General features: G+C 40.5%; 1 protein-coding gene across 4 annotated transcripts; it reads right to left on the bottom strand.

Annotated features, from left to right (window-relative positions):
* Positions 1 to 27,997: 27,997 nt before the first annotated feature.
* Positions 27,998 to 58,598, bottom strand: LOC141110497 (sialic acid-binding Ig-like lectin 12). Of its 4 annotated transcripts, none has more exons than XM_073601871.1 (9): positions 58,429 to 58,562; positions 53,849 to 53,958; positions 49,987 to 50,223; positions 43,749 to 43,796; positions 39,623 to 39,652; positions 36,274 to 36,507; positions 31,255 to 31,354; positions 29,844 to 29,961; positions 27,998 to 28,539 (listed from the first exon to the last, which is right to left on the bottom strand). In XM_073601871.1, the coding sequence occupies exons 2-9, from the start codon at positions 53,922 to 53,924 to the stop codon at positions 28,408 to 28,410; spliced, it is 975 nt and encodes a 324-aa protein (XP_073457972.1). In that variant the 5' UTR covers positions 53,925 to 53,958; positions 58,429 to 58,562; the 3' UTR covers positions 27,998 to 28,407. The 4 variants fall into 4 exon arrangements, with proteins under 4 accessions (XP_073457972.1, XP_073457971.1, XP_073457973.1 ...); XM_073601869.1 differs by having other exon boundaries at positions 28,001 to 28,539; positions 43,530 to 43,796; XM_073601870.1 differs by lacking the exon at positions 53,849 to 53,958 and having other exon boundaries at positions 27,999 to 28,539; positions 43,530 to 43,796; positions 58,429 to 58,598.
* Between the last annotated feature and the right edge of the window lie 3,282 nt (positions 58,599 to 61,880).

The following is a 61,880-nucleotide window of genomic DNA, read 5'->3' on the forward strand; positions in this document are numbered from 1 at the left end:
TTCATCCCAATGCATGCATAGGTCATACTTGCGTGACAATGTTCAGGTTGACAGTAGTCATTCTGTGTTGTAGAAGTCACGGTTAGCTGTCTCAGATGAGGGAGATTGAGCGTTGTGGTGGGTTCATAGTTCTTGGACAGGTTTTGTGTTGTGAAGAGAAGTAGGGGATGTTCTCTGGATGTAGGCAAGTCTCTGGATCCAAGTGGTGGGCACCTGCCAAGTTCAAGGTGAGGGGAGGATAGTGGACTGGTCATTTGAGATGTGAAGCATTTCCTCTCTGTTGTCGGGTTTCTGTGTGTAGGTAGTTGCGTTGTGGTAGGCTTGATTGAAGCATATCTTAATGGGCTGTTTGTTAGGTAACAGGTTTAAGGGCTTCAGGTGAAAGATGAAAGAAGAAGAGCTGACTCATTATTCAGGGCCTCCATGGCGGGGTCTTCTGTGAGCAGGAGATGCCGTGGGTCTATTGTTTGCGGTGTTTCTGAGTCCTGCGGACATGTTGGTTCTGGGTGAGTTGGATCTGCGTCTTCTGATATGGAATTCATTGCGAACTGGGATGGCATCCATTGAATTAGATCTTCTGAGATGAGGAGGTCTAAGAGACCGGTACCAATCAGGTAGTTCAATGCGGGGTATGTTCAGAGATTCGCAGAATGTGGAGAGGTCTTCAGGCACCCTCAGATTTGCTGTACGCCCTTGAGCTGATGCCGAGAGGCAAAAGGGGAACTTCCAGCAGTACTGAATTCTGTTTGTGCGCAATAGGTCAAGGAGGGGGCGCAAGTCTCTTCTATTTTGGAGAGTAATGGGCAATAGATCCTGAAAGATTTTTATCTCTGTGCCTTGGCATGATAGGTTGCGATGATCTCTGGCCCTGCAAAGGATTTCTTCTTTTAGCTTGAAGTTAACCAGGCAGCATACCACATCTCTGGGAGGATCGGTGTCCCTACCCCTGGGTCTGAGAGCTCTGTGTAGGCGTTCAATGGGGGTCTCGGGGGGCCTGCCTAACAGGTCGTTGAATATGGCTATAGTTGCCTGGGCAAGTTGGGTATGGTCGATTGTCTCTGGCATGCCTCTTACCCATATGTTGTGTCGTCTGCCACGATTGTCCAGGTCCTCCATATATCTGTGCAGGTCTCTGAACTGAACATTGTGTGCCTGGGAGGAAGTCTGGAGCTGATGGATGGCATTCTCATTGTGGACTGTTGTTTCCTCTATGTTATCCATGCAGACCATCATGGACTGGATGTCCCTCCTGAGGTCTGCGATTGCTGATGCCAAAGTGGCTTTAATGTCCCCTGCCACAGATCTCAGGTCCCTGATGCTTAGGGGCTGTTCCGCCACCATATATGGTATGGGCGATTGCTCCTGGTGTCTGCCAGAAGGGCCTTGCGTGGCTGCACCCGGAATATCTCCGGTATGCTGCGGTTCGCTTGGGAGTCGGGTCTCCAGGGGATCGGGATGGGGATGAGTTCCCCTTCGATTTCCCCATGTCTGCGGGTGTAGATGGCTCTGCTGGGCTGATAAAAGCTCCCCTGAGGACCGGAGCACGGGAATCAGGTGTCCATTAGAGTCCGGCACCAAACCACCAAGTGATCTTATAATAGCCACTATCTGATTGTATTCCAAGTTGTTGGGTTTTATATGCCCTAGGAGACATAGAACGGGATCTGGAATCAACACAGTATTATAAACAGAATTTATAACATCTATGACATCCTGCCAATGCTGATGTCATTTTGGACATCTCCAAAACAAATGAATACAAGAATCAGGAAACTGAGTACATCTTGCGCAATCAGGGTTTTCCTTCTTGCCTATTCTATGCAGCAGTTCTGGGGTTCGATATGACCTATACCGGATAAAGAGTTGAGTTGACTCTATGATTTGTAAACAACGAAACCAGCTGAACATTCATCATTATTTTATCCCATATATCTTCTAGAGCCAATTTGATATCCATCTCCCATTTCTGCCTACATGGGATAGGAAATTTAAGAAGTGAGTTAGATAACAATTGCATGTAATCTTTAGAAATCAGGCCCTTTGTGTTATTAGTTTGGACTACACTATCCAAAATAGGAGTTTAAAAAAAAGAGACATTTGAGGTCAAACCATGGGATTTCAAAGCATCTCCTAATTGTAGGTACTGGAAAAACCACCTCCGATCCACTTAGTTCACACAAAGCCATTGATATGTTTTCAGTAGGGATGGGCTGAACGGATCCCTGTTCAGTTCGGACCAGAACTTCCGAACACTGCGAACGTTCGGACCCGAATAACGAACCCCATTAAAGTCATTGGGACCCAAACGTCAAATAGCAAAAGTGTCCATTTTGAAGGCTTAAATGCAAGTAATTAGGCATACAATGGTTACAGGGGTCTGGGTCCTGCCCTGGGGGACATGGATGAATAAAAAAAAAGTTTGTGAAAAACGTCATTTTTAAATGAGCAGTAATTTTTTGATTTTTAAAGTGAAAGCCTAAAAATGAAAAATTCCTTCCAATATAGTGCTAGGGGGTCCCCTTAGTCTAACTGTAAAGTGGCACATCTGTACCATGTCTATAATCTGCTGCAGCAATAATTTAATTTATAAAGCCAAAAAAATGACATTTTTCCTGCAAGCTGCCTTTATTTTGCTCAGCAACAGCTGGGGAGCCAGTGTGTATGATGAGGTCACAATGTAGTGCACTGGGAACAAGATTAGAGATTTTTTGGATACATTCTGGTGTCACTTTGACTTTGGATAGAAGTAACAGGTGCGTTAAAATTGGTCTTTGGGTGTCAGTGGCGCCTTCCCAATGTAACCCTATAGAGATAATCTTGATGAAAGCAAGAATTTGCCTTGCTGTAAAAATTGCAATGATATGCACCTGTCAAACAGGTGCAGAAAAATTGGTCTTTGGGTGTCGGTGGTGCCTTCCTACCGTAACCCTATAGAGGTACTCTTGATAAAAGCAAGAATTTGCCTTGCTTTAAAAATTGCAATGATTTGCACCTGTCAGGCAGGTGTAGAAAAATTGGTCTTTGGGTGTTAATTGCCCATGAAACCTATACCAAAAACATTCTTCCAGATAAAATGATTGAACAGCCTAAAGCTAGGCAGCCTCGAAGTCCTGCAGAGATTCCACATCCCAAAAAGACTTAATCAGTGACATTGGCATCAGGGGCTTCATAGCTGGTAATCCAGGACTGATTCATTTTTATAAAAGTAAAACGGTCCACAGAGTCTGTGGACAGACGAGTTCTATGATCAGTAACGAAACCTCCTGCAGCACTGAATGCCCGTTCTGAAAGCACATTGGATGCAGGGCAGCCCAACAACTCAATAGCATACTGGTCAAGTTCTGGCCAGTGGTCTATTCTCATGACCCAGTAAGCCAGTGGATCATCAGCTGGAAAGCTCTCCGTCTCTGTTTTGGCCCCGAGGTAATCGTCCACCATGTGATGCAGACGCTGCCGATGGGATGTGGAAGCTGAAAGCCCTGGGCAGCGAGGACTAAAAAAATTCCAAAATGCCTCACTTAGGCGGATGCCTTCTCCAACGCTCCTTTCTTGGACTCAAAAAGACTCAAAACGATGTTTTCCACCACACTGTAACCCACAAGTCAGGAAAAATGTTCAATAAAATCCTCTTTAATGTGTCCTCAATAGATTTTATCCTCTGCACTCTCTGTGGGGACGGGATGAGTTCAGAGACCTTCCCCTTATAACGGTGGTCAAGGAGGGTTGCCAACCAGTAATCATCCTTCTGCTTTATGCCACGTATTCTTGGGTCCTTTCGCAGGCTTTGAAGCATGAGGTTGCCCATGCGCCTCAAATTTGCAGAGGCTTGGGAAGCAGACTCCTCGGGGTCACTCAGGATGACAGCATCTGGAACTTCCTCCTCCGAGCCATGTACTAATCCCAAGGGTCCTGGGTTTGGAAAGCCATCGCTTACAGATTGACGCATGTCTTTCTCTTCTTCAAAGCCTATAAAAGTGCCAGAATCCTCCTCCTCATCCTCCTCCCCTCTCTCCTCCTGTGTGTTCTGTGACTTAGGAATGATGGTGTCTGCATAAAGTGGGCCTTGAGAGGAAAGGAAGTCCTCCTCTTCCTCCTGCTGCTCTGCCTCCAGTGCCCTGTCCATAATACCACGCAGAGTCTGCTCCAGCAGGAACACAACAGGGATTGTGTCACTGATGCATGCACTGTCACTGCTCACCATCCTTGTGGCCTCCTCAAATGGTGACAATACAGTGCATGCATCCTTAATGATCAGCCATTGGCGTGGGGAAAAAAAGCTGAGGTGGCCTGAGCCTGTCGTCGTGCCATACTGACACAAATACTCATTGATGGCCCTCTGCTGCATGTATAGCCGCTGCAGCATTCCCAAAGTTGAGTTCCACCTGGTGGGCATGTCACAAATCAGGAGGTTTATGGGCAGGTGGAATTCCCGCTGAATTTCAGCCAACTGAGCACTGGCGCTGTGTATGACCACCTGAAATGGCTACAGACTCTTCTGGCCTGCTTTAGTACATCTTGCAACCCTGGGTATGTACTTAGGAAACGCTGCACCACCAAATTGAGGACATGTGCCAGGCATGGCACATGTGTCAACTTTCCCTGTCTAAGGGCGGACAGGAGGTTTGAGCCATTATCGGACACCACCATTCCTGGCTCCAGCTGGCGTTCTGGGCCTGTCCTTGCAGAGCTACAAGAATCTCTTGCTCCGGTGTGGTTCCTGTCACCTAAACACACCAGCTGAAGCACTGCATGGCACCTTTTAGCCTGACTCTGGGAAAAGCCCTTTGAACGCTTAGGGGGTACCTGATGTTCATAGGACAATTCTGCAGAGGAGGGCATGGAGGTGGCAGAGGAGCAGGAGAGGGTAGAGCTCACAGGTCTGGCATCATCACCACCAGCTGTATGGAGACGTGGGGGCACAACAAGATGCAGCACTGAGCCCTGTCCTGCATCCTTTCGAGTTGCAAGCAGCGTTACCCAGTGTGCTGTGAATGAAATATATCATCCCTGCCCATGCTTGCTGGACCACGTGTCAGCAGTAAGGTGGATTTTACGGCTGGCTGCCTTGCTCAACGATGCCAGAACATTCCCTTCCACGTGATGGTAGAGAGATGGAACGGCCTTACGTGAAAAGTAGTATCGACTGGGAACCTGCTATTGTGGTACAGCACATTGTGCGAATTCACGAAAGGGGGCAGAATCCACCAGGCAGAAAGGCAGAAGTTGGAGAGCCAACAGCTTTGACAAGCTTGCATTTAGGCGCTGGGCATGTGGGTGGCACAAAATCAAATGGTGGGTGTTTTTGCCATGTTTGACGTGCCTGTGGCACAGTTTGCAGATAGCAACAGTGCGATCTGCTGCAGATGTGCTGAAAAAGGCCCAGACAGCTGAGCTGTGGGGAGTGGGCCGGGAGATAACAGCTGCAGAATGTGATGGAATAGGGTGGCTGCTCTCTACTCTTTCTTGATGCCGACCTCCTTGGGGTTGTGCCGCCTCACCTTCAGTTTCCTCCTCTGCTCTATCTGGCACCCAAGTCGCATCAGTGACCTCATCATCATCTCCATCTCCTCCATCTTCATCATTACCATTGGAGACAACTTGGTGATACGCTGCGGTTTGGGGAACATGAATGCCAATTTGTCTACCAGTGTACCTCCCTCTCTCTAGGCTCATGTTCCTGTCATCCTCAACTTCAGAACCAGCATCTGAATCCAATAATGGCTGGGCATCATCAAGGAGCAAGTGGCTGATGCTGTGGTCAAATAACTCAGCTGACTCTTCAATGGCTAATGGTAGGGCTATGGCAGGAATAGATGTGGACAAGGAGGCAGGTTTATCCACTCTGGCAACTGCAGGGGACTGCACACTTGTCTCTGCTTGTGTGACAGAGGATGTGGAGGATGAGGAAGGTTTAGTAAGCCAGTCCACCACCTCCTCTGCATGCTGTGGCTGGATAGCACGGGCAAACTCACTAAACAGGGGAAATGATGCCCTGCCTGGGGACTGACCACCACGTCCACCTTTGCCTGTGGACACATTTGTTGCTGGCCCCCTTACAGTGCCAAGGGAATGTCTGCCTCTCCTTGTTGTTCTCCCAAACATTATTGGGAGGGAGGAGGCGGTGCTTATAAGCAAATGTAAAGAAGAAGTTGAAATCTGTACGTAGATGCACTTTAATCAATGTAAAGAGGTGTTTGGTGCCCTTTAATTTGAGTACTCACACTACACAGACACACTCCACGGATACAATATAATATACTGCAATATAATGTGCCAAACATACAGTGATGCACAGAACTTTATGGCGTTAAACTGGCAGTAATGCATACAGAAGTAAATGGCGTTAAACTGGCAGTAACGCACAAAACTATATGACGTTAAACTTGTAGTAACGCACGCAAAACAATATGGCATTAAACTGGCAGTAACGCACGCAAAACGATATAGCATTAAACCGGCAGTAACGCATGCAAAATTATATTGCGTTAAACTGGCAGTAACGCACGCAAAACGATATGACGTTAAACTGGCAATTACGCACAAAACTATATGGCGTTAAACTTGTAGTAACACACACAGAACTATATGGTGTTAAACTGGCAGAAACGCACCCAAAACTATATGGCGTTAAACAGGCAGTAACGCATGCAAAACGATATGGCATTAAACTGGCAGCAACGCACGCAAAACGATATGGTGTTAAACTGGCAGTAATGCATGCAAAACTATATGGCGTTAAACAGGCAGTAACGCACGCAAAACTATATGGCGTTAAACTGGCAGTAACGCACGCAAAACTACATGGCGTTAAACAGGCAGTAACGCACGCAAAACTATATGGCATTAAACAGGCAGTAAGGCACGCAAAACTATATGGCGTTAAACTGGCAGTAACACACGCAAAACTATATGGCGTTAAACTGGCAGTAACGCATGCAATACGATATGGCGTTAAACTGGCAGTAACGCAAGCAAAACGATATGGCATTAAACTGGCAATTACGCACAAAACTATATGGCGTTAAACTTGTAGTAACACACACAAAACTATATGGCGTTAAACTGGCAGAAACGCACGCAAAACTATATGGCGTTAAACAGGCAGTAACGCATGCAAAACGATATGGCATTAAACTGGCAGTAACACACGCAAAACGATATGGCGTTAAACTGGCAGTAATGATCGCAAAACTATATGGCGTTAAACAGGCAGTAACGCATGCAAAACTATATGGCGTAAAACTGTCAGTAATGCACGCAAAACTATATGGCGTTAAACAGGCAGTAACGCATGCAAAACAATATGGCATTAAACTGGCAGAAACGCACGCAAAACGATATGGTGTTAAACTGGCAGTAATGCATGCAGAACTATATGGCGTTAAACAGGCAGTAACGCACGCAATACGATATGGCGTTAAACTTGCAGTAACGCAAGCAATACGATATGGCGTTAAACTGGCAATTACGCACAAAACTATATGGCGTTAAACTTGTAGTAACACACACAATACTATATGGCGTTAAACTGGCAGAAACGCACGCAAAACTATATGGCGTTAAACAGGCAGTAACGCATGCAAAACAATATGGCATTAAACTGGCAGTAACACACGCAAAACGATATGGCGTTAAACTGGCAGTAATGCACGCAAAACTATATGGCGTTAAACTGGCAGTAATGCACGCAAAACTATATGGCGTTAAACTGGCAGTAATGCACGCAAAACTATATGGCGTTAAACAGGCAGTAATGCACGCAAAACTATATGGCGTTAAAGAGGCAGTAACGCACGCAAAACTATATGGCATTAAACTGGCAGCAACGCACGCAAAACGATATGGTGTTAAACTGGCAGTAATGCATGCAATACGATATGGCGTTAAACTGGCAGTAACGCACGCAAAACTATATGGCCTTAAACTGGCAGTAACGCACGCAAAACTATATGGCGTTAAACTGGCAGTAACGCACGCAAAACTATATGGCGTTAAACTGGCAGTAACGCATGCAAAACGATATGGCTTCAAACTGGCAGTAATGCACGCAAAACTATATGGCGTTAAACAGGCAGTAACGCACGCAAAACTATATGGCGTTAAACTGGCAGTAACACACGCAAAACTATATGGCGTTAAACTGGCAGTAACGCATGCAATACGATATGGCGTTAAACTGGCAGTAACGCAAGCAAAATGATATGGTGTTAAACTGGCAATTACGCACAAAACTATATGGCGTTAAACTTGTAGTAACACACACAAAACTATATGGCATTAAACTGGCAGAAACGCACGCAAAACTATATGGCGTTAAACAGGCAGTAACGCATGCAAAACAATATGGCATTAAACTGGCAGTAACACACGCAAAACGATATGGCGTTAAACTGGCAGTAATGCACGCAAAACTATATGGCGTTAAACAGGCAGTAACGCACGCAAAACTATATGGCGTTAAACTGGTAGTAACGCACGCAAAACTATATGGCGTTAAACTGGCAGTAACACATGCAATACGATATGGCGTTAAACTGTCAGTAACACAATCAAATAGACGGTGTTCAACCGTCACTACACTGAAGCTATCTGAACTGTCCCCACTCTAGCTATATACTAATGTCAAAATTACTGACATGGTCTCACTACACTACACTGAAACTACCTGAGCTGTCCCTACCCTAGCTGCACACTATGAAAAGCTGAATGATGGTCCTCCTCACTACACTCACACTATATTAGACTGACACTAAACTAATATTCTACACTGACAATTGAAGCAAAATAGCACAGTATAGCACACTAACTAATAGCATTGAAGAGAGCCCTGTTCTATCTCTCTCCACACCAAAAGCGCACTGAAAATGGCTGCCATTGAAAGAATACTTTTATACTGTGGGGCGGGAATGAGCCATGATTGGATAAAGTCATGATGACAGTGTCCAATCATGACTCTGACAGTGCTCTGTGCCCTGATTGGCTGAAGCTTTCACTGCTTCAGCCAATCAGGGCTTGCAATGCACTGTTCAACGCCACAATGCATTGTGGTCGGTTCGGGGGGGCGAACAAACGGTCGAACGACCCGCTTGTTTGGCTGTTAGCCGAACGTCCGAACAACGAAAGTTCGGCCCGAACTTATGCTCGGGCCGAACTGTTAGCCTATCCCTAGTTTTCAGCAACCTAGTCAGATTAAAACTGCATCAGATTAGCAATCCCAAATTATTTTAATTTTAGTCATATTTAGTCGACTAAAATCTAATAGGTTTAGTTCAATTGTAATGCTTTATTTAAGCATTTCTCTAGAATTTCCAAACTCATTATATACTCCTGGAGTAAAAAAAATCTAATATCATGTTATTATTTATGGTATTAAGGTTTGAATAAATTACCATATTTTTCTGTGTATAAGACGCCCCCATGTATAAGACACCCCCCACTTTTCCAACCCAAAATTAGGAAATAAATATTTTAAACAGGTAAAACAGAACACAGTTTTATTTAGTAATTTCCGCAGGTAACGTTTACATACCAGTATATTATGCAGCATATCACTTTATTCAGCCTCTGTTGCATCAATGTTCTCTTCTTCATCACTAGTTCCAGACAGAATTTCTTCAACTTCTTTTGCATCACTGCTGTCTTCTGAGTCACTGTCTATATATGTGAGATCATCCTCAGTTCCGTCCATTTCATTGCTTATTCCACATTTCTTGAAGGACTTCACAATCACCTCTTGTTTGACGCCATACCATGAGTTTAGGATCCAATTGCAGACCTCATCAATGGTTGGTTTTTTCACTCTTCCTGCCAGTGTCAAGTTATCACCTGCTTTTTGCATCCGTCTACTCCATTCTTCTCTCATCAGGACTTTAAATGGCTTGTTGATTGAAACATCTAGTGGCTGTAGCTGACCTGTAAGTCCACCAGTATTAAATGCTATGTGTGTTCGCAAATCTGATGCAACCCTTTTAGTCTTTTATGTTAAATGTGCTCAGAATTGATCAAAGACAAGCAGCTCTATTTCCATGCTCTTTTGCATAGCTAACTACACTGAGTTTGAATTTTGCAGAATAAGACAATCTCTTACTTTTATTATTCTGTGACACCTTGGGCTCAAAACGTTCTTTTCCCTGATGCATCTGGGCAGTCTCCACGTCAAACTGGATCGCATCTGCGCACTCTCCATCTCCAGCTGACGTCTCTAACATACGGCTCGTGATTGGAGGAAGCCGTTTGACAAGCTATGACCAGCTATGCACCCGCATAGCTCTCTCCCAGGCTGTCTATAAGACGCTGCTAGATTTTCAGTCTAATGCCCTGTACACACGGTCAGACTTTACGACGGAATATGTGCGATCGGAGCTTGTTGTTGGAAATTCCGACCGTGTGTAGGCTCCATCGGACTGTTCCATTGGAATTTCCGACACACAAAGTTTGAGAGCATGCTATAAAATTTTCCGACAACAAAATCCAATCCTTTAAATTCCGATCGTGTGTAGACAAATCCGACAGACAAAGTGCCACGCATGCTCAGAATAAATTAAGAGACTAAAGTAATTGGCTATTGCCCTGTTTATAGTCCCGACGTACGTGTTTTACGTCACCGCGTTCAGAACGATCGGATTTTCCGACAACTTTGTGCAACCGTGTGTATGCAAGACAAGTTTGAGCCAACATCCGTCGGAAAAAATACATGGATTTTGTTGTCGGAATGTCCGATCGATGTTCGACCGTGTGTACAGGGCATAACAATTTTAGGAAAAAGTAACATCAACATCTTATGCGCGGAAAAATACGATACACAGACACTCTGCACAGTGGTCTGAGGAGGCCTGTAATGCACACAGTGCTCTGTGGACAGTGGTCTGAGGAGGCCTGTAATGCACACAGTGCTCTGTGGACAGTGGTCTGAGGAGGCCTGTAATGCACACAGTGCTCTGTGGACAGTGGTCTGAGGAGGCCTGTAATGCACACAGTGCTCTGTGGACAGTGGTCTGAGGAGGCCTGTAATGTACATAGTGCTCTGTACAGTGGTCTGAGGAGGCCTGTAATGCACACAGTGCTCTGGACAGTGGTCTGAGGAGGTCTGTAATGTACACAGTGCTCTGGACAGTGGTCTGAGGAGATCTGTAATGCACACAGTTCTCTGGACAGTGGTCTGAGGAGGCCTGTAATGCTGCACAGTGCTAAGCACGCCACACCAGTAAGCATGCTACGGTCACTACTTTGCTTGCTGAGAGGGGAAACACTCAAGGGCTTTACAGGCAGAGCTCCGAGAAAACCTGTCTAGAAAATGAACAGTGGTTTTTATTACAGGATGTGGGTTACAAAAAGGAACCATTTTAAATGTGTTTGTGCACATCAAAGCCTATTTTAATTTTGCTAAAACCCTTGTTCATGTTTGTGTTGCTGTCTGTGTCCTATTAGGGGGATTTCTCTTCACATTTTGTTCACAAATCAACAGAAAGTGACAAAGACATAACAAGAAGTGAGAGAAATCACAGAGCCTTGACCTAAATGGACACCAAGCCCTGACTTCAATGGCATTGACTGCACAAGATGCTTACTGACTCAGAAAAGAGATTATATAAAGAAAGAGGTATGGCGCTAACACCAATTCAAACTTAAACACAAATACATAAATGGTTAAACCATAATAAAGTCTATAGTCATTCCTTAATGTGCATACAAAATCCACCACCATGAAATCTTCTGTGTGCCAAGAGATGTTCCTCCCAATTGTGCCACTCAAATCACCAGACTCTGTGTAAAAAAGACACACTCACCAGCAGTCCAGTGACCCCTAACTTAATAAAGGTCCAGTAGTGCATTGGGATATAGTCTCCAGACCTACCTGGTGCATGCTGGGTCTGTGATGTCACAAGGGGGCAGGTGGCCCCACCTCTTACCTATTTAAGAACTGTCAAATGGCAAAGCAGGCATTCAGTGGTTAGCCTTCGTCCTGGGTGAAGCGTTTTTTTTTTTGGTGCTGCGGTGCTGCGGGCTTTGTGATTGGGGATGGATCTACATCGGGGCACATTCTTTTTAAATAAAGGGATTGTCAAAAACTGCCTTTTGTCTTTAAATATTTTTGACACTTTTTTGGTGAATGAGTAGGGGTACAAAGTAGAGGGGCACCAGGATCTGGGGGCAGAGACCCCCCACTCCAAAGCATCCCCCCATGTTGAGGTCATGTGACATGGTATGGTTCAGGAGTGGGGTGCTCGCTCGTCCCCTCTTTCTTGACATGCCGGGCTGCATGCTCTGATAAGGGTCTGGTATGGATTTTGGGGGACTCCACGCCATTTTTTTTTATTTTGGCGTGGGGTTCCCCTTAAAATCCATACCAGACCCAAAGGGCCTGGTATGGATTTGGGGGACCCCCGTGCTGTTTTTTTAAACATTTTTATATTGGCGGCAATAGTATTGTATTGCTAACAATTTAAATGTCAGTTTTGCTGCAGTAGGTTCTATACACAGTACAGATGTGTCAGGCACTATATTTAAAGGAATTTTTCATTTTTATTGTTTAACTTTTAGCATCATTAAAATCACTGCCCCTATAAAAACAATATTTTTTACAAATATTTTTGCATTGATACATGTCCCCCAGGGCATTGCCCGGGCCCCCATACTCTTTTTGTGGCCAATAACTTGCATATAAGCCTTCAAAATGGGCACTTTTGATTTTTCAAGTTCGGGTCCCATAGCCTTTTATAAGGTTCATGGTTCGGGTCTGAGCTTTTGCGATGTTTGAGAGTTCTGGCATGAACCAAACAGGGGGTGTTTGGTCCAACTCTATTAGCTAAACTTAGCTTGTCTCACTGTAATCAGTGTGGCTGCAATTTCTGGGTTAGGCAAATTAAGTTTTAGATTACTGTAATCAGTGCTGCTGTATGTGATTAGTTAGGTCTGTTCAGTGTTTCCCTTGCTGCAGGTTTGATCTCTCTCTCTGCTTTCCAGAGAACTGTGAATCTCTCTGGAACATAGGTGTGGAGCAATGCAAATAGCATGAATATTTATACAGCCCTGGCCAATCCCAGGGAGGGTAGCCGTGAAGGCTGCTGGAGTCTGTATACATACAAATAGGAATCTTGTATTGTCCTGGAGAGGAGAAGTCCAGCCTGGAGGACTTGCTGTCCTCTGGGTAGCCCTGTTATGTGTTTGCTGTTCTTGAGGCCTCAGCAGGGCCAGTTGAGGGGCCTTGATGCTGAAATTACAGAGAGCTGACTGAGGGGCTGTTGTCTGAAGATCTAGTCTGGTATCACAGGAAAAGGTTTCACGTGGATGTTGGAAGAAGGCAACCAACTTTCCTAGGACAGTTGTGAGTACAGAAAATAATAATAAAAACCACCACTATTGTGAATCTTCTCGTGTCCAATATAACATGCAATTGATCAAAACCTGTGTGGCTTTGTCCCACATATGTGGGATCCCCCCTTCTTTTACTTATATGTAACTTTTTCAATAAAGTTTTTTGAAATTGATCTCATTGCGTTGTAGCTTCTCCCTCTGTTGGCTATCCTGGGGCTGCTATGGTCTCTTTTTTCTCTTTTTATCAGAGTACAGACTGCTGTAATAGATCTTAGAGACTTTTGGGCTGTTGTCACCCCTCTGGTGCTAGAGAGTCAGCTGTGTGTTTGTGTAATGGGCAGTGATAATTATGTAGACGAAAATATTTTTTTCGACTAAATTAACACTATTTTAGTCAACGAAAACTAAAACAATTCAGATGACTAAAATACATCTAAAACTAAAATGGCATTTTAGTCAAAAGTCTATGACTAAAACTAAATTAAAAATGGATGCACTGTAAAATTTAACACTGCACTATCCCGTAGGAATAAGTAGGGGGCATCTACTTCTCTGCTGAGAGAAAAAAAAAAGAAAATGGCTTTTCCTTTTTTTTTTTTATGTTTAATGCTGGTAATATATTCAGATAATGTGTGCAATGGCATTACAGACACTAGGGTTTATATATATTATATATATATATATATATATATATATATATATATATATATATATATATATATATATATATATATATATATATTTTTTTTTTTTTTTTTATGAGACTCGGATTTATGTATAAAGAAGTTATATATCACAACCGCTAAATCTGTGTCAGTGCATGTTCAAGCCTTAATATCATAAATAATAACATGTTATTAGATTTTTACTCCAGGGGTGTATAATGAGTTTGGCAATTCTATAGAAATGCTTAAATAATGCATTGCAATATAACTAAACCCATTAGATTGTAGTCGACTAAAATGTACTGGAGATTATTTAGACTAAATCTGGAGACTAAAATACGACTAAAACTAAAACAATTCAGATGACTAATATACGACTAAAGCTAAAATGGCATTTTAGTCAAAAAACTATTAACTAAAATGAAATCGAAATTTGATGTCAAAATTAACACTGGTAATGGTGACTAATCTAATGAGGTATCATTGTTTTAACCTCCCAAATGCTGCACCACGCACTGCAACCGCATGCATTACATTATATTGTGTAGCCGATAGTAGACCAATGTGAATAGACTCACCCTAATATAAAGCACCTCATCCGGGGGTTATTGGAGCAAATAGAACAAAGGATGGGACTATAGCGGTGCAAGAAACAAACCAAGGAAAATATGTTGAGATAACATTTTCAAAATGTATTATATATTTAAAACAAGTCATATTTTTAAAAGACATAAGCTTAAACCTAAGGATATGGCTCATAAACTTGTTTAAAGTGGCATAGCGACATAGTGTTGAATCCCGACATGTTTCGCCCTGTGTATTGGGCTTCCTCAGGGAATAGTATCCCCTGAGGAAGCTCAATACAAAGGGCAAAACATGTATTATGCTATCCTCTGAGGAAGCCCAATACACAGGGCGAAACATGTTTGGATTCAACACTATGCCTCTTTAAACACGTTTATGAGCCAAATACTTGTCTTTTAAAAATATGTCTTTGTTGTAAATATATAATACATTTACAAAATGTTATCTCAACATATTTTCCTTGTTTTTTTTCTTGCACTGCAATAGTCCCATCCTTTGTTCTATTTGCTCCTATATTATATAGACATTCCCATGAGTATGCTCTGGTGGGCGGAGTGAAATGTGTTGGGGGTCCAGGCTGAGACTGCCAGTTCACACACAGCAGGTCTTGTTCTGATGTGCGGCTCCCGGCACCTTCAGCTCCTATCTACTATTGCATTATATAAGGTAGTAAGGGAAAAAAACATTTAGAGAGCTTATTGGCTCAGGTTAGACTGTGAGCTTAGTGGGGAATTATGAAACTGGATAATTAGCATAACTGAAACATCTTTGGAGTGTTGTTTCAAATGTTAGTTATTCACAACTTTGCTGCAGAATTTGCAGCTCCACTTGACCTTATGGTTGGCCATTATTTGCTACTTCTAAAGATCAGAGGAAAAAAATATATAGCAGATATTCTTCAAATGAAAGCTTGATGTGTTTTTAATAATTTATGGGTTATATCAATACAAATTAAATTATGTATTTACTACTATAAATCGTTGTTTATTTTAGGATCTCCCAAAGACTAACGCTTGGTACACAATATAACAAGTATAGGCGCAAAACAAGTCAGACATCATACACATTCTGATACAAATCTGCTAAAAAAAAAAAAAAGGGAAGTAGTGATAAAAATAGAGTCTGGTCAGTCCATAAAAATATCAGCTAAAACAGTCTATTTAGGAATGGTGAAAATGGAAAAAAAGCATTCAAAAAATGCAAACAGGGCTGCCATCATGATAGGGTAGAAACCAATTCCTCAGCTGCAACAAAACACAAGTAGAGAGGCGCCTCTGAGTGCAGTATTTTAGAGATAACGCATTTAATAATAGATGTAGATCAACTCACATTTTGTAGGAATAAACAGGAATGTTATTAATAATACAGTGACGCATCCCCGAGTCCTAGGCAGTGTGGATTCCTTGCTGACAACTGCGAGATCTTCCGGCAGATGGAGGACGCCGGCTCCGGAGAGCGTCCTCAGAGTGAGGCATGGAATGCACAGGACAGCTTGCTGCAGACGGATGACGTCATTAAAGCTGGACACGTTTCGAGAGCGTGCGCACTTGGCAATGTAAGCAAGTCGCTCTCCTTTGTCAACAGATTCAAATATATTGAAGAGGGATGGGGAGAGTATAGCGAGGGCTACTCCAACAGAGCCCTACCTCCCCAGAAGAAAGTATTGGACTATTCGGGTACCCAATTAGATAGTAAAACGTATATAAAAAAATTTTTTAGTTTATTTTATTTACAGATATTTGATACAAAAAAGCCCCTTACAGGGTTATATACAACATAAATAGTTGAACAAACATTAAAAACAGTACTAGGTACAACCCCCCACATGTAGATGGAGGCATATTGATGTGGTAGAGGACGTTAGGCCTCGACAATTTCGCGGCCAATGCCGCTTCCTCAGGAGGCGTCCAATTTTAACATCTAGAAACGGTAAATGATGGAAATTACATACAGAAAGTACAATAAAAATCGAACCAGATGGGTGGCTGTACTGACGTCACGAAGCCCCTCGCGCGCTTATCGTCCGTATGGACTTCCTCAGCAAGAGATTCGCTGAGGAAGTCCATACGGACGATACGCATACAAGGGGCTTCGTGATGTCAGTACAGCCACCCATCTGGTTCGATTTTTATGCTTCATACTCCTGCACTGGGAATCAGTGCTATCCTTGTGAGTAATATTCTTTTATTCAATAAATTTTATATTTTTCGTATGGAGAGCACTATGTCCTGTTATTTTGTTTTAACATGACACATATCTACCGATGAGATTGACTTTGGGATACTGCAAGTGGACCTCCGTCTTCATATTTAACCCTGTGGAAGGGAATGCATGAGTGACCTTGCTGTTAGCGCAGAAGGTCTACTCAATAAGGTGAGCAGCCTAGACCCCTGGTGGTGGAACACAATGGTGGTGATACACGAATGCATATTTTATTTTATCACTTCACCCTTTCTTACCAACTGAGGGATTCCCTTTCTACAAGTGGGCAGTTATTCATCTCCTCGGATTAAGATACTTTTGGGACTTTGCCTCATACGTCTTATATATATATATATTTCATGAGTATATGTTTTACATTTATTGAGCGCTGCACTGCTATATTTTGTGAGTTGTCTTTAAGGTTTTGTATATTGGCCTACAGTGTTCAGCTGCTGAGTTTATATTAATTTGGTTGTGCGCTGTCTGTTTTTCTGCTTGGAGAAAGTACAATAAGAAGATAGTACATTGTAATAAATGGAGATATTGGAGTGTTTATACATTGTATAGAACAGACTCACCAACAAAGCGAAAACGGCAATTTTGAGACACCCAGTATGGGTGTTCCCCCTGGGGGCGGGCACGGGGGCTAGTAAGATGGACTACAAGTAAAAGATGGAGAAATAATAAAAAAATATATCGAAAAATATCGAGAGGTAGATATATAAATATCCTGTGTGGGTTTAGATACCACAACAGTTGGAATGTGCTGCCAAGACACCACTGTGTGCAAGGGTGGAGCAGGTGGGAGAAAAAAAGGGGGGAGAAAAGAAAAGAGAAACAAGAAGGGAGGGGACGGGCTCCACAAGGGGAAGGCAAGGGCAAAGCGAAGGGGAGGGGGGAAGGAAGAGGAATGGGAGAGGGGGGGAAGATTGTAAACGGGAGGGAAGGAGGAAAGGATAAAGGTTAAAAAAAAAGGGGGGGGGGAGTAAATTAGAAAAGAAGGAGAGAAAACGAGGGAAGGGGGATGGAAAAGGTGAAGAGAGGGCGGGGGGGACAGATTCAAATAGAAATATCATGACTAGACTTTATAGAGGGCTGACATGGGAACGTGGGCGGGGCCATGTAACAAGCAAGATAAAAGGGGCGTGTATATAAAACAAACAACACAATATGAAGCTAAAAACTAAAAAACTAAAAAACAAACGATTATAAAAACAGGGTATTTAAAAAACAATTAATCATATAAGCGGCTCTGGATGAAGGTCATATGTAATATAATGTAACCATTGGAATGGAAATAAATAAAATAAATAAATAAACACATGGCAGAGGTAATGTGAAAAATAAATAAATAAACACATGGCTGAGGTGACGTGGAAAAATAAATAAACACATGGCTGAGGTGACGTGAGAAAAAATAAATAAACACATGGCAGAGGTGGCGTGAAAAAACAAAAAAAAACAAAAAAAAACATCATATTTAAGAACAATGAGACTAGGTGTAGTAAATACTATTAAAAACAACCAATAGACGCTAAAGATAATGCCAAAAAGTTAAAGACTAATACAAAGGAATATAGTAAGTTATTTTATATTTTTATGGTAGAAATACCATATGGTATGGAATGGTAGAAATTTCAATTCCTTCGTTAATTCCGCCAGGCAAGAGAACGTTTAAATTATAGATCCAGAATGTTTCTCTCGCACACAGCTTTTTAAATGTTCTGCTGCTGGTAGAGAGTTGGAGATTTTCTCAATCACCCAGACCTTCAGGCCAACCATAGACTGTTGATGAGCTTGAAAAAAGTGTCTAGGAACACTATGTGGGTTGGTACCACCTTCAATCGATCTCCTATGTTCTCCGAATCTAACCCTGAGGGCTTGAATAGTCCGGCCTACGTAAACTAGGCCGCATGGACAGCTGAGACCATTAACAACAAAATCTGAAGAGCAATTGTAAAAGTCCTTCAATTCATACATTTTCCCTTTTGTGGTAAAGGACTTCTGACCATGCTGAACGTATTTGCACGTTTTGCATAGGGGCTTATGGCACTGAAACATCCCGACCAGTGGGATGAGAACAGGCTTTCCAGAGGGGTTGCATCTAGATTTAATTTTACTAGGAGCTATTTTTGTTTTCAGATTAGGCGCCCTACGGTATATAACCCTCGGTCTCTCTGGAATGAACGGTTTCAATAAAGGATCCTGCAATAGGATGCTCCAATGTCTGTTCAAAATGTTTTCCATTTTTTGAAGTTACAATGAAAGGTAGTGATAAACCGTGCAGTATAATTGTCTGGTTCACGGGACACTTTAGGAGGTTTTCCTTTTAGATAGTTTTGGAAGGCTTGATCAACGTGAGCTTCAGGATAACCTTTATCTTTAAAATTCTTTTTCAGTAACAAACTCAACATAGTCGCTCTCTCTCGTGCAGTTCTGTCGCAAACTGACCCTTCGGAATATTGTTGATCCACTTAGGAAAATGACAACTGTTGTAATGCAGGTAAGAATTACCTGCAGTAGGTTTTATATAGTTTTTTGAGACTATGGTGGAGGTGACCTCCTAGTGACCTAATTCAAGGTCAAGAAACGGTAACGTATTGGGATTGGTGCCAAACGTGAAAGACAGCCGTATTGATTCTTATTACAGTATTCCAGGTCAATGGCATCGACAGAACCATCCCAGATTATGATTATATTGTCGATGTAGCGACCGAAAAAAACAATATTTTGTGCAAAGGGGTTATTTTGGAAAATATATAGATTCTCCCAAAATCCCATAGATAGGTTTGCTTAAGAGGGCGCAAAATTAGCGCCCATAGCAGTTCCTTTTATCTGCACAAAAATTTCACAGTCAAAACTGAAATAATTATGTGTCAGACAAAAAGGTTTAGCATCCAAAATGAAGGATGCCTGGTGGGGGTTAATGCAGGGAAACATAGTTTGGCTCCCACTTGTATACAGAAAGGAGTTCAAGTAAGTGGGTTCCATCCTTAATATAAGATTGCAACTGATGGACAATGGGTTGAAGAAAGTGATCGATATACAAACTTAAACCCAAGGTGACACTATCCATGGCAGCTACAATTGGTCTGCCTGGAGGATTGTTAAGGTTTCTATGCACTTCGGGAAGATGGTGAAAATAGGGAATTTGATAGAAGTCCTTAAGAAGAAAGGACTTCTCAGATTTATTCAAAATATTATTTTGGAAGGCCGTGGAGACCAAAATATTGATTTCTTTAGCAAATTCCAAAGTAGGGTTCTTACTGATTTTTTTGTATGTGGTGACATCAGAAAGTAGCCTCCTAGCCTCTTCATTTTTTTGTATAAAACCCCCCCCCTGTCAGCTGATTTTATAACAAGGTCGTCTGCTTCTATAAGAGATTTAAGAGCATCAATCTCCTGGGGTGACAAATTATTGGTTTTAATGGTGCTGGATGACTGACATAGTTGTTGGAAGTCAACAAACACGACCCTATAAAAACTCTCTATATAGGGGCCTTTAGCATGGGAAGGGTTAAAAATAGACTTGGGCTTAAAGGAGGTATAAATAACTGGAGGGGAAGTGGCAGCATGTTGTCGGAGGAGATGGATCAAATCAGCATCAGAGAGTTGTCCAAATCTTCAACAGAACTGGTATAAAATGAAAATAAATCTGAAGGTTAAGGGGGGGGGGGGTTGAAGCGGTAACAATGGTATTGGTCAACAGGTTCTTTTTTTCTTTGATATTAAAGTTCTTCTTCAAGGTAAGGTTCCTTACATATCTGTTTAAATCCTTAAACAAAAGGAAGGGATTTGGTTTGTTAAGAGGAGCAAAATTTAGGCCTCTACTGAGGAGTGAAATGTCAGCATCAGAGAGAGAATATGAAGACAGATTAAATATTTTTACAGTTTCCTTATTTTTGCAATGAGATTGTCTCTTGTTTCGTCCTCCTCTACAGCCTCTCCGGTGTGTTTTCTTTTTTTGGATGCTGTTTGAGGAGGACTGGACACTAAAAAAGACGGAACAGCATTTGGACAAGAGGGAGCAAGATTGTCACTGGTAGTGATACAATCATTATTGGATGTGGATGGGATACTTCCAGTAGTCAAAGTAGAAATTCCTATACAAGCCACATTACCAGTGGTGACACTACTGTAATCTATGTTGGCAGATGTGGTCTGATTGAGGGTAGATGGCAATCGTATTGGTACCTGAACAGGTGAAGTGGCTGGAGAATGGTTGGAAGTAATCGAACGACCAGGAGGATCTTGTCTGGGCAGTCTATTATAAAACTGATTAAGGCCTGAAAGAAGACGAGAATTGTTATTTTTATTTTTATTGTTATTGGTAGAGGAACACTTTATATTTCTAAAAGTTTTTAATTTCTGAGGGGGGGGGGTTGATCTACATCTATTATTAAAAGCGTTATTTCTAAAATACTGCACTCAGAGGCGCCTCTCTACTTGTGTTTTTTTAAAGCTTGGTACACATAGATTAAAATTTGTCCGATATAGCAGGTCTACATGTAGCCCTCTCTGTTTGATGATCATTTTTCATTACTTAAAGTTGAGTTCCACCCAAAAATGGAACTTCCACTTTTTGGATTCCCCCCCCCTCCGGTGTCACATTTGGCACCTTTTAGGGGGAGGAGGGAGCAGATACCTGTCTAATACAGGTATTTGCTCCCACTTCCTGGCATAGATCACCGCAGCGCTTGCGGTGACCTACGCCACTTCCAGCGCCTACCCCGTCCTCCCCCGCCGTATTCTGGGAGACGCACAGGCCCCAGAACACAGCAGGGACCTGAGAGGACACGCAGCGCGACTCGCGCATGCGCAGCAGGGAACCAAGAAGTGAAGCCGCATGGCTTCACTTCCTTATTCCCTTACCAAGGATGGCGGCAGCAGCAGCTGAGAGCCGAAGGATGGATTGGCTTCGGCTGCCGACATCGCGGGGTCCCTGGACAGGTAAGTGTCCATGTATTAAAAGTCAGCAGCTGCAGTATTTGTAGCTGCTGGCTTTTATTATTTTTCTTTCAGCGGACCTCCGCTTTAAGATAACAACATAATACATATATTGTTTTTCTAAGGACAAACAAGGCTTTCTTTAGTTAAAATACAATAATGATTTTTTTTTTTTGCAATCCTTAGAATAATCTCTATTTAATTAATTAATTTACCCCCCTTCATGTCCAGGCTTTTTGTTTCGATACGGCACTGCGTTACTTTAACTGACAATTGCGCATTCGTAGGGGGTCAGGTGCCAGAAATATGGCAAAAATGGGAGGAATTTTGGTCCTCGAATAGACTGATGGAGTATTTATAATTGGAGGGGAACGGGAAGGATATGGGATGAAAAGGAAAGAAGAAAAAGAAAATAATTTTTTTTTTTTTATGTTTTGAATGTTTAGATGTATGTATGAGTAATAGGAAATGAATGTTTTGAGGTATGTATGAGTAATAGGAATTTAATTAGATGATTCTATAGAAACAGGAAGAAGTGGGTATCATTAAGATTATTTATTATGTAAAAGGAATTTTTATTGTATGTATTTTTGAAGATGGTATGATGTGTATTACTTGTCTTTTTAAAAAAAATTTAATAAAAAGAAGATTGATAACAATTGCGCATTCGTGCAACACAACTAAAATGTTTTTCCTTTTTTTTTCCACAAATAGAGCTTTCTTTTGGTGGTATTTTATCACCTCTGCGTTTTTTATTTTTTGCGCTATAGACATTAAAAGACCAACAGTTTTGAAAACAAAACCGATATTTTTTACTTACTGCTATAAAACACATCCAATGAAAAAAAATGAAAAAAAAAAATAGAATTTCTTCATCAATTTAGGCCAAGATGTATTCTGCTACATATTTTTGGCAAAAAAAATCCCAGTGAGCGTATATTGATTGGTTTGTACAAAAGTAATAGCGTCTACAAACTATGAGATATTTCAAAATTTTTGCATTTATTTATTTATTTTACTAGTAATGGCGGCGATCAGCGACTTATAGTGGGACTGCAATATTGCAGTGGACAAGTTGGACACCTACCTGACACTTTTTGGGGACCAGTGACACTAATACAGTGCTAAAAAATATGCACTGTGTCTGTATTAATGACAATGGCTGGGAAGGGGTTAACTTCAAGGGTGATCAAAGGGTTAACTGTGCCCAGCCAGCACTCGGTGTCAGTGAGTACTTGACTGAATGAAGGAAAGGTTCCTCAAAGGGTGGGATTTTGAACGGATCATAAACAGTAATGTCAAGGCATACACTCCCAAAAGGAGCCGGAGTATTTGGAGGAGCAATGCAATATAGTCTGTAACCCCAAAATTGGTCCATTGGTCCTCCAAACGCTCCGGCCCCTTTTGGGAGTGTACGCCTTGACACTGGGGTCGTGTTTGACAATTCCCATCTTCTTCCAGCTTGCTTGGCGCAATCCTAGTGTTTTTGTTTTTTTTTGAGCCATGATCTCCCTTGGTTAAATCACTGACACATGGGGTCAGTATGTTCAGCCTTTTCCTTTTCTTGTTTCCATTTATGAATGTTTTGTATATGACTAGTGTATAAACATTATTGTATTTTGTTCATGTTTATAATTATGTGTATTTTATAATTATAGATTAAGTTTACAAATCTGGAACCATTTACCTTATTGTCCCTGAAGAAGACTTCCACCTTGTATGTTGAAACGCGTTGGAATTTTCCTGTTTCTCTGACAGTTGATTTGGGTTATTCCAGTGGCTGTTTTCATGCTGTTCAATTCACCATGTGTTTGGTTTTATCTATTTATCATGTATCTAATTTTTCATCAAATTTTGTATTTTTATGATATTGACATTACTGTTTATGGTCTGTTCAAAACCCCACCCTTTGAGGAACCTTTCTTTCATTGTATGTATCCGAGACTTTAATCAGTTCATCCAGTTAGCTGACAAAAACCCTTGTCAGTACTTGACTGAAGGTATTGGTACTCGTACTTGGCGGGAAAAAAGTGGTATCAGTGCAACCCTAGTAGAAATATGTGTTTTATTAGAAACAAAATTGGCAATTACTTATGATACACAAACAAACTAATAAATGTCATTTAATATCCAATGATCATTTACTTTAAGCGTTGCCGACTAACCATAAAAATGTACCCTATTCTACAACACAATTAATTCTACAATCTTCTGGTCTCCTATCACATGACCATTGCCAAGGCATTACTCATATGACCATTGACACGGGACCCCAGAGAATGATATTTGTCTGTAGAGTCTATTAACATAAATCCACCAATATCCGGCACATCCCATGACCAACGTTGCAGCAGGTGTCCCATGTTCAAAGAGATGCAGATTATCTTATTATAGGAAAATGAAAAATGTATGTTCTGCTTTCATTTACATGCACACAAATAGCCAGGGAGCTGGATCAATAAAAATGCCAAAGTTTATTAAAGTGATGTTCCAGCCATAAAATTTTTTTTGTCAAAGTCAGCAGTTACAAACACTGTAGCTGCTGACTTTTAATAAGGACACTTACCTGTCCAGGGCGCCCGTGATGTTGGCCCCCCGAGGCCGATCCGTCCCTCGTATCGTGTGCCGGCGCCGCCATCCTCACTAAGGGAAACAGGCAGTGGAGCTTTGCGGTTTTACTGCCCGTTTCCTACTGCGCATGCACAAGTCCCCCGGCAATTTCTGAATGGGCGGCTGTCTTCTGTGAGACACACAGGTCCCAGAAGACACCGTGTCCAAATTTCCCAGAAATCAACGCAAGGAGGAGAAGACTGAAGATCAGCGCGGAATAGGAAGTGGCAGATTAGGACGATCTGCCAAGCAACAGGCATTTCTGGTAAGTAAATTTTTTTTTTTCAAATGTTTTTTAATGTATTTAAAGGGGCGTTTTTATGTATTTTTTTATAGGATGGACCTCCACTTTAAAACATCACTGGAAGATTTACATAACAGTCGCTGGGAAGCACTTCAGAGATGAAAATTGTAAAGCTGGAAACAGCAGACACAAACCAGGGACCGCTGAGCTGGATGGTGAGATGCCACACCGCTGTGGATCAAGAAGCTGTCAGCATGTGTGCTAAGCCCTCTGCCCCGCCCGGCGAGATTGATGCTGCAAACTAGGAGGGATGAGTAGCACTGTAGTTGGACTCACAGGGACTCAAAACAGCAAGGTGAGTGGGGGGATACACTCAACAGCAGTGTGAGATGTAGGACCGCTGGGCCAGGAGATAGAATGCCAAACCTTCAGGGATACAGACGCTGTCAGCATGTGAGGCTTCCTTCTGGACTGTTGGAAGAGACCAAAGTCAGTGAATTGAGTTGGCTGACACTGACATAGGGGCGGGTCCCTGAAACATGTTTTTCAGCCCACTCAATACACTGACTTTGGTCTCTTCCAACAGTTTCGTTAATTTTTTTCAAAATGCTCTATTAAAGACCTAGTGGGCATATTAGACAAAGAAGAAATGCAAGAGGATAAAAGCCCCCACCAATAGGATTTTGGAGTGGCTTTTTTCACAGGACTTAATAGGCAATACAGGAATTTAGAAACAATTTTCATTAAGCACTAGCCCATATTAAAAAGAGATCATGCATTAAAAACAGTATTGCCTTAGAACCAAATTTGTCAAAAATATTCCAAACCCCCACCCCAAAAAAAAAAAGAAAAAAGAAAAAAAAAAAGACTACCTTATTGGAAAGGAAAGGCTCATATAAATGTAACTAGTTTAAACCATGCAGGATAAATAGAGATACGGTACAATATAAAAGGGTTCATATCATGTGATACTTCATATGTAACCTACATACTGGAATGTCCATGTGAATTACAGTACATAGGAAGAACCTCCAGAAAACTTTCTGTTAAGGTTAAAGAACATATGAATAATATAGCCAAGGGATATGAGAAGCGTAGCGTCTCAAGTCATTTTCGTCTTTTCCGGCGGTGATCGAGACTGCCGGGAACTCGCATCGGCTCTGTGGGCGGACGGTCGGCAAACGGTTAAATTGTTTCATAGTAGATTTTTTCCAATACCTATAATTTAATAGTTAGTAATAGTTAAGTTATTATTAGTTATTATTTCAGATTTTTGGGTTTTCGGATTTTCGAAGTTCGAATTTATGAATTTTTGAATTTACAAATTTATGAATATTCAAATTTACCAATATTCGGAAAAATTTGTTAAACAGGTTTTTGTTAATTCCGATATTTCCTAATTAACTAATTTGTTTAAATTTGTTAGAAAACAAATTTGAAACAAAACGAATTGCACATGTCTACTTTAATTTATCTGGTGCTATGTAATTGGTTTATCAGCATTAAATTATACTATTTTTTACTAATCTTACTGGTTAATATGTTAATGTAAAGTTTCAGTATAGAAAGCAATCATGGGGTAGAGACTAGAATTGTGAATGAAATAGTATGCTAAAAAACCGCAGGATGGTGCTAATAAGCATTTGCAAGGATATAGTTGTTTAACAGTATTCTGAATAATTTTAATTGCATGTATGCAACAATGTAAAATATTCTATGGATTTATTGTATTAAATCACCCGCTGGATAGTATAGTATCTATGAATTTTTTAAATTACCAATTGAAACTAGTAGCTGAGTATGAGAGACCAAGAGAATGGCGTTTGGCCACACTTCCTGAAGATGTCTTAGTTTAGATGAAACCCGTACGTGTAGAGGTGAGCATGTCCTCTCTGGTCTCTGAACAGTGGATGTCAGCATGCCGGCTCCAATAGCAGAGTGGTGGAGGTGGTTTTATACACATACAACCGGCAGATAATTCCTAGGGGTAGGCACCCTAAAATCTGAGTGTATGTATTTTTTAACCGTTTTACGGATTTAAAAAAAAGATGGTATGCACTAGGAAATCCCTTTTTGTCTGGTCTGACCCTTCCCTGCATGAGAACATCTGGGTTCTGTGTGAGAGGAGCAGTAAAGCGGGCACGCACAGTGGAGCTGTTAAAAAATCTTTACAGACCCCCTTTGGTATAAGCTAGAGGGGATCAACTTCATCTGGTGAGTTTGAACCCATTGGGGGTGGGGCACAAACTTGCACAGAGTGGATTGTTGGCTGTCATCTTATATCAGAAGATTAAGCATCACTTCAGCGCATTTCTACAAATATATGAATTTTCTTGTTAACCACTTCCCCCGGGTAGACATCATATGACATCATTTACTTTGAATGAAGGTATCTGGATGATGGGTGCAGCTACAGGCATCATCCAGATATCTTTTTTTTCAGCCAGTGATTCCCTACATTGTGAAAGCCATCACAGTTGATTGATTTTACAGGCCGCGGGAGGGGATGTCCCCCGCCGCCCTCCGATGCTTCTCCAGATTTCTCCCGTGCAATTGGGGAGCCGGAGAATGAATCTGCCAGTGGCGGTGGTTTACCATAGAGCTGGCCAGCCATCTCTATGACTCTTGGAGGCCGAAAATGACATCATGACATCACTTCCGGCTCTGGCAGATCTAAACACTGCCATTTTTTTGTGGATAGCCTGAGATCATTTTTTTTTCATCTCAGGCTTTTCAGCATAGAGGAGAGATGTGGGGACTTAGAGACCCCAGATCTCTTCGTAAAGAGGACCTGTCATTTCCTGTTCCAATTACAAGGGATGTTTACATTCCTTGTAATAGGAATAAAAGTGATAAAAAAAAATGTAAGGAAAATGTAAAAATAAAAATAAAATAAACAATAAAAAAAAAAAAATTAAGAAGCCCCTGTCCACTCGTCGGGACGAACGCATATGAAAGCAAAAGCATATCTAAACCACACATGTGAGGTGTCGCTGCGATCGTTAGAGCAAGAGCAATATTTATAATGCTAGACCTTCTCTGTAACTCTAAACTGGTAACCTGTAAAAAAATGTAAAACATCGCCTATGGAGATTTTTAAGTACTGTAGTTTGGCGCCATTCCATGAGTGTGCGCAATTTGAAAGCATGACATGTTAGGTATCTATTTACTCGGTATAACATCATCGTTCACATTATATAAATGTTATGCATTATACATTATACAAAAAAATTGGGTTGAATATTGTGTTTTGTTTTGTTTTTTTAATTCACAAACGTGTTTTTTTTTCCAAAATAATTGCATTTGAAAAATTGCTGCGCAAATACCGTGTGACATAAAAAAAATTAAATGACCGCCATTTTATTCCCTAGGGTCTCTGCTAAATATATATATATATATATATATATATATATATATATATATATATATATATATATATAATGTTTGTGAGTAATTTTCTAGCAGAAAAAAAAAAAGATGATTTTTACATGGCAAAATGGACTGGTACTTTATTCATTCAGCCACTAGTTTTGTTTTGATTTAGTTATTTTTTTGGACTTTCTGTCTTTATGCACATGTGTGGATTTCATGTGTGGATTTCATGAGTGTATTTTACTAAGTTAAAGGTGTTTATTAGGGGTTAAGCGCGCTTAAACTTACATAAATCTGTTGTTCAATGAGTATGCAAGGCGCAGCTACCCATAAGTATATATTTTTCACAACTGTTGCACAGGTAATTTATTACTATTATTACAAGAAATGTCATTTTACTTTTCAATTGAGGACAAGTGTGAAGACTGTTATGTTGTTGATATGTCCTTTAAGAAACTCAAATATGAACTATGGGAACTTAATCTCTGAGTATTCAGTTTCAGGTTGCATTGGTGTGCCTTTGGCCACTGCTTTGGAAAACTTGATTGATGCATAGCTGACATCTGTTAAATTTGAGGACTTGTGTGGATTTTCAGATACCTAAAAAAAAGAAAGATTTAGGAAAAAAATTAAAGCCCAATCAAGCGTTTAGCTTAAAGTGTTACTAAACCCAGGAGCCTGCATTCATTATATCTGATCTCCCACCGTACACAGAACATGGAAATGCAATTATTTTAGTAAATATAAACTGCTAAATACTTATTCTTATCAGCAGTATATAGCAGTCTTGGGACTTTTATCAGTGCCTGGTTAAATCTTCATTCTCCTTTGACTGTCCTATGAGGCTGCAGGACCCCTGGCGCTCTGTCTGGACAGTGCTGATCACCAAGAGAAAAAAAATACTCTCTAGCAATACACACCAAACTGAGCAGGTGCAGCTTACCTCAAGGCTCTTATCTATCAGGAGATGGTTTGGGGACTATCGAAGAAGGGGAGGATCAGAGAAGGCAGGATCAAATGGCCTTTTTTACAAAATGCAAAGGATTAATTCCACAGTGAGTATAACAAGCATGCCTTACTGCATATGCAGACTGATTTTACTGCTGTGGGTTTAGTAACACTTTAAATCAGCTAAATAAATTCCATGTGCACCAAAACAAAAAAGTTTATTTTTTCAGAAAGTAGCCACAGCCTGAGTAGAAAAGCCTATCCTCTGCCAGCTTGCTGTAGAGTCCTTTCACACTGGGGCGGGGGCGTTGTCGGCGGTAAGGCGCCGCTATTGTAAACGGCGCTTTACCATCGGTATGCGGCCGCTAGTGGGGCGGTTTTACCCCCCTGCTAGCGGCCGAGAAAGGGTTAAAACCACCGCAAAGCACCTCTGCAGAGGCGCTTTGCCGGCGGTATAGCCGCGCCCTCCCATTGATTTCAATGGGCAGGAGCGGTATACACACAGCTCCTATACCGCTCCAAAGATGCGGCTGGCAGGACTTTTTTACCGTCCTGCCAGCGCATCGCTGCAGTGTGAAAGCCCTCGGGGCTTTCACACTGGAATGAAAGCAGTGGCCCTTTCGGGTCGGTTTGCAGGCGCTATTATTAGCGCAATAGCGCCTGCAAACCACCCCAGTGTGAAAGGACCAGTAGAGAAGGACTCTCTCTCTCTTTGTGGAAGCACAGATCTCTCTACAGAGGTCAACCACACCCCCTGCTGATTCCGACTTATAACTGCAACCATTAAAGCTCATGTCCCCCATTGATTGGAAAGCTCTCGTTTTGACTCGGAGGAAACAGATCTCTGCATAGAGACCACTGCTTCCACGCAAAGAACAAAGTTCTTTCTCAGCAGCATTCTGGCAGAGGACACGCTTTTCAACTTTTTTCAACTCAATTTCATTTCGTTCACTGACTTGTAATCTTGGTTTCTGAACTTGTGCATATAGTTGGCTGTTGTCATTTGGTGGAATGTCTTGAGATGAGAGAAATCCTTGAGGATGATTAAGATCTGGCTTCAATGCTGGCTGGCTCCTAAGGAAAAAAAAAATAAATAAATGCCCGTCACTTAGGATTTGTGTTCAGTACACTGTTTGTATGTGTGCCATATCATGTTGTATATGAGCACTGCAAGTTATTCCGAATGACACCCAAATTTATAAAAACAGTGTAAAAAAACAAACAAAACACTACTACAGCTTGCCACAAGCACAGATGTAAATACAATACTGTCTAGCAGTACTAAAAAAGAAAATATAAAAAGACAAACTAGAAAAATAATAATAATAACTATAGTAGTAGTAGTAGTATTGTTACAAAATACATAATAAAATACACACATGCATTAAAAAGATAAATAAAACATAGGAAATACAACAAAAATAAAAGGGACTGAGAATGTGTTTTTTTTTTCCTTTTTTCGTTAATCAACAAAAAAACATGATTGTGATTAGAAAGTTCACTCTTGATCTGATGATCCTGTGCCTTTTGTTTGTAAAGGTTGAGTATGACTATATTTATGCAATAAAGAAATGAAGTGCACCTAGCATATTTCTAGGAATTACCACTGATCATCATTAGGAGAACTTGCACTTTTAAACTCTTCCTGAATCCTAATGATTGGGACAATGTTGCATTTGACTGGGTTACTGGTAAAGAGAAATTTAAGAATTAAAGAATATGTAAACCCAACATTTCATATTCCTTGATATGTACCTGCTGTACCATGTACTTGTATGAAAAAAATATCCTGTTCTCTTTGTATTGCTTCCTTTATACTTGGTGTTCCTGCCAGTCCCTCTGCTTTCCTATTAAAATCTGACCACACTGGGTAGGAGAGCACAGCATGGTCAGTTCTCTAGCTATGCTGGGAATGCAGTGTGCTCTCTTCCGATGATCAGACTTCTGCTGACACACCTCCCCCCAGCACAGCCTTTCAACGGGAAGATTAGTGTCCTGCTGTTTCTTCTCCTCCCCCAGCTTTTATGCAAATGAGAACAGAGGGAATGTTATCACTTATAAAAAAAAGGGAAAAGGGCTATTTATAATGCTTTTTATATCTATACACAGATCTTTTGCCCTTTATTTATTTTTTAAACTAAATGGTTTGTTTTTCAAGGTGAGGGTTTACATGTTCTTTAAGATCACAAATTGGTCTTCTTAAAGCCAAGGGCCCATTGGCTGTTGGTATATCTGCTATCTAAATCCTCATGTTATATGTTGGTTCAAAAAAATCTTTAGAGACAAGGTTTTTTTTTTTAGCTTTTTCCGCACCTACCAATTGTACAGTGTTGGAATAAGACCTAAAAGTGTTATCCTAAATCTTACCTTGTCCTTGACCAGAATATGAAGAGAATAACAACAACAATAATAATGCTGATGGTGATTCCACATGCGACCCCAATGAGCACGTCTCGAACTGTGGTTTCTGTTAAGTGGAAACATTATATGAATGCTCTGATTAGGCTTTAGATGTATATAACCTACTGACACAACAATTTTAATTTGACTGTCATCATAGATCAACTATTATTTATAAGTGTAGAAGGAATAATTTTAAAAGTAATACTTTTGGCAATGGGTAAAGTATTTTTTTATTTATTTCAATCTAATCAATGTGGTCTCTTTATTATCATTCCTCCCTAATGCTCTGTACACACGATCGGACTTTCCGACAACAAAACCGTGGATTTTTGTTCGAAGGTTGTTGGCTCCAACTTGTCTTGCATCCACACGGTCACACAAATGTTGGCCAACAATTCCGAACGTGGGAACGTGATGATGTACAAGACGTACGACGAGCCGATAAAAAAGGAAGTTCAATAGCCAGTGCGGCACCCTTTGGGCTCCTTCTGCTTGATTCCGAGCATGCGTGAACTTTTGTGCGACGGACTTGTGTACATACGATCGGAAAGTCCGACAACAAAGTTTTGTTGAAATAAATATATACGCTGCGCTATCAAATATACTCTTCACATTATATATATGTGATAACCAAAGTGCAAATATGCATGTGAATCACACCCCGTGTTGCATCCAGTAATTGATTGGTTGTATCAAAATTACTGTACATAAAATCATATTGTGTTCATAAAACTATATAGTGGATTCAATCAACTAAAACATATAGATGAATAAAAAAATACCGGTAAATAAAAATTATATATCCCCCGGAAGTAGATACGGAAGTTCCCTGTATCGATACGCGTTGGGGAGGGGACAGGACGGACGTTCAGCAGGTGACCTGTCAGGAAAGAATCCCATACCATCCCAGTACTGATCCAGTATCTTTACATGCTGTTTGCTGATGTAGAGTGGGGCACTGACGCGCCTTTACTATGTGAGTACCCCATGGGGGGGGGGGGTTATGCGATTAATAAACTGTTAAAACGTTATTACACCATCCAGTCCTTTTTTACTCAACCGAGGTATAGTGCTGATGGGTCCAGGAGTCTGGTTAAAACTGCAGAGCCCCAGAGGTGGTTCACAGGCGTGTATTGACTAAGCTTAAGTGCAAAGTCACAGGCTCAGAGGTGAGCGTTTAATACCTAGGGGGGAGCACCTGAGTGTGATCAATGTGGCTTGCTTTGGATTATCTACACAGCAGTTTCCAAATCGCATGGACTTTAAAAGCACTTTCGAATTGAATTAATTGGATGACACATACAGTATGCACATAGAAGCACTTTTTATTCATCTATATGTTTTAGTAGATTGAGTCCACTATATGATTTTATGAGTAAGTCAGTAATTTTGATATAACCAATCACCATATGGATGCAGGTTACGGCACTTTGTACTAGTGTGATTATTTATGTTCATTTTTAAGTATTCATAACTATTTGTTGCACTAATGTCACTTTTTACAGTCACTAGTTACTGGATGTAACACGGGTGTGATTCACACGCATATTTGCACTTTGGTTCTCACATATATATATATATATAATGTGAAAAGTGTATTTGATATCGCAGCGTATATATTTATTTCTGCTTTTATCTGCATGTTTTCATGAGACGTGTTTAACTCTTGCAGCTGTTTCACGGTACCATTTGGGCAATTTATAATCAAAGGAGGCTCACAGGGTCTTTTATAATATTATATTATATAACAAAGTTTTGTTGGAGGAAAATTTGAGAACCTGCTAGCCAACATTTGTTGGCGGAAAGTCTGACAACAAATGTTTGATGGAGCATACACACGGTTGGACTTTCAGCCAACAACCTCACATCTAACATTTCCCTTCGGAAAATCCGACCGTGTGTACGCCGCATTAGGGTTTTCTCACTGAAATACTGAGGCTGATGAATGAAGCTTGTAGTTCTTCCAAAAACATGTTCCTATAGTATACCTACACTTACTCCCTCAGCATTGCTTCTAGTCTGTCCTTCCTTCCCCGCGTGGCAGTTTCTTCCAGCAAAGTTTTTGCTCTCCCAATCCTACTGCAGACACCAGTGGCTGTGGCTCCAGCATCCTCTATTCCACCTTTGGCTTTGCATCCCGCTCCCAGAGGTGGCTTTCCTATCCGCAACTCCAGTGGCTTCTTCTTCACCAAGCCTCCAGCGGGTCCAGCCATCCATCTTTCTGCGACCATGGAGTCTTTCTTCCATGACATGCCTGTCATTGCTTCAACCATTTGAGTGCATAAACATACGTTTTTTATTCTTCTAATAAATCAAATTACTACACTATATTGGGCTCCTTGGCACCTCTCTCCTTGTCTATCCACTTGTCACTAAAATACTTACTGTATCTCTGGTGCTCTCTCCACAGACTAAACACTCTGCAATCTAGAGCCCTCTTCTGGGCTTAGCATCATTCCTCCTAATTCCTGAATGCCCAAGGCACAATGTACCCACCCCTTTGGGAGCGGGCACCACCATGATCCCCTGCACTGACAGTATAAAGATGCTGCAAGTGTTGCTGGTAATGGAGATCCAGTTCTGGAGAAGAGGTTAAGGGGAACAGGACCCCATGTGCCATATGGCTGGCCAGAAAGTATGTATAAAAATACATTCAACTCAAAAAATAATTGTATTAATTATATTTCAAAAATAATATGTAAACTCAACATTTCATATTTCTGATATATGCCTGCTCACCCATTTACCTGTATGAGAAAGTATCCTGTTCTATTTGTATTGCTCCCTTTTTTTGAAATCCCTGGTGTTCCTGCCAGTCCCTCTGCTTTCCTATTAAAACTGACCACACTAAGCAGGAGAGCACACTGTGGTCAATTCTCTAACTGTGCTGGGAACTCAGCCTGCTCTCCTCCAGTGATCAGACTTGTCCTGACACCCCCCTTCCTGCTCAGCCACTCGCTGCGAAGCTCAGTGTGCTGCTGCTTCTTCTCCCCCAGCATTTATACTGACAATAAAAGATTATGCGATCAGTTATAAAGAGGGAAAAAAGATGTTTATAGTATTTTTTTATAACCATACCCAACTGTTTTGCCTTTCATTTCTATTTTAAACTGAATGGGTTTTTTCATAAGGTGAGGGTTTACAATCATTTGGGTTTTCCATTTCCATTGGGTTACCACTCATCTCTACAGTGCAATAGAAAAAAAAATGCAGGAATGGGAAAAACCCATTATATTTCCCTCCACTCCTGTAAGGGACTGCTACTTTCCCAGGTGGTATATGCCTCCTTTCAGCTAAAGAAAACTTTATGAGTAATATGATCTCTTCTGCATTTTGAGTTTACCTTCTAACAAGAGTTCCAAAATAACTTTGAGAAGTTGTGGATCTGGCTTGGAGCTTCCTCCTTGCTGGTTGAATGTCATAAGTATAAAGTAGTGATATGGAGTAAAAAAAAACTCATTACCCACACCAAACTACCTACATTATAGGTAGGCTTTTGCATTAAATGAGAGTGCAATTTGTATGGCCAGTTTAAATTAAAAAAGCTGGTGATTTGCGGTCTTCACAGCATATCAAGGGCAAATGTTTGAGTTAATATGACATCACATCACAAGATAACATGCCCTGAACAAGGATTTGTGCACTGATATTAAATCATATCAGCAAATGTATAGGAAATTATTTTTTATACATGGAAAATTTGGCAAAAAATGTCACTTGTGCTAATTGGTCAGTCCATTCAAAAAGTATGTTATAGTTGCAGTTAGACTGAATTCATATACATACTGGATTCATATACCCTTTATGGTCTTTAGCAATGGGAAATAATACAGCCTCCATTAGAGTCTACAGCATTCAACACTTGTTAGATTCCCATGCCCCCACCTCCATGGTTCCTTCTTTGGACCTCTACGTCATTAGTGAGTCCTGTAATGATGAAGGGGTCAGAGGATGAAACCACAGTGCATGCCATGGGACACGGGAATCTGACGCTTCCAGAAGGCTGCAGGGCTGGAACGTAGGGGAGGTAAGCTACATGAGACCAAATTGGTGAGTATACTACTTCTTCTATTGCAGCAAACTGGAAGTTTAATTGTGTTAGAGACAGGGTCTCTTTGAGAATCCCTCCATACTTTAGAGCCCATTTCAATTTGTGTGGCGCATTAAAGAGGTAGTAAAGAGCAGCATTAAAAAAAAATCCCCTGCAAGTCAATTGCATAAGGTGCTAGTCTGCATGGCATACTAGCTCATTATGAAATACCTATACTTGCACTGTCACCACTGACAGGGCTTCCATCGTCTGCCAGGGTTCACGGACTTCGGCTGTATGAGTGGCCAGAGCCGTGATGACGTCACTCCCATGCATGGGCGTGGGAGCCCTCACCTGCTGCACGGAGCTCTGAAGGTACAGCACAGTATGCCGGACCTTCAGGGCGCATGCACCGGTGATGTCGCTGGCTGCATTCAGTGTAACTCTCCCCTAAACACCGCAAGTTTAGAAGATATTCACTGTACATACAGGTAACCCCTCTTATAGGCTTACCTGTAGGTACAGGTTAAAAACATGATTTTACTTCCACTTTAATGCATGTGCACTAACACGCTTTACATAATTGATGACATGGTCCACCTCAACAGGTGAAAGTGTTCAGACCTTGTGCTTGCCCACTCAAGCTCGAGCATTGCATCCTCTAATCCTCTACAAAGTGAAGATAGTGGTAAAGGTGCATATAAAGGCAAAGTGACAGATTCTCTTTAAGAACATATCTAAAAAGACATTTAAAAGGCCAACTGATCTCCATCTGAGGTGTGAGGAGCACAGAAGAAGAAAGCTTCCCCTACACAAGAAGCTTCCCCTACACAGAAACCCATTGCTTTTCAGATTCATTATACCTCATAAGCTTTGATCCTTTGATCCATATTGCATGTAATTTACTGTAGTATTTTGCTCTTTCAATAATATTTTCCAGGTAATACACCTACCCTGCAAGAAAACCACGTGTTGTAGGTCCATTCCCAGCTCATTCCATGCTAAACAAGTATAGGTGGTAGGATTCATTATAGTAATGTGCAGAGTTGATGATGATTTACTCCTGTTGACAATATTATTTTCCTTGTACCAAGTAACATCGGCCTTTGGGTTACCATCTGCTCTACAAATCAGAGTCACAGGCTGCTGTCCACCTACATTTTCATATCTATGCATAGTTTTATTTTCTGCAAGTCAAAAATATACAACAAAATTATAATTAATAACTATGATGGACTTTGCTAGAAAAAAAATGCCATCATTATTGCCATTAAGAAACTATATTTTGTTTTTGATTTTGTTTTGTTTTATAAATGTGACAAAGCCAAATACCAGAATACAGTATTGCTTTATACAAAGCACTTAAGTATAAGTGTGACCAGTGGTAGACATGTGCAGAGCAAATAAATTTGTTTGGTTTCATTTTGTTTAGATTCGTCAATTAACTAATTTAGTTTAGTAAAATGTAGGGCTTTTGAAATTAAAGATTAATTCCTCGATTAATCGTTAATTTTTTTGATCAATCAAAATTTTTAATCTTCAGGGAGTTCCGTCGGAGATCCAGTGACGTCATGGATATCGACGTCACCGTACTCCTCCCCCCTTCCCCAAGTGCCTCCGTCTGCTAACAAAGGGAAGGGGGGAGGAGTCTGGTGACATCGATGTCCGTGACGTCACCGGACAGCCTGGACAGTGATGGTGAATATGGATGTGGTTAACTGGAATCATTCAGTGAGCTAAGTGTAGGCAAATCTGATAACCTCCGTTTTTAACATTGTTGTCCTTAGAGGCTGATAAGCTGTGATATTTTTGTCGTGTGGATTGGCTTCTGCTGTTGCCATGACAGCGGCGCTTGCTACAGTTTGAATTTAAAACGTATTTGTGTGAATAGTTATGAGGAAAGGTTGCGAGCACTGAACTTATTCTCTCTAGAGAAGAGACGCTTGAGAGGGGATATGATTTCAATTTATAAATACCATACTGGTGACCCCACAATAGGGATAAAACTTTTTCGCAGAAGAGAGTTTAATAAGACTCGTGGCCACTCATTACAATTAGAAGAAAAGAGGTTTAACCTTAAACTACGTAGAGGGTTCTTTACTGTAAGAGCGGCAAGGATGTGGAATTCCCTTCCACAGGCGGTGGTCTCAGCGGGGAGCATTGATAGCTTCAAGAAACTATTAGATAATCACCTGAATGACCGCAACATACAGGGATATACAATGTAATACTGACACATAATCACACACATAGGTTGGACTTGATGGACTTGTGTCTTTTTTCAACCTCACCTACTATGTAACTATGTAACTATGTAACTGTGAAGTTAAGTCATGGATTGTGGAAACTAACTAGTGTCGGGTGATTGTATATAGTGTATACCACATTTACCACTGACTAATGCAGAGTTGCAATGCAAGGAGATCAGCTAAAAGTAGTTGGATCTGTATGTGCATAATTAATCGAAATTAGTCAATTAATCGATTAAAAAAAATCAATTAATCGAACACAAAAATTTCAATCAGTAACAGCCCTAGTAAAATTAGTTAAATACATTTTTGGATTTTTTTCTCCTAAAGTAACAGCATGCATTTACTTTGGGCTACAATTCCTAAAAGTCACATTAATTAATGTGATATAGTTTTAATCAGCAGACTTTGGTGATTATATTTTGTTATAAATATATGGATTTGCACACATTACATAAACATTGTGTTGCGAAAAATTACAGTAGAATGTATCTAATGTATCTAATCCAAATAAAACAATGAGATTAAATATATATATATATCCAAATATGCTACCTAATTAAAGCCCTATCTATCCCAAAAATTATGTAAAATATGTTAGGGTAGACCTAAGGCCCCTTTCACACTGGGCCGGGAGGTGCGTCGGCGGTAAAGCGTCGCTATTTTTAGAGGCGCTTTACCATCGTTTTAGCGGTGGTATTCAGCTGCTAGTGGGGCGGTTTCACCCCCTGCTAGCAGCCGATAAGAGGTTAAAAACCACAGCAAAGCCGCTTTCCGGTGGTATAGCCGCGGTGCCCCATTGATTTCAATGGGCAGGAGCCGTGAAGGAGCGGTGTATACACCGCTCCTTCACCGCTCCAAAGATGCTGTCCTGCTAGCGCACCGCTCCAGTGTGAAAGCCCCGAGGTTTTCACACTGGAGACATAGCAGCGGCTGTTTCAGGTCGGTTTGCAGGCGCTATTTTTAGCGCAATAGCGCCTGCAAAACGACCCAGTATGAAAGGGGTCTAAAAGATATAATGTGTGGAACCAAAATAATTACTGAAACAAAGAAGAAAAAAAGCTCTGGGGCTCAAAAAGATTTAGAGATAAAAACGTTCAAGACTCTCTTTGTTAATTATAGTTGTTGTTCAGTCGTTTAGTCGTGTTTGACTCTTCATGACCTCATGGACCATAGCGTGCCAGGCTGTCCTCCACTGCCTCCTGGAGCTTGCTTAACTTCATGTTCATTGTTTCGATGATGCTCTCTATCCATCTTGTTTTCTGTTATCCTCTTTTCCTTTTTCCTTCCATGTTTCCCAGCATCGGGGTATTTTCCAGTGAGTCCTCTCTTCGCATTAGGTGGCCATAGTATTTCAGTTTCAGCTTCAGAATCTGTCCTTCCAGTGAATATTATGGTTGATTTCCTTCAAGATTGACTAGTTTGATCTTCTTTCTGTCCATTGGACTTGCAAGAGTCTTCTCCAACATTACAGTTCAAAAGCATAAATTCTTTAGCATTCAGCCTTCCTTATGGTCCAACTTTCACAGCCATAGGTTACTACTGGGAATACCATATCTTTGACTATATGGTACTTTGTCGGAAGGGTGATGTCTCTGCTTTTTATAATGTTGTCGAGGCTTGCGATTTCTTTCCTCCCAAGAAGTAAGTGTCTCCTAATTTCATGGCTACAGTCACCATCTGCCGTGATCTTGGAGCCTAGGTTGATAAAATCTGTCACTGTTTCCATTTCTTCTTCTTCTATTTGCCAAGGAGTGATGGGACCGGTTTCCATGATCTTAGTTTTCTAAGTTTTTCATTATAGTACAATTTACCACAGAACTCACTGCCTATATAAAAATGGTAAATGTCCTTTGCAAACATCAGTGAAAATTAAGATTCAACCTGAATTTGCAGCTGATACCAGCAGATAATGTCAAGTCTAGTGTTAATCCACAACTATTTAGTTCAATATTTTTCTTTACATTTTTTTTTTTCAAGACAAAAACAAAATACCCTCCTTCACCCTATAAATACGGCTTATATGATTCACATCAATGCCTTTCATTCTTACCTGCAGTTTTGACAGTAACTGAGGGAGGATCTGTAATTTAAAATAATTTTAAATTAGAATACAGGACAAATAGAAATGTTATGGATTTGTGTTGCTGTTTTTCATAAATTGCTTACTAAAAAACTGCAATTAAAAAATCCACTTTCAAAATAAGGTCTCCTGCTCATGTACAATACTCATCAAAATGTTGGGGGAGATTTACTAAAACTGGTGTACACAGAATCTGGTGCAGCTGTGTAAAGTAAGGCTCCAGTCACACCTGAGCGTTTTTCCGAATCATGGGCAGAATCACTGCGATTCGAAGTCACGGCACATCGCGGGACGCTTGTGCAATGCCATTACTTCTTAATGGCACCCCAACCTGCAATCGCGGCAAATCGCAATGCGCGATGCTGTTACTCAACAGAAGCTCCTGCTCATTTTTGGGTGACAAGTGTTCCGCATTACGATTTGCTGCGATCGCAGGGCAATTTATCGCGCTACAATTGCGGCAAAATCACGCTGAAATTGGGGTGCCATTAAGAAGAAATGGCAGTGGACAAGTGTCTCACGATTTGCCACAATTTGAATTGCGGGCAGAAACGCAACGATTATGCCCAGGATTTTGATTGCTCAGGTGTAAACGGAGCCTAACCAATCAACCTCTAGGGTTTATAGCTCTGCTTTGTCAGGCTGGAATGGACTGCAGTCCAAAGTGATTAGCGTTACATTTCTTGTTTAAAGCAGAAATTATCTGTATCTGAGCACCACAACCAGAAACACAATTTGATTAATTTTTAATATTCAAAAAATATTCAAAGAAAACTCCCCCATCCATCCATGTCTCCATGCTTTATTTTGTTGAGAAATCACGTTTAAAAACACCCACTACCAAATTTTATCAGCGGCTATCTTATAACCAGATGATTCATGTAGCATTTACTTCCTGGAATCCTTCTGGCCTTAGAGCAGGCATGCAGGCAGGAGGGTGTGCTTAGCTGAGAAAGCCTCTCCTCCTCCAGATGAAAGAAAAAAAATGCCCATGAAAACTCCTGGGATGTATGACATCATTTAGGCCAGGAACCGGAAAGCAACTGAAGAAATGTGAAAAAAGTTCAAAACAAGTAAATATAATATACCTTACTATCTGTTTACTTGGGCTAGCTGCATAGGGATTAAATAGTTAATGCTAATTAAAGCAGTTCTGAAGGCAGAAGAATTTTTTATCTAAAAGCACTCTATACATTAAGATAAAAAACCTTCTGTGTTGCAGCAGCCCCCTCAGCCCCCCTAATACTTACCTGAGCCCATCTCGATCCAGCGATGTTGCACAAGAACCTCGGCTGCTCAGCACTTTCCCTCCTGATTGGCTGAGACACAGCAGTGGGTACCATTGGCTCCTGCTGCTGTCAATCAAAGTCAGTGAGCCAATGAGGAGAGAAAGGGGACGGGGCCTCTACAGCAGGCCGCTTGCTGAGGGGGCAGGAGGGAGGTGCCAGGAGCGTCGACGGGGGACCAGAGAAGAGGAGGATCTGGGCTTCTCTGTGTAAAGCCACTGCACAGAGCAGGTAAGTATAACATGTTTGTTATTTTTTAAATAAAAAAACAAGACTTTAATATCACTTTAAGAGAGTTTAGTTTCCATTTAAGCAAGAAACAGAACAAAACCTCTTTTAGTTGGTCATTGGGCGGTCTATCCATCAGGCAGCCTAATGACTAACTGAAGGATCCCACATGGCAAGCTGACAACTCTTCTACTAGCTGGTAATGTCAGCTCATAATAGGAAATGCCAACAGGATCCCCGGAGAAAATACTCAACTTACTTGAAAACTGTATAAGGGGACATGATGCTAGAGATTCTATAGCATAGACATAACATACGAATCACAAAAGTGACTCCAAAGAATTCCAAATAGTTTGGTAGATAAGACAATTCATGTATGTGTATTTCCACATGTGTACATAGCTGTGTGCCTGGAGTTCAGCTTTAAAGTGTTTGGAAACCTCTGACATGAAAAATGAACAATGCATGTCCTTCTGTAGTGTATACTTGCCTCAATTCTAAGTATCCATTCTGATTACCAAATCCATGATATCAAGGGGGATGGGGGGAGCGCCTCCTGCACACATCCTGTAATTGACAGCTTTAGCTGAGTATGTTTCCCTATGAGATGGTGTAGAGGGGAGATGTGTCCATTCCCCCCACTCAGGTCTCAGATTACACTCAGCTCTCCTCTCTGAGCTGTGCAGTGAATGACATGTGATCCCCACCTTCTAAAGCTCATAAAAGCTGTTCAAACTGTATGCAGTGCCTTGAAAAAGTATTCATACCCCTTGACATTTTCCACATTTTGTCATGTTACAACCAAAAATGTAAATGTGTTTTATTGGGATTTTATGTGGTAGACCAACACACATTGGCACATAAATTTGAAGTGGAAGGAAAATGATAAATGGTTTTCAAAATATTTTACAAATAAATATGTGAAAAGTGTGGCGTGCATTTGTATAGCGCCCCCCGAGTCAATACTTTGTAGAACCAATTTTCGCTGCAATTACAGCTGCAAGTCTTTTTGGGGATGTCTCTACCAGCTTTGCACATCTAGAGAGTGAAATTTTTGCCCATTCTTCCTTGCAAAATAGCTCAAACTCTGTCAGATTGGATGGAGAGCGTCTGTGCACAGCAATTTTCAAGTCTTACCACAGATTCTCAAATGGATTTAGGTCTAGACTTTGACTGAGCCATTCTAACACATGAAAATGCTTTGATCTAAATCATTTCATTGTAGCTCTGGTTGTATGTTTAGGGTTGTTGTCCTGCTGGAAGGTGAACCTCCACCCTGGTCTCAAGTCTTTTGTAGACTCTAATGCCGCGTACACACGGTCGGACTTTTCGTCTACAAAAGTCCGACAGCCTGTCCGACAGACTTCCAGCGGACTTTCGGCGGACTTGCAGCAGACTTTCTAACGAACGGACTTGCCTACACACGACCACACAAAAGTCCGACGGATTCGTACGTGATGACGTACACCGGACTAAAATAAGGAAGTTCATAACCAGTAGCCAATAGCTGCCCTAGCATGGGTTTTTGTCCGTCGGACTAGCACACAGACGAGCGGATTTCGGGGTCCGTCGTAGTTACGACGTAAAGATTTGAAGCATGTTTCAAATCTAAAGTCCGTCGGATTTGAGGCTGAAAAAGTCTGCTGAAAGTCCGGAGAAGCCCACACACGATCGGATTACCAGCCAGCTTTAGTCCGTCGGCGTCCGTTGGACTTTTGTAGACGAAAAGTCCGACCGTGTGTACGCGGCATAACAGGTTTTCTTCTAAGATTGCCCTGTAATTGGATCCATCCATCTTCCCATCAACTCTGACCAGCTTCTCTGTCCCTGCTGAAGAAAAGCATCTAGTTTTTAGTTAGCGGTATCAGAGTAAAGGGGGCTGAATACAAATCAACGCCACACTTTTCACATATTTATTTGTAAAAAATGTTAAAAACCATTTATCATTTTCCTTCCACTTCACAATTATGTGCCAATTTGTGTTGGTCTATCACATAAAATCCCAATAAAATACATTTACGTTTTTGGTTGTAACATGACAAAATGTGGAAAATTTCAAGGGGTGTGAATACTTTTTCAAGGCACTGTACTTTGAGCAGATGTATTGAAGAGGGGGCTGTAGATAAACAGGTACAACTTGTAGGAGGTGGATTTGTTTATTCTCTGTGTATTACCTGAGGCTAATAACTTCACTGGATATATGTAAGGGTTTACTACCACATGATCGTCCAAAGCTTTAGTGTGCTAATGTGAGCTTGAAATACTATCATGAGTTCTTTTCTCTCATCATAGCAATGTAGCCATTTCCAGTGTTACAGGAATAAGAACAAATAACATAAGTGTACAGTGGACTGTAGACTTACAACGAACGTTAAGTTTCCTGCGTTTAGAGAAGACCTTTGTCCCATTCTGGAAGGTCACCCTGCAGGTCACATTTGTCTGATGGTCGCTCTTTGATGGGGTAAATTTTACAAAAGATGCATTATTCCAGGTTCCGTTATGATCACTCTTCATCCATTGAACATTTGAAGATGCTCTATTACAATTACCAGGCGGTATACATGTCAGATTTGCCTCCTCACCTGCGATCAGTTCTCTGTTCGTTATGATTTGAGGATTGTCTTTAAGATCTGTGTATTATACAGGACATGGTGAATTGTAAAACAGCTAACTATTTACATGCTAATCCTAAGAAATGTTACTGATTTATTTGCAATGATACAATAATAATATATAATTGATAGTTTGGGTTTAATTTAGATCACTAGATGAAGAAACTGAAATCATGATCTTAGATAAGATCTTAAAAAATATTCTCCTAATTGTCAAAGTGTATGTAAACCCTAATATTGAACTCTTATGCCTCGTACACACGATCGGACTTTCCGCCAACAAAACCGTGGAATTTTGTCTGAAGGGCGTTTGCTCCAACTTGTCTAGCATACACACGATTACACAAATGTTGGCCAACAATTATGAATGTACTACGTGGTTTTTCAGCTCTTTAGCGCCACCCTTTGGGTTCCTTCTGCTAATTTCATGTTAGTAGAAGTTTGGTGAGTGTTGATTTGCGCTTTTCTTCTCGCGCTTTTCATTTCCTGCTTTTCAGTTCGTTTCTGAACAGCCGTTCGTCAACCAGACATGTTACAGAATCGGAGGAGATAACGTGTTATTTATTATTGGCCTTGGAGTTATTGCTTTGACATTGTTTTTTTGATTGAATAATCATTAGATTTGGTATATTTTCTATATTTTTGGATGCATAGAATGCACTTTTTGGGTAAGTTCTATTGGCAGATAGCATGTCTAATTTTATTTGTTTTCTTTTTTTAATGCACAATAAATAATTTGTGCAGAATAATACTTGGCTGTGTGTTTTACTTCAAATGATAGTTTGGGAGTAGGCAGTTACATTTTAAAAAATACAATGTAAAATTAACAAGGGACACCAACATAGTTGTATCTTTGATCTTAAAAACTACGGGATAATGGTGTTGTGGTAACTTGCCCAAATAAAAAAAAAGCATAATAATATTCTTGATATCACTAGTAAAAAAAGCCTTTGAAAATGTGTTTGCAATAACTCCATCATTATCACCAGCAAAGCAGCTTCATTATTATCCCATTAAAGAAGAAGAGAATTGTGCGCTGCATTTGGAGATTTCATAATTTGCCACGTCACAAATGTTAATTCTCCATTATGAACGCTAGTTTACAAGACCGACCGCTTCTGGCTCGTCCTTGCTTCCAAGCATGCGTGTTTGTACTTTGGACTTTTGTCTGACGGATTTGTGTACACACGATCGGAAAATTCTACAACACACATTTGTTGGCGGACAATTTGAAGACATGCTAGCCAACATTTGTTGGCGGAAAGTCCGACAACAAATGTCTGATGGAGCATACACACAGTCAGATTTCTTGTGTCATCTCAAGGAGCCCCCACCCCAGTTCCTTACTCACACTACAGAACAATTACTCCATTTTGCTGTAAAGATGAGCAGAGGGAAATGGATTTAGTAGCTTAACATCAAACATGTGGCCAGGGCTAATACCAAATCTCTCAGTCCACAAAAGACATGATCTAGTTCCAAAAGGGAAATGAAGATCTGAGTGCATTTCTAGCAGGTATTTTTTTTTTTCCATATATGCAAGGACAGGGAATGAGCCAAGTGATTTGGGTGAAATTGATACCATTGCAAAATCATTCATATCGCTTTCATTGCAATTTATCTGACTCTGATTTTGCAATGTGGGCTGCTTAGGCAAAATTTACTTTAGAGCTAAATTCCAGGAATTCAGCCACTTTGTAAAAAGTGAAGGCAGACTTATGCCGCGTACACACGATCGGACATCCTGAAAACAAAATCGTGGAGCAGCTATGCCTGCCTCTCCCCTCTGCTGCCCATTCACAGAAGCCTTTGTATTTTGTGAATGTGTTGACATAATACCAATTCTTCTAAACTGGGCAGGAAGAGGGAAGGGGTGGGCATGGCAGCTTCAGTGTCTCTCCTGTTCAAGATGCAGAGCTCAGAAGGATCAGCTTTCTTCTTGCAGAACTACACTACTACTACAACACTACATAACTGTCTTCCAGGAGTACTATAAAGCTGTCAGATATATATAATAGAGCTAAGCCCAGGAGGTGTTATGCACTCATTGGAATTGATTTACTAAAACTGGAGAGTGCAAAATCTGGTTCAGCTGCACCTGGTAGCCAATCAGCTTATAACTTCAGCTTGTTCAATTAGTTGTATAGTGCCTGTAAAATGCCTCTCCTGTGTCTCCAGTGTGAAAGTCTGAGTGCTTTCACACTGGAGCGTTGCGCTTGTAGGACGGTCAAAAAAGTCCTGCAAGCCACATGTTTGCAGCACTATAGGAGCGCTGTATTCACCGCTCCTAAAGCGCCCCTTCCCACTGAAAACAATGGGGCAGCGCTGCCAAACCGTCGGTAAAGCGCCGCTGCAGCAGCGCTTTGCGGGCGGTTTTAACCCTTTTTCGGCTACTAGCGGGGGGTTAAAACCACCCCACTAGCAGCTGAATAGCGCCTCTAAAACAACAGTAAAGCGGCGCTAAATATAGCGGCGCTTTACCGCTAGTGCCTGCTCACTCCAGTGTGAAAGTAGCCTTAAGCTTTGACAAAAAAAAACTGGAAGCTGAATGGTTTCTATACACAGCTGCACCAGATTTTGCACTCTCCAGTTTTAGTAAATCAACCCCATGGTGTGCCTTCATTTTTTACAAAGGCTAAAGGCCTGGAATTTAGCTTTTCTCTTTTCAATGGCTTTTATTGGTAATTTTTCAACAATAACACAAAAGTGAAATACATTACGATAATCTCACTTTGGTCCAGCATATTAAAGTACTAGGTGCATACAAGAAAAAAAAGCAAAATTAAACAGCCCAAGAACTCTTGTGCCGCGTACACACGGTCGGACTTTTCGTCTACAAAAGTCCAACGGACGCTGACGGACTAAAGCTGGCTGGTAATCCGATCGTGTGTGGGCTTCTCCGGACTTTCAACGGACTTTTTTAGCCTCAAATCCGACGGACTTTAGATTTGAAACATGCTTCAAATCTTTACGTCGTAAGTACGACGGACCCGAAATCCGCTCGTCTGTGTGCTAGTCCGACGGACAAAAACCCATGCTAGGGCAGCTATTGGCTACTGGCTATGAACTTCCTTATTTTAGTCCGGTGTACGTCATCACGTACGAATCCGTCGGACTTTTGTGTGGTCGTGTGTAGGCAAGTCCGTTCGTAAGAAAGTCTGCCGCAAGTCCGCCGAAGGTACGTCGGAAGTCTGTCGGACAGGCTGTCGGACTTTTGTAGACGAAAAGTCCGACCGTGTGTACGCGGCATTGGACCTATGGGTGACTTCCCATTCATTGATTAGGTAGTTAGGTCACTGAAGATATAAAATCTGGGCAGTAGACAATAAACCTGAGTATCATATGCATCATCCCCAACAAGGGGAACTATTGAAAAATTAGATAACCGAGAAGAAATAATAAGCACAGGGCAATCTATGTTTAACTTAGAACATATTATTGACTGCAGCCTGTTCAATTACTTGGACTCCTGCAAGTCCTTCCACTTTATATTTAGTGACTAGGTCACTCAGGACCAACAATGGCTTAAAGGTTTAACCATGTTGTAGGAAAAATGGAAAATGGAAGGAGAGTAAAGGAAGATAATGGGGGGGGGAGGGGGGAGGATTGGGTAAGAAAAGAGAAAATCTGTAGAGAAAGCAGTGAGAAAAGACAAGACAAAAGTGTAATGCCATGTACACAAGACCGGACTGGTCCGACAGAACAAATCCGTCGGACAATATGACCGAGTGTGGGCTTCATTGGACCTTCAGCGGACCCTTTCTGTCGAAAATCAGACGGACTTTAGATTTGGAACATGTTTCAAATCTTTCCGATGAACTCGAGTCTGGTCGAAAAATCCGTTCGTCTGTATGCTAGTCCGACCATCAAAAAAGGACACAAGGGCAGCTATTGGCTACTGGCTGTGAACTTCCTATTCTAGTCCGGTCGTACGTCATCACGTTCAAATGAACAGACTTTCGACCGGACTTTAGTCCATTCATGTGTGGGCAAGTCCGGTCGTTTGAAAGTCTGTTGTAACTCTGTCAAAAGTCCGTCAGAAAGACTGTCAAACCTTTGATGCTGAAAAGTCCGCTCGTGTGAACGCGGCATTAGTGTCTAAGTACCAGGCTATGGCCCTCCTATGTAGGATGCTGGTGTCTCTCCCTCCATATTAGGGGGATTCTGACAGGTATGCTATCTATGGATTCCATGTTTTCTCAAAGTAGGCTAGCTTGTCCCGATAGATAGCCACCATACATTCATTGATCATGTTCCATGTCAATTTTGCCTTTAGGAGTTCAAAGAGGATCATGGGCAACCTTCAGGATCTCACTATGGATATCCTAGCTGCCATAAATAATGAATGCGATTAGGCGTCTCACATATCCCCGGATCCCCTCCACTGGTTTCCCCAGAATAGCCTGCTGTGGAGACTTTGTTAGATTCACTTGAGTGAGGGAATAGATAAAATTGTATACGCGGATCCAAAACTGCCTTACTTTGCTGCACATCCACCAGGTATGGAGGACAGTTCCCCCTTGACCACAACCATTAAAGCACCTGGAGGAGGTCCCCTGGACAGCAGGCGCTCAACCCCTTAGTCTGCTGCAAACAGTGTGTGCAGGTTGTATTTAAACTGGCTACTCTGTATTTAGCTTCTGTCAGGCTGCACAAGGAGCCCTGTATCTCTGGAACCATAGATGATAGGAGCCCCAAATTGACCAGTGGTGGGGTAGGACTTCAGCTACCTACCCCCCAAATTTGGGGTCTCTGTGATCCCTGGTCACCGAGCTATGACCCTCAAAGTCAATCGTGTTTTTTTTATGCTCATGGATCTGCCTCACCTGCCTCCCCTGACTGCTATTAACACGCAGTAAATCATATACTAATGTGAGGCATGGCAACACAAAATTGACAATAAGGTCTTTTGTAGTACTATTCATTTTCAATAAAACCCCAAAGTACCTTCTGTGCTCTTGTGGAGCAGTTTGAGTTTTAAGTTCTTGCTGTAATACATATGTGCAGCTGCAAAGAGGTTGCACATATATGTTAATGGGTGGCAGAGCATTCTGTGCTGAGACCACTCTCACCAGGCAATCCCAGCACAGTTACCAAGCTCTCAAAGACATCTATTGGTCTGGTGGGAAGGCTCCCAATCATATGACTAGCCAAACACAGTGGTGACCTGTTGGTCTAATCCTTCCCATGCCCCAGTATTACAGACTCTATTAAAGGGTCACAGGGGGGTCACAGGGGTTGGGTGGGAAGGGATTAGGAACAAAGAAACAATAGGTCAGGTCCAGTTCTGGATGCACTGCATTTTGTCAGCGGCTCATTCAAAAGTCACTCATGTATGCAGTAATGTACTGCAATGCACCACAATTATGAAAGAGGGATTTTAGAGGTTTAGTAGCCTACAATAGTAGCCCAGGTTTAGTAGCCCAGGGTCTTAGTGTCTTAGAGCATTTTAATCATACATCATGAATAGATATACCGTATATATTTTTTTTTATATAAAGTTGTAACTGTTTCAACCTGAAAGACCAATCTAATCAAATATTCCTCAATATGAGTGGTGTAAAAGGTATGGAGACCTTTGTAGTACATAACTAGAGCTACTGTAAATCAGCTAGATCTGGCAAGATTGAGGCCATATACTGTAGAGCTATAATAACTGTTTTCATCTGGAAGGCTCAGACTTGAAAAAAAAATGCTCAAATATTTGTAATGTACAGAGCAGGTTGGAGAAGAAATGTTTTCTTTCTCAACAAAACTGAAGATTATCAAATAAAATATAAAGAGAAAAAATAAATAATGTTTTTTTTAATTCAATTTTGTAAAATGTTGGATTCTGACTTAGAAATGTGAGCAATCAACATCTGCTGTAGGTAATATACACAAGTATACCAGTCACATTTAAATATTCAGTATTTTTTTTTAATAGGAATATTTCATTGGGCCTGTCTTACTTTCCTCAAACTGGAAATGGTATGACCCACTGTCTTCTCTGCATTACAGCTTACTAAAATCTGTGCAATGTACAGAGCTGATGGGAAAAGGACTGTCATTTCTCTAAACTGAACTGGGGCATTACTTTAGCTAAACTAAAAGAAAACATTTACAGTGGCTTTTTAAATGATTTTCAGAGCTTACAAAACTTTGGATTCTGACTTACAACATGTAAAAATGTAAAAAAGCCTATAGTATATCATTCATACAAACATACCGATAACAGTCAACTTTACGGTTGTTTTTTCCATATAGTTATATTTAATCTGGCTTGACTCATTTTCTTCAAACCGGAAATAGTATGACCCAGCATCTCCTTTCCTGGCATCAGTTATGTTCAGGGTACAATCTCCAGCAGTGAAGGTACATGGAATGGTGACACATAGCCCCTCCTGCACAGTGACACTGTTGTTCGTTTGGATAGAATATCCGGGGTGATGACCATAAATGACACCTACAGAAAAAAGAAAGTTCTCTAAATAGAGACTACAAGTAGTCTTGTTTAACAAACATAATATTTATTAAATAAAAGATAATCCAAATAAATTATAATGCCGCGTAAACACGGTCAGACTTTTCGGCTACAAAAGTCTGACAGCCCGTCCGACAGACTTTCAACAGACTTTCGATGGACTTTTGGCGGACTTGCGGCAGACTTTCTAACGAACAGATTTAACTACATACGATCACACAAAAGTCAGACGGATTTGTACGTGATGTCGTACACCAGACTAAAATAAGGAAGTTGATAACCAGTAGCCACTAGCTGCCCTAGCGTGGGTTTTTGTCCGTCGGACTAGCATACAGACGAGCGGATTTCTGGGTCCGGCGGAGTTACGACGTAAAGATTTGAAGCAAGTTCCAAATCTAAAGTCCGTCAGATTTGCGACTGGAAAAGTCCGCTAAAGGTCCGGTGGAGCCCACACACGATCGGATTGTCCACCGGATTTGGTCCATTGGCGTCCGTCGGACCAGTCCGGTCGAAAAGTCCGACCGTGTGTACGCGGTATAAATGTTTCTTTTATATTTTCCTGCAGTATGCCCCGTTCCTGTCCCATTTCATTTTTTATACAGCACTGTATCTCCTTTTGCTATGGCACCGCCAAACAGGTGACCCTAAGTCCTGAGAACAGGGTCCTATCCATGCAGTTTTCCCTGACAGATATTATCACACATAGATGGTCTCTATCTTGTAGACATGTGCAGTTTGTTTCATTCTGAATTGAAATTTGGATGAATTTTTGTTTTTTGAAAGTGCGGATGTATCCACATTTCCGAATTACAATAGTACTGAATATAAACAAATCTGAAATAACGAAAACAAATTCGGATGAAATTAAAATTCAAATAGTTTTTAAATAGTTTTCGAATACTTTTCAAATTCGAATAGTTTTCAAATTTGAATTTGAAAAGTTTTAGATTTCGAATAGTTTTAGAATTTCCAAAGAGAATAAAAAAGAATAGAAAATAAAGAAATATAATAGGAAAAAACAGAATAGAAAATAATATAACAGAAAAAAATATATATAATACGAGTAAAACAGAACAAAATAGAATAGAAAATAAAAGAACAAAATAGACAATAATAACATAGAAACAAATAGAATAGAATAGCATAACATAGAAAGAATATAACCATTTTCTGAAATTCAAATTTCAAATAGAATAAATGTGAATAAATAATTAAAGAATAGAATAGAAAATAATAGAATACAAAAAAAGAATATAATAGAATAGAGTATAATTGAATAGAAACAAATAGAATTAAAAAAGCAATAGAATATTCTGTTCAAATTAGAATTGATTCTATTTGAATTTTGGAAAATGTTTATATTATTTCTATTCTATTCTATTCTATTGTTTTTTTAATTATATTATTTTTCTATTTGTTGATTCTTTTCTAGTCTATTATTTGCTATTCTATTCTTTTCTTTTTTTATTTCTTTTATATTCAAATTCAAATTTATTCTATTCAAAATTCGAATTTTGGAAGATGGTTATATTCTTTCTATTCTATTCTGTGTTTTTTTTCTATATTATTCTGTTATTTTCTATTCTATTCTAATCTATTATTTTCTATTCTATTCAAATTCAAATTGATTCTATTTGACTTTTGGGAAATGGTTATATTCTTTCAATTCTATTATATTCTATTGCTTTTTTAATTCTATTTGTTTCTATTCTATTATACTCTATTTTATTATATATTTTTTTGTATTCTATTATTTTCTATTCTATTCAAATTTCAAAGATGGTTATAATCTTTCTATTTAATTCTATTCTTTTTTTTTATTCTATTCCTTTCTATTCTATCACATTCTATTCTGTTCTTTTATTTTCTATCCTATTTTATCCTCTTTGGAAATTGGAAAACTATTTGAATTCAAAAACGTTTTAATTTCGAAAACTATTCAAATTTGAAAACTTTTCGAATTCAAAAACTATTTGAAATTGATTAGAAAACTAAACAAATTTATGTAAATAACGAATCAAAACAAATTTTTTTTTTTTCATTTTGCACAAGTCTACTATCTTGTGTGATGTGCCAGCTTTAGATACGGCCAAGAGGTCTACTTGTATGAGGGGGTTATTGCTTTGCTCCTATTCTTAGCAGCACTGCAACAACAAAAGCCAAGGAGGCCACATGATGGCAAAACTCAAGTAAGTATAAATAATACATAAGTGTCATTAATCTCTACTTAAGAAAAGCATTCTATTCTATTCTAGTATGTATTCTTAGATAAAAAAAAGTCCCTTCTATTGCTCTCAGCCTCCTCCCCAAAAACTCCAAATACCTTTTCTTTTATACTGTGATCTGACTTCCTATTAGACGGTGGCTAGGTTCAATCTCCATGTCTCTACTGTATCTAGGAACATAGCTACCCTCTCTTGCTTGCTCACTGGCATGACTGTATGTAGATTATACAGGAAGTGTCTAAACCAGCCCACAGACATGAACTGTGGGGAAAGCAGACTGGCTTGCTGGGTGGTGGATGGCAGAACAGATCAGCCAAGGAGTTATCGAGAGCTTCAGGTGGCTCAGTAGGAAGAACCAATGAAAGACACAGAAGGTGTTCTGAGTTCAAATCCAGATTCTAACACATAAAGAAAGACCAATGCTTCTGCTTTGTTCTGTCACAGAAAACCTGTGCTCTGTGAATCCTATGTAATACAGGAACTACTGAAAGGCTTCAAGCTATTTTAGAATGGGTGTATGTGACATGAGTCACTTTGGGCGGGGGGAGCTGTGGAACCTAGCCTACCTTAGAGAGGTTGGGAAACCCCTGTCTTGGCTCCCCATGCCCCACTTATCTGTAAGTGACCCTGTGACTATTAGGGGCACAGGGTGACCGAGCAAATAATGGACAACTACTTAATGGACACTAAGTATATGGTTTGGATTACTTCAAATGGGACAGTAATATTTATCACCAATATCCCTCAAGAAATACATGAAGACTATTCCTTGTTTGTTTGATTCTGAACTATACATGTTAATTGATAGAGCTGATCACATTGGCCTCTGTTCCATGTACTCCAATGTAGGAGCCGGACAGTCTGCTACTGGGGTCTCCTGCTATTGTCTGTTTAATAAGGTGTTCTGTATTTATACTAAGGATAATGTATAATGTACTTTGTTTTAGCCTTGTTGCCAGGCATTCTGGTCACCCAGGCTGGTTGAAGTGCTGAGTTAATTAGCATGTTCATTATATCATTTTCAGCTAGTATTTTCTAGAGGGGGGATTAGCCATGAGCCAACCCTACCTCGTTATCTAAACCATTGTGTGATGTTTTGGGTAAATATTTGGGTTATTGTTCATGTGGGGACTGACCTACTTTTCAAAGGTATAAAAAGCCTGTGTTCTTGTTCAATACACAGCTCCAGTTTTGCAGCTGAGATAGTCGCGTCTAGTTCTTGGTTGCAATATGCAGCTATAATATCTGATTTCTATGTTCAGACTGGAGGAAGCGTTATACTAATGGAAGCACTCAAGCAGAGTGTGGGACAGTTCCATCACAGTGTATAAATCAATGCTTCACTGATCTAAAATCTTTCACATTTAATACATCACATGTACCTTTCCAGAGCAGGAACCAATGCACTACCACCATCTGCAGCAAGATCACATCTCTCTGATGATGCATCCTGACCATGAGAACAACTTCAGCTCTGTACAAGATCTGTAAACTAACCAAACAGAGTCAAATATGGGAAAAGAGGAAATACCTTTTCTTAGTTCTATGCCTTTGCTTAAGAAAGTCCCATCAGTATTCAGCAATTCCAGGAGTGTTGGATGTCTGTGTACCCCTCTGTATGCTGTGGTTCCATCCTTCAGACTCTACATCACTATTGAGTTCTGCAGTGACATAAAAGTTTGAGGGAGGAAGAAGCAGATGCAACAAGGGACCCCGGCATCCAACACTCCTGAAATGAATACTAAATAGTCTTTAGGAGGCTGTAGCACTAAAATGGAAGAAAGATGGAAGACATAGCAGCTGGAGTAGTGAGTATAATACTTCTATTCTTTCAGGGACCTGGATATAGCAGTAATTTGAGCCTTGGCAGGGTGAGTTTAAAGGCATTGTAAATTTCTAAATGTTTGTGTTGTTTTAACTAGGTGTTAGTGTAGTTTTACTCTGTTGTTTGTTTGCCTTACTTTGTAATGATTATATACAGGAAGTCGCCCTGGGACTTTAAGCACAGTCAGCCACTGAGTAATAGAAGTAAATACAGTATAAATATTTATTCAAAGAATGACATACATACATGGGTAATGTAAACAATTGCTAAGCCAGCAAAATTGCACATAATGAGAATAGTAAGAATAACATTGACACATAATTGTCATACAATATGCACTAGCATCAAGAGAACTGACACATTTCGTGAGACCATAGCTCGCTTCCTCTGTTGTAGATGGGTGTATGATGTATCTAAGTAAACAAAAAAATATGTGACACAGTGAAGGATGTTGAAGGCAACTGTTAGAAGGGGCCTACACCCCATACTCACCAATTGACAAAGCCAGAGTGCCAATGACTAGGTTCCCCAAGGGAACTTAGTCATAGTCACATAATGAGATTAGTTGCATATAATGAGAATAGTAAGATTACTTCCCCATCACTTCCCCATTGTTTGTTGTTCACACTTACCCTTGGTTTTTACATCCGTTCCATCATGGGACCAGGTCAGTTTGTATATGCTTTTCACACAGAATCATACAAACTTTGGCCATTTTTTCGATTTAGTTATTATTGATACCTGTATTTGTGTTATAGCTTATATGCTTTCCCATCTACAACTATACTATAAGTCCATGTTTACTCTACTACTTTTTGGCATATATTGATATATGTATTTGTGTTACAGCTGACACTGACCCATTTACATACCGAGACATCTGGGGTCACATACTTTCACCCATGCCGTGTCTGCAGTCCGATTGTTCTCTGGTTGTGGTTGTTGGTTGGCCTCTCCCCCTCAGCTCCCATGCTACACATCTGTTGCTGCCGTCCCTTGGGGAACCTAGTTATTGGCACTCTAGCTTTGTCAATTAGTGAGTATGGGGTGTAGGCCCCCTCTACCAGTTGCCCTCAACATCCTTCACATCCTTCACATCTACCCCTGAGGAAGCGAGCTATGGTCTTGCAAAACACGTTGGGTCTCTTGATGCCAGTGCATATTGTATGACAATTATGTATCAATGTTATTCTTACTCATTATGTGCAATTTTGTTGGCTTAACAATTGTTTACATTACCCATGTATGTATGTCATTCTTTGAATAAATATTGATACTGTATTTACTTCTATTATTCAGTGGCTGACTGTGCTCACCTCATTTAAAGTCCCAGGGCAACTTCCTGCATATATTTGCTATGTTTAGGGACTGAGGTGTGTCATTGGTGACACCAGACCTTTCTCTCTTTCTTACTTTGTAATGGTAGGCTCACATGTTGTGCCTGCAGTTTGTAGTGTCACAGTTGATAATTTCCCATATGTTCCTGTATTCATTCAACTAGCTTGTCCCTAAGGATAGACAATTACTTGTTCCAGGTCACACAGCATGCCATGCATGCTTCACCATTTCCTCTGTTTCAAATCTTATTACTATTTAAGTCTCACCTGCAGTGTACTAGACTGAGAGACCCCGAAACTAGACATGTGCGGTTCGTTTCATTTACGATTTAATGTTTGGGCACATTTTATGTTATTCAGAGATTCGAATATATGTGAATACCCAAATTACAATATAAACAATTTTTACTGAATGCTCCGAATAACATAACAAAATTTTGGAAATTCAGACTGAAATTCGAATCGAATTTTACATTGAACTCCAGTCAAATTCTAACTACACATATTGCAATCAAAGACTGTATCATTTCAAAATAATGCTGTTTTGGTTAAGCCAAAGGTGATTTAAAGAGTCATTGTAATTATTTGATGAAGATTTTTCTTTTGTTTCTTCACTTTGCTGCATTCAAATCGAAAACAATATAACATTTTCGCTTCAACCGTTTCGTAAATTTCTTGATTTGAACGTTTCAAATCAAAAAAAATATGAGTTTTGAATACGAATTGAACGAATCAACCAAACTAGATTAACCAATCAAAACGATAGTAAACTAAACAAATTTTTTCGTCATGCACATGTCTACGGCCAAAACTGTGAGATATGTCATTTACTCACAGCAAATGTCAGTTCTCACACTACAGACAGAGGTCATATATTAGCCGTTGCTGTGGCATGCGGCATGCCTCATGTTTGCACACAAACAGACATTGCTGACACCAGGATGTGAAGATTTTCTCTACTTTAGGATGTGTGTACAGGACAAAAAAAAATACACAATGAAACTATATTATTAAGGTACATCTCACTGTATGTAGATGAAAAACACAAGGTGTAGTTAGAAAAATATAAATGCATTTAAGTCCTATATATACTAATAAGCTCCTTGCCAGTAATTGGCTATTAACCAATTAATACCCCAAAAAGAATGTAATACTTGGCAGCCAATAATAAAGAATTTGTGAAACACAGTCAGACTTATAAGGAGGGCAACACATGGTGATAGATGCACAAAGACATTCAATTAAATTAACAAGATACTGGTCTATATATGTCAAAGGTTTAGCTGTATCTTCTCTTGTAGGGCTCAGCGTCCAACAATCCCAAACATGTATGTACTACATTTCATTAGAATCACTTAGGTAACTCAAAAAAAAACCCCCACAGACGAGGAATTTACAATAATTATAGCACTGGTCATATGTATATACCATACTCTTGCAGATACAGCATTATTTTCACTTTCCTTTTATTTATTTCCTAATTTTTTCTGTTTATAAAATCACCAATAAAGATAGCTATGCTATACCTTGTACTCTATACAATATATACAGTGCCACAATTCATAGAAATCCAACATTAATGTGCTAATAGTTCATCAAAGTGCAAAGTGTTTCAAATAAAGTGCAAGAGTGTAGACAAGGGTACAGATTAACTTTGTGATGACACAAAAACAGGAATACTTTACGGCACTATGTTCCCAGTCTCTTACAAATACAGTAAAAAGAAAAAAGTTGAAGACAATAGTAAGAACCTGTTTTTGAACCGTCTTTTAACGTATTACAGAGGTCTTCCAACAACAGCTCATGGGCCACATCTGACCTGCTACACGATTTTATTGAGACTACGGCTAGGGTCGGCGGTTTATCCTTAATGTGCACAGCTTGAGGATTAAAGCAGAGTTCCAGACAAAAATAGAACTAGGTCCTAAACAAAAGATCACCCTTCTCGTTTTGGATATTGTTTATTTTTATTTATTTTTTTCTATTTGTTTTGTACCTTTTGAAGTGTACAAATGTATACCTTTGTCCTAACGCCGCCATGGCGAGGTACATCATTTCTGCATCTGGATCAGCCCCCCCCCCACTGCCTTCTGGGACCTGTGTGTTTCCCAGAACACGACAGGGCCAGTCTTAAAAAGCCCAGCATGATTGAAGGCTTCACTGCCGGCTTCCCTTAGTTGCAAATGTGGCTCCTGCACCCGAGCCGATGGTCGAAACGGCTTCAGGGGGCCGACATTGCGGGATCCCTGGACAGGTAAGTGTCTTTATATTAAAAGTCAGCAGCTATATTATTTGTAGTTGCTGACTTTTACATTTTTTTTTAGATGCTGGAACTCCACTTTAAGGTCAGCAAAGGCTGCCTATAGTCTCCACCTCAATACTCCCTCAGGTAATGGGTGGCTTTGATGGGTACCTAGATATAAAGAGGACTCTGAAGGCGACCAGATGTATGCCCACAAATATATGTAAAATATACTATGCCCCCTCATACTGAAAAGCGTGGAAACCCCTGACATATTAGATAACAAGAATATAATTCCTTTTACTGAAAAAAACATACAATAGTCATGACAAAGAAACACACTGTCCTCCATGATTCTTTAATGATTCTTTAATTTTTAAAAAATTGTAAGACTAAACTGTAAAAGTTGTTTTTTGCTTTCACCAGTGGAGTTTCATTCGGATTCATCTAAACATCTCCACCCCACTCCTCTGTAGCCAACCAGCCAATAAAGGGATTTTCAATGTTGCATCTAACAAACTTTAACACTATAAAAATGTCTTCAATAAATAGACATACCTGGAGTCTGAGGGCTTAATCTGCACTGTGTGATTAACTCCGTCAATATAATCATAGTCTTGGTACTGGTCTTAGAAAATATGCAGAATGCATGTCCTGTGTATACCCAAGAGTGGCAAGCTGGTTATTCGCACACGTTTATACATCAGTTCTTTTTTTAGACACTGTATGTTCCCCTTTTTTATCATTTCCCCTTTATGTTTCTAAGTCTGTATCAGCTAATCATGCTGCAACTTCCTGCATACTTTTACACCGAAATTACATCACAGATGAATTTTCCTGGTTCATATGTTTGAAATGACAATGACTGATTCACCAATGGTCAAAGTCATATTTACAGCTTTATAAACATGTCCCATAATAATTGAATTATTTGATTGTATCAATGATCGCTCTGCAATTTCCTGCATACTTTTATATACACTGTATATATAAAGTCTGTATGTTTTTTTTTTTATGTCAGCTAGATTTTCATCTTGATCAAAAATAAATGAGTAAAGTGTATATAAAACTAGAACTTTTTTTTTTTTTAAGAAAGGGTTACACATATTCCGTTATAATTTTATGGTTGTCTGTGTCCCCAGACAGTTCTTTTGACCCTTTCAATTTGTCTTGGGGGCTAATGCCTCTTGGATTGAAAGTGAGGAAAAACTCAAAATTATTTAGTTTGAGAGGGGATTTCCCTCACTTTGGAGACATTTCCTCTCACTTTCTGTTGTGGAAGTAAAGGGGACACCAAGTAAAATATTTATTAATTCTTTCTAACAAAAAAAAAAAGTTTAGTTATTTGCTATATTTTTTAAAGAATTCCAATGGTGGGGCTTGGACTGTAAAGGATCCAATAGTCCAATAGCCAAAGATATTCCCTTTTTTTAAAGGATAACTAAAGGCAGAATTGGTCTGGTGATCCTGGTGATAACAAGGGAGTCCCTCAACTTGAAGAGATTTCCTCTTACTTTTTGTTTTGGCTATGGGACAGGAAGTGAATGGAAATCTGCAAAAAGAAAACCTGACAGATGTTATATCCCTCCCCTACTCTATGCAAAATGAAAAAAAAAAGTTTTGCCTTTAGTTCTACTTTATGAAGCATCTAGGTAAAAGGACACCACGGGGCCCCATAGCTCTTATCCCCTTTGTTTACCATATTTTTCGCTCCATAACACTCACCTGACCAAAAGAGACCCCACCTATGTTTTAGAGGAGGAAAACAAGAGAAAAAATATTCTGAAACAAATGGTGTACTAAAATATTTACCAGTGCCCATAAAATGTAGCCTGACCAGTGCCAATTAAATGCAGCCTTACCAATGTCAAATAAATGCAGCCTGACCTGTGCCCATAAAATGCAGCCTGATCTGTGCCCATAAAATGCAGCCTGATCTGTGCCCATAAAATGCAGCCTGATCTGTGCCCATAAAATGCAGCCTGACCTGTGCCCATAAAATGCAGCCTGACCTGTACCCATAAAATGCAGCCTGATCAGTGCCATGAAATGCAGCCTTACCTGTGCCCATAAAATGCAGCCTGACCTGTACCCATAAAATGCAGCCTGATCAGTGCCATGAAATGCAGCCTTACCTGTGCCACCTCCACCTCACGCAGACTGACATTCCTGTATGCATCCATTCCGCCTGTCACTCAGATAGAAGACAGTGCAGCCCGAGCAGCCGCCGCAGCCCTACTCCATTCAACTGCTCAGGCTGCTCTGTCTTCCATCTGTGGCTGAGTGACAGACCCAGCAGGAGATCGCCCGGCGCTCGCGGGTAATGACCACGCCGCCGCAGGCCCTGTATTGTAACATGGTGGGGCGACAGGGGGGCCTGGTTAGTATTCGTTCCATAAGATGCAGAGACATTTTCCCCCATTATCTGGGGGGGGGGAGTGCGTCTTACGGAGCAAAAAATACGGTATATCTTCTATTCAGCACCAAAAGTCACTATGAATGGATTCATACTTACATAGTCACTAGCTGCTCCCTTAGACCAATTGTCTTGTGTCTCCTCCTCCTATCCCTGTTGTTTAGCTTGTAATTATTTTATTATATAGCCCCCTGACTAGCTTTAGTATCACACTAACAAGATGAGAAGTCATAACCACGCAAGGCATGCCAAGGTAGAAAGAGGAGAAGCTAGGAAAGGAAATTTCCTCTTTGCATCAATATACTTAATTTCTTCTCTTTACATCAGTTTACCCTTCCCATCTACCATTTTTGGGTGCTTAATTAGCATGTGCTGTACTTGGCTGCCCTGTGGACTTAAGCATTGAATTTTCAGGAGGAACAGGATTATCTTGCCAATGCTAATTCCTTAACTCACCAATGATGGAATGTGACACCATTATTACACAAGGCTGTTGCCTGTAGGTACCTAAAGCCGGGGGGGTCTACGCCAAAGGTTACATAGAGATACACTATATTACCAAACATATTGGGATGCCTGCCTTTACACGCACATGCACTTTAATGGCATCCCAGTCTTAGTCTGTAGGGTTCAATATCGAGTTGGCCCACCCTTTTCAGCTATACGAGCTTTAACTCTTCTGTTGGAACAGGAAGGGGCCATCCCCAAACTTTACACAGAAAGTTGGGAACATGAAACTGTCCAAAATATCTTGGCATGCTGATGCCTTAAGAGTTCCCTTTATTGAAACTAAGGGGCCAAGCCCAACCCTTGAAAAACAAACCCACACTATAATCCCCCCTCCACCAATGATTTGAACCAGTACACAAAGCAAGGTCCATAAAGACATGGATGAGTGAGTTTGGGGTAGAGGAACTTGACTGGCCTGCACACAGTCCTGACCTCAACCTGATAGAACAACATTGGGATGAATTAGAGCGGAAACTGCGAGCCAGGCCTTCTCATCCAACATCAGTGCCTGACCTCACAAATTTCTGGAAGAATGGTCAAACATTCCCATAGACACACTCCTAAACCACGTGGACAGCCTTCCCAGAAGCTTAAGCTGTTATAGCTGCAAAGGATTGGCCTACTTAATATGTAACCCTATGGACTAAGACTGGGATGCCATTAACGTTTATGTGCATGTAAAGGCAGGCATCCCAATACTTTTGGTAATATAATGTATATCAAAACCAAGTCCAATGTCAGGGCAGGAAAAGTCAGGTCAAGCTAATGATAGTCCTTATTCCCTTGATAAAGTCCAATGGGACAAAAATGTCTAGGAAGTGATGTCATCCCAGGAATTGGAAGTATGTCACAAGAACAGGAAGTTGCGGTGTGCCCATCTGTGAATGGATGTGTGATCTTTCCCTTGTATATGTAAGCATTATGGAAAATAAATATATGTTTAAATAAAGATATATATATGGGTATTGAGCAGTCAGTCTTTATTTTTGCATTCCATTATTACACAGCATTTAGTTGCCACCACAAAATAGAAATACAGGGACATCCAGGATACCTAGATTTAGTTTCAACACCATAGTCAGTT

Source organism: Aquarana catesbeiana, linkage group LG10, assembly GCF_042186555.1.
Source record: "Aquarana catesbeiana isolate 2022-GZ linkage group LG10, ASM4218655v1, whole genome shotgun sequence".
Taxonomy (NCBI): Eukaryota; Metazoa; Chordata; class Amphibia; order Anura; family Ranidae; genus Aquarana; species Aquarana catesbeiana.

Excerpts from the sequence above, each read along its gene's own strand:
- LOC141110497 (XM_073601869.1), bottom strand. The coding sequence starts at position 53,924 with ATGGTCAGGATGCATCATCAGAGAGATGTGATCTTGCTGCAGATGGTG. Across the intron at positions 39,653-43,529 it reads CAGGAAACTTAACGTTCGTT|ATCCTCCCTCAGTTACTGTC; the intron begins GTAAGTCTACAG and ends TTTAAATTACAG. Across the intron at positions 31,355-36,273 it reads ACACGTGGTTTTCTTGCAGG|AAACCACAGTTCGAGACGTG; the intron begins GTAGGTGTATTA and ends TCCACTTAACAG.